Source organism: Phyllopteryx taeniolatus, chromosome 21 (genome assembly GCF_024500385.1).
Source record: "Phyllopteryx taeniolatus isolate TA_2022b chromosome 21, UOR_Ptae_1.2, whole genome shotgun sequence".
Classification (NCBI taxonomy): Eukaryota; Metazoa; Chordata; class Actinopteri; order Syngnathiformes; family Syngnathidae; genus Phyllopteryx; species Phyllopteryx taeniolatus.
In genome coordinates this window covers 3,038,063-3,109,551 of record NC_084522.1, presented here as the reverse complement: position 1 = coordinate 3,109,551, position 71,489 = coordinate 3,038,063, and the positions used below count along the sequence as shown (strand labels likewise).

Below are 71,489 nucleotides of genomic sequence, written 5' to 3'. Positions count from 1 at the left end.
GGAAGAGGGTACCTGTTTTTTACCGTGATCTCATTGAGACCCCGGTAATCGATACAGGGTCGCAGGGTCTTGTCTTTCTTGTCCACGAAGAAAAATCCTGCTCCCGCAGGGGATGAAGATGGGCGAATGATCCCAGCTGCCAGTGATTCTTCTACGTATTCCTTCATGGCCTTGTGTTCCGGCCCTGAAAGAGAGAACAACCTCCCTCGTGGGGGTGTGGTTCCAGGCAGCAAGTCAATAGCACAGTCATAAGGTCTGTGGGGTGGAAGGGATTTGGCCTTGGACTTGGAAAAAACATCTTTAATATCCTGATAACAGGTGGGCACTTGAGATAAATCAGGAGAGCATAGTGTCACTTTAGGAAGAACCCGTGTAGGGTCTTCCTTAATGAAATTCAGACTCACCTCTCCCGTGCCCTGGCTACCGGCACCGGCAACTTTGACGTGACAGTTGCTCACGGAATGACCCAACTGACCGCAGTAGAAGCACCGCCCTTCCCTCAGCCAGCGTTGACGTTCCTCAGGGGAGAGACGGAACCTGCCCAGTTGCATGGGCTCATCCGTGGTGACGCTAGCCACTGGATTGAGACTGGCAGCAGGGAATCTGCCTTGGTTTGGCTTGTCACCGAGGCTCGTCGTCCAAGTGCACGGTGATGCATCCCTCCGCCGATCTCCATCCAGCTCGCGATTCAAAAGCTTTCTGTCGATCTTGAGGGCGAGAGCGATGAGAGTGTCCAAGTCGGTTGGCAGGTCTAGCGAGACTAAATGATCCTTGACGACGGGGGATAGTCCTTGAAAAAAGGCATCGAGTAGCGCCCGATTATTCCAATAGCTAGAATGCGAAACTCAATCGCGTAATCTGACACCCTGCGCTTGCCTTGTTGTAAGGTGACAAGGGAGCGAGCTGCCTCACGATCAGGAGTGGAAAATTAAAAAATTTGCTCCATAGTCTTGACGAAAAAAGCCCATGAATGACACGCGGCGGAATTGCGGCTCCATTCAGCAGTAGCCCACGCCTCCGCACGACCAGTCAGGTGGGAAATGACGAATGCGATCTTTGCCCGCTCGGTGGGGAAGGCGGCTGCCTGCAGTTCAAAGTGGAGTTCGCACTGCGTGATGAACGGCTTAATGTTCCCAGATTCTCCAGAGAACCTCTCTGGTCGAGAGAGCTGTGGGCAGACAGCAGTGGAGGTGGCAGGTGGCTGCATGGTGACTACTTCACATGGAAATACCGTGGCAGTACTGGGTGTGGTGCCAACTGGTTCCTTCTCTTGAAAAAATTTCAAAAGAAGTTCAAACTGCGAGGCCACCTGTCTCATCATATTGTCCTGATTCCTTGACAGTCCCTCTAGATGAAGGTGGAGGGCGGCAATCTGCTCATCCTGCTTCGCGAGGCGTTGACCCTGCGCTTGAAGGGCTTTGCGCACCGGGTCTGAGTCTGCTGGGTCCATGTTCTGGCCAGTTCGTTCCGTCATGAACGGAACAGAGGATAGGACCCAAAAATGCACGACTCCAAAACAAATGGACAGTTTCCAAAAAGAGAGGTTTAATAGACGGACATAGGTCGGTACAGAGGCAGGCAATCCAAGAGAGGCAACAGTATCCAAAAACATGAGGCAAAGAGGCAAGGTCGATAATCGGAACAGGGTCAAGTCTTACTGTGAATCTATGACGTGGAAACAAGGAATGCTGGAACGCGACAAGGTACAACGAACTGGCAACGAGAGGAAATGAGACACGATGTTATATACAAGGGGTAATTAGGGTGAACGAGGCACAGGTGGTGAAGATGCTCACAGGAGCAGGTGTGTGTGAAACGGGGGGAAGACAAAACCCGGAACACACACACACACACACACACACACACACGACAGTTAGTGGCACCAATCAATCGCATAATTGTTTTCTGGTGCACCAATGTGCCAGGCAGCACTGAGGACTACTGAAGGGATGCAGCGTAATTAAGAGCAAGCATAAGAGGCTGAGAACGTCCCCAACTAAGCTCTAGTAATAGTTGTTCCTACTGAGCAGAGTGAATATATGACTACGAGTATTGTTGTATTGTTGCACGCTATCTGTATGTGTTGCTGCTACATGTGTTCAAGTAGTCCCGGTGAGTTTGTTTTGTTTTTTTAAGATTTATAGTTACGTTACATCTATGCTAATTTCCGTAAACCCGCCTATGGTGTTTCACATAATATGTTAGCATTAAGCTAGCCCTATGGGGGGCACAAGCCAGTGCAAACTGTAGGCCGGTCCCAAGCCTGGCATTTCTCCGGGCTTGGGCCAAGGTTAGATGTTTTGGAGACAATGAAAGAGAGAGCAGACTTCGATGGTTTGGACACATCCAGAGGAGAGATAGTGAGTATATTGGTAGAAGGGCGATGAGGATGGAGCTGCCAGGGAAGAGAGCTAGAGGAAGACCAAAGAGAAGGTTGATGGATGTTGTGAGGGAAGACATGAGGGCAGTTGGTGTTAGAGAGGAGGATGCAGGAGATAGGCTGACATGGAAAAGGATGACGCGCTGTGGCGACCCCTTACAAGCCCAAAGGAAAAGAAGAAGCTAGGTGTGTTTTGTTGATCGTGACATACCGTAATTTCTTGTGTATAATGTGCACCCATGTATAATACGCACCAAAGTTGACCTAAAAATTCTGGAAACCCCATCTACCCATGTATAATGCATTTTTACAATGCATGATTTTGCTTCGACCCATATGATCAAAACATGAAGTATTATCTGTATTTTGTTATTTTATTTTTCCAAAAGAATTATTCTGAAGGTCTTTATTTGAACACGTAATCCTTTTGCCAGGCTTGGGACCGCCAAGGTTAGATGTTTTGGAGATGTTTTTAATATACTTGCTCTTATTTAGAAATTTACAGCCCTACTTTTATTTAGTAAATTAGAAAACACAGTTGTGCTCCTATGTTTGATTACCCATGCAGAATTTGTAAGATGGGTACAATTCCTTCAAGAAAACATGAAGGACCAGGCGAAACATTTAATTTTATTTTATCCATCCATCCATCCATTTTCTGAGCCGCTTCTCCTCACTAGGGTCGCGGGCGTGCTGGAGCCTATCCCAGCTGTCATCGGGTAGGAGGCGGGGTACACCCTGAACTGGTTGCCAGCCAATCGCAGGGCACATACAAACAAACAACCATTTGCACTTACAGTCACAACTACGGGCAATTTAGAGTGTCCAATTAATGCATTTTTTTGGGATGTGGGAGGAAACCGGAGTGCCCGGAGAAAACCCACACAGGCACGGGGAGAACATGCAAACTCCACACAGGCGGGGCCGTGGATTGAACCCGAGTCCTCAAAACTGTGAGGCTGACGCTCTAACCAGTCGTCCACCGTGCCACCAATTTTATTTTATTGGGATTCAAATTAAACAGTCAAGCATTTAAGAAAAGCATTGTCATTAAACAAAACATAACCATAAAGAAATTAATAAAGGTTGTTCAGTCAGTCATATTTAACAAAAACAACATTTCACAAATTCTGCCAGTGTATGTAAACTTATGAGCACAACTGTACATATATGCAGTCATACGTACTCCTGTCACATTGGAATTAAAGTGTAGGATACACTTTTTTTATAACCAGTCGTTGGCATTTTGGAATGAAAGTGTTCAGGTTTTTCATAACCACTAGAAGGGGGCATACATTTATAAAATGTGAAAGCACTATTGACTTGACAATTTTTTTTGGGAAAAAAATGCACATTCACAAAAAATTGCAGTACATGGTTTGGTTGAACATTTTGGTGTTTAAAAATATGTTTCAATCGCTTTTGTTATATTTGTCAGTTTTATAGTAAATGTTTTGTGGATTGACCACAAAAAAACAGCTTGAGGCAAGCTTAGCCTCTTATTTGGAGAACTGTAAACGACGGAGTAAAAGCAGGTGCTAAGGAATACTTTAAAAAGTGTGTTTTAATACGTTTAAAACATGTGGGGGGGGGGTGGTTACTGTACCATAATAAAAGTGCTCATAACAATGGAAATGCACACAAACCTCAAAAGCATCCTCAATGCCGTCCTCCGTCACTCCGTTGTTCTCTTGTGAGGCAGCTACTTTATCAGCCATGTATCGAAGGATGAAGAAAGACTCTTCAGTCGCGATGCAGACCAACTCACCAGAGTCCGACCAGAAGATCTGTACACAAGAAAAAAAAATAAAAAATTAATAAAAATTTAAAAAATGGAGGGATACAAAGGTAAGAATGAGACTGATTGTGTTGCTAGTAAACTCTTGGATCCATCTTACCCAACACCTATAAAAATAGACAAAAGGAATGAAGATGCTGGTTTCTTTTGGTCATGAGGTGGGCGTATGGGAGATTGTTCAGATTACAGCCTCTCATCACGCTCTAAACAATCTCTCCCGTCGCTCCTGTATTTATTTGAAATAGGGAGGTTTCTGAGTTTACAAGACATAACATACTAAGCTTACAAGACACAACACACTAAGGGGAGGGTTTCAAGGTGAAGACATGAGACCAACACCTGCCACGTCCCCGGCCACGTCCTTGGTCAAGGCGCCCTTCTATCGGATGATTCCTGCTGAGTCATCTTGAAGGAGAGACATCTTCCTTTCTCAAAATCGTCCATAATACTAATGCAAGCTAAGCAAATAAATGATAACTTCTACAACATATTTAACACAAACCATCTTACTAAACACGCGACCCTAGTGAGGAGAAGCGGCTCAGAAAATGGATGGATGGATCTTACTAAACATTCATAAAACAAACACATAGACCTGAAAGTAGCCATGTGATAACTGGTTGGCATCTTTGTGGAATTTTATAAAATACATGGAATGAGCACTTCAAACACATCTAACACCCTCCATGACAGCTGCCGAGGAGCAGGAACGGGAGCCTGCCGCAGCTGCCGAGGAGCAGGAACGGGAGCTTGCTGCAGCTGCTTAGGAGCAGGAACAGGGCCTGCAGTCGCTTCCTCAGCCTGCCGCCTTTGAGGTTTGGGAGTAGAGGGTACGGGAGTGGCAGAGTGCACAAGGTCTCGGGAAGGTGAACTAGGAAAAATGGCTGGTACTGAACATGGTGGGAGGTTTGACTCGACATGACTTAAGTGGAGCCGTGGAACAATGTGTGGGAACAGGTGAAAAATTAAGTGACTTGTGAACGGGAAAAAAAACGAGGGGGCAAAATTTGACCTTTACTTGGGTGCCTCCGTTGGCCACCACGCGGAGGTCCCGGGTAGATGGCCGACGGGTGCCCAAGAAAAGGTCAGTGGGAAAGGATTTGGAGTCACTGGGGTTGGAAACGGGGAGACGTGACAAAAACTGACGAGGACGGGATAAACTAGCGAAGGAACCAGAAAAATCTAAATCTGTGTCAGAGTCAGAATCAGACAGGAGGTTAACTAAATCGGGGCCATCTTCACAATCAGAAAAATCTGAATCTAAAGAAACATGTGGATGTAAAATAGTAGGGCATGGTGAATAACTAGGACAAGTGGGCGGACCCGATGAAAAGAACAGAAAAGACTGAACGATAGGGCTTACTGGAGGAGGGTAGGTATGAATGGCAGGCTGAGGATGGTGGGAGGCAGTTTGGTGGTGTCCAGGGTGACGCCATGTTCTTCCCGCTGGGTCCTGTTCTGGTCGGTTCATTCTGTCATGAACATGGTTAGGGCGAAGGAGAGTAACGCAAGCCAAGAACATGGTGGAGCCAATTGCAGGGAAGCAGGGAGGCAAGGCAGGAGTCCGGGAGTCTCAAAATAATAATATTGAATCTTCAAAAAGGGAAAACAAGGATATTGGATAAAGCAAAACTGAACGAAGTCCCACAACAGATAACAACCAAGCCAAAATAACAAAGAAACACTTGAATATCTAAAACTGGAAAAAAACTATGACCTGGGAGTAAGACATGGAATAGATAGGGAAAATGACACCTGACAATGACATACCACAATGATAAAGACAACTGACGACTATGACATGGCAAAGACATGTGACAACGACAATGAACCGACAAGAACTGAACGAAACCAGGGAACTAAATACAAACAAATTGACGAGACAATGAGGAACACCTGGACAAGACACGAGTGGCTGGAGAGAGCTGATTGGTCGACACAAAGTAGACGAGAACAGGTGGACACGACAACCTAATGAGCACACGACAAACATGGAACACAGGAAAACATGGAACAAAACTAAACACAACCCAAAACACAGACCATGACAGAAAGAGAAACGGACAAGTCTTAGGTGTTTTGGTTGGATCTCAATGCGGCGGATCAGTTCAGTGTTCTCCCAATCATAAAATCCCATACCATTCACTGACCTCACCCCAAGCAAGAAACCTCCATAGATGCCTGCAGGGTCCAATAAAAAGAACATATTGGTTGTTGTTTTTACCAGCAATAACCTATTGAACCACAAGTTTGCTTTACGACAGCATTGCCATTACCCTCTGCTCCAAAGTCAGGCGTGAATGATTTCTTTACTTTGAAATTCTGCATTATTTTCACAACGCTTATGCTTTCTCTAATCGCATATCTGTTAAAACAAGAAGAGGCATTAACTATTACATATGCGCTTAAACATACTGTGAAAAAGAAAGACAATTATATTTTCTCTTTTATACGCCATGTTTAGCCAGAAGAATAAGTCGTCATATCTCTCTTTTTCTATTTTTGATATATTATTTTTGTGTCGACACTTTATTTCGTTTCGAAGTTGAACCAATTTTTGCGAATTTAGCTGTCCAGCGAAACCGTATTTGGTTATCCATGTGTTTAAATGTTTTATTTTGGAAGGGTTTTGGAGTTTAACATATTTCCAATCTTTACACGTTAGGCGTTCTTTTGGATCCGTTTTACTGTTATTTTTTCCCATTTTGTGAATTTGGAAGTCAGTTTATTTGCACCTAGAGTGACCTAAATACTGACTTTATTCCAAATGACAGGGTGACAATGAATGTCTGGGTTTTGGTAATCCTCAAGCTTCTACCCACACGGGGCGGAGGATTCTTGCATCTGCTTCCAAACCCAGTTGTCACTTACAATCCTGTCTATAGATTCATACTTTTACACATTCACACGATACTAGTAAAGTTTTTACAAACATACGGAAACACGGAATTTAAGAGTTTGCAAACCCTCCTATTAGAAAAACCCTCCTATTTTCAAATAAATGCAGGAGCGACGGGAGAGATTGGTTAGAGCGTGTTGAGAGACTGTGATCTGAACAATCTCCCATACGCCCTCCTCATGAGAAAAAGAAACCAGTGTCTTCATTCCTTTTGTGTCTATTTTTTGTAATGTTGGGTAAGATAAATCCAACATTAAATTGGTCCTTCGAGCCGGATGTCAACACACCCGAGGATTCCAGTTGTGGAGCCGACTTCCAGTTAAGAGACCGTGGCCACGGCAATTGAGACCCTTTCCGGGACTGGTCTTCGTTCTCCTCAACTGGGATCTGAAGGTTGACGACAATCCACAGGATTGAAGACGACTTTGGTGAGTTAATTTTTTTTTAAATTTTAGGAAAAAGGATAAAAGAGTGAGTGAATTGCGCGACGAAGAAGTCTGTGGCAGAATAAACCTTGTGTAATACTAGTCACTGGCAAGTAATGAGGGACGGCGGAGTCCGACAAATTCCGCGAGGACGGCGGAGTCCTGTACGTACTTAAATTCCGTGTTTAATGAATAAAGAAACTAGGAAAGTTTCGTGCCGTCGTAGTTAAATTCCGTATAGGACGGCGGAGTCCTCTAATGAGCTGTTGACAGACAGTTAAATTTCGTATGGGACGGCGGAGTCCTCTGACGAGCCAGTGTGAATGAAAACTATTTGAATGAGAGTGTAAATGGGAAAGGCACACCCACGTTGGTTATGAGATTCGATAAGTTGTTACGTAGCAACTTTGGCTACTATGGTGTTGGTTTTGTTTTTGTGGTACATGGGACGTCCCACCCTCAATGATACAACCAATTTTTTAGATAGAAAATCACCTACCAACTGGACCAATATGACGAACCCAATAACAATTTTTTTTAATCATTAACTCGTATCAAAAGGAGTACAGTTGATGATCAGAACTGTGGGCATGGCCTCTAAACGCGGCAAAACGGTTTAATATTTTGTGCCCCCCAAAATCAAGCTGCTTTAATCCTAATCCCATATGTGGCTCTCACCAATGATGCTCAAGAGAATGGGCAGAATTGGGGATTTGGATATGACCGGTATGCAACTATAGGCTTTGGATGGGAACACCTTATTGGTGAAACAGGTTATGATTGGTCCAGTTGGTCAAAAAAAAAAAAACAGCAAAAGAACATAGAAAGAAGTTTAACCTAAGCAAAACGGCCCATAGTTTAATATTGAAATACAAATCAAGTCACCCAATGTGTTTAATAGTGAGCTTGTGGGCCTATTCTGGTGGAAAAGATCCCCACTTCCATGTGGGTTGGAAGCTGTGCACGAGCAGCTCAAGGACGTTCCAAGGCCGCATAGCTGTCGACATGCTCCTCGCAAGAGAGGCAGGTGTTTGCGGTATGTTTTGAGAACAAACAATACTGCTTCAGACGGCAGCTTGACCAGAGCCATCGATGGTCTACGGACCCTCAATCAACACTCCTTGTGGGACAGCTAGATGGACGTTTTTGGTAAATACAAAACCCTAATTTCACCAATATTGATATCAATTGCTGTTTTTGCAGCCATTCTGACATTGTGTGGATGTTATTGTACCCCATGCATTCGGGCTTTAATCAGTAGATTAATTACCACAGCAATTACCCCCACATGGAACCGTATGGAGCATATGTATCCTTTATTGGAGGTTGATAATAATGACGATGATGATGATGATGATGTTGTTTTACCTGATTTGCTTCCTGATCCAGGTGATTACGATGTTTAAACTACAACATTCATGTATGACAAGTTTACTCTGAGTGCAAATGTATTTGTTTCATAAAAATGATTCTACAGTTAAAAATCGAAATGAAGTGACTGTAAGATGATATGAGAATTTGTGCAAATACATGATAAACAGGAGGGAAATGTTAGATAAATTGTAGAAGTTATCATTTATTTGCTTAGCTTGCATTAGTATTATGGACGATTTTAGATGTCTCGCCTTCAAAAAGATGACTCAGCATCATCCGATGGAAGGGCGCCTGGACCAAGGACGTGATCGGATGTGGTCGGGGACGTGACAGGTGTTGGTCCAATGTTTTGTGTTGTGTCTTATTGTTTATAACATTATGTCTGGGAAAAACCCTCCTATTTTCAAATAAATGCAGGAGCGACGGGAGAGATTGGTTAGAGCGTGTTGAGAGGCTGTGATCTGAACAATCTCCCATACGCCCTCCTCATGAGAAAAAGAAACCAGTGTCTTCATTCCTTTTGTGTCTATTTTTTATAATGTTGGGTAAGATAAATCCAACACTGATGATCATTTGGAAGTGTGCTTGAGGCTAGCTGTCAGCAGCGACTGTCCGGATGATGCATCTCTGGCTGATTCCATTCAGTGCAAGTCATCAGAGTAAGGTAAGGACAAAAAAATTGTTGTGTTCAGCAATATGGGTTCCCACAGTTATGCAAGGTTCACTACCATATATGGTTCATATAAAGAATTCTCAATATATTTAAACATAAATGTATGTTTATAGTAGGTAGATCATTTTGACTTGGTCATTTTGTAGGTAGTTCGCATGTTAAAAAAGTGTGGGCACCCCTGGTCTAGCTAATCTAACTTTCCCCGACAACCCGAAAAAAAGGCATCATCCCTAAAGTGTTGTGCGATGCACGGAGCAAGCCGGATTTGAACGGCTCCCCATGTGAATTGGCCTGCTACTCGGGGCTGGTATCTGTTAGCCGCTATAGTGGACTCACGGATGGGTGGACCAGGTTTAGGTCCGTCCAGTATTCCACAGCCTCACTCCGTACGCCGTGCATAGATCCACACAACAGAGACACTTAATGGCAAGTTGACTGTTTATTCTGTTCACAAGCCCGCAAGCTCACAAGCTAGTGAGCTAACAAGCGCGCTCGATCACGGCTGGTTCATCCAATAGGGCAGCGCCTCGCTGACATATTGACCTTTACTCTTTGAATTAAACTACTGAAATTAATTTTTCCACGATACATTCATCAGCATTACCAACAGCTGCAAACGTTTTGCCCCTTTTGTCCTCATTTTTTTGCAGAACCGCTGACACTGTTTCATTATTTACTTTTCTTTTTTTAGGGCTAACAATGCCTTTGACTTTGATTTAATATACATGGTAAATGCAAACACAGAATAGTAAATTTTCAGTTAATGTTTTTGGTTAAATTAAAAGATAGCATCGTTAAAATTGTAAGGGGTAGCGTTTTATCACGATTTGTTTTCTACTTTGTAAAGTTAATTGAGTTTTTACGTTGACTTCTTAGTTTAAGCACATGAGCTTTTATTTTGGAGGATACACACTGGAACTCACCCCGTAGCGCTAACGGTAACTTCCAGAAACAAAAGTAACGAGACATCAAAGAGATACAAATGAAACCAAATGCCCTGTGCTGCATATTTATTCCTTGGGCGACCCTCCGATGAAGCGAAGAGAAAGATAGCCAGAAGTTTGATATTTGCCTGACATTCGCCAGGGACTCTCTACAAGTTACACGACAATTTTCACTGCAAATCAATCCAAACACTTTCTTTCATTCTGATTGCTGTTGGAGTTGGCAATGGGTTGCGGGTCATCATTGCCCCGTGACCGTCTCGCCCCACCCCTGCCAGTCTCCCCAATTTGAATGCATGGCACCCCAGCACACATGATCACAGTACAGCAATAATGGTTATGTTTAGGAATATGTTTGACGATTATTGCCTTTTGGTGATTTTTAATTGCATCCAGTGTTTCTATGATGCAAGATATCAGCAAACCTTGACCTGTAATAAGTAGTGTACTCTCATTGCCACCTACTACAGCAAACACAATGAAAATATTTTGATATATGCTGATTTGTTCCTCATTTGTCACCCTGGGATGTGTAACTTGTACATCTACATTTTGGGTGACCAGAAATCCAGCCGCAAGTTTTTTTTTACAGACAGTTTCTGAAATTTTCCTCCACATACTACACATGTGAAATAGTCAAAAATGTTGTAAGGAGGCCGAGTACGAGCGTGTGAGAACTGAATGTTAGGCGAATATCAAACATCCGGGCAACTTTCTCTCGGTATATTTATTAAGATGTGAATGAGCTAGTGTGACTTTTACTCGTTGGGAAAATAAGCGTTCGAATATAACCGATTTTGAGGTTTGCTGTTTTTCCAAACTCTTTTCCGTTCGAGCTGTGCAGTATGTGTAACCAAGGAGACGCTGCGCTCTTTGTGACGTACGCAGTCACGTGATGATGAAAGAGCATCAGTGTATAGAAAACCTCAGGGGGCTTTCCAAAAGTAATCAGTTCCAAGACCAGCAAGAAGCTTGTATCTTAACTTCAGCCATGGAGGGTCCATCTTTCATCAGGTATGTAAATGTTAACGAGACGTTAAAGGACTTGCTCGTAATCTTCTTCTTATTCTTTTCCTTTCGGCTTGTCCCGTTAGGGGTCGCCACAGCGCGTAATGCTTTTCCAGTTCATGCCGCCATCTTTCTAATTGTTCCTCCAGCTGCTCCCTGCTTTCACTGCAGATCACAATGTCATCTGCAAACATCATGGTCCACGGGGATTCCAGTCTAACCTCATCTGTCAGCCTATCCATCACCACTGCAAAAAGGAAGGGGCTCAGGGCTGATCCCTGATGCATGTCATCAGGACCAACTGCCTTTCCATTTTTCTTCCTCTTTATGCCTATCTAACTTCCCCCTAACTAATCATTGCCACTTCCTGGTCCACCGCACTTGCCTCTTCTACTCTCCCTTCTCTCTCATTTTCCTCATTCATCAACTCCTCGAAGTATTCTTTCCATCTAGCTAGCACACTGCTGGCATCACTCAACATATTTCCATCTCTATCCTTAATCACCCTAACCTGCTGCCCTATCCTTCCCATCTCTATCCCTCTGTCTGGCCCGCCTGTATAGATCCTTTTCTCCTTCTTTAGTGTCCAACCTGCCATACATGTCAGCATATGCCTCTTGTTTGGCCTTTGCCACCTCAACCTTTGCCCTGTGTCGCATCTCAATGTATTCCTTTCACCTCTCCTCGGTCCTCTCAGTGTCCCACTTCTTCTTAGATAACCTTTTTCCTTGTAGGATTTCCTGTACTGTGAGGTTCCACCACCAAGTCTCCTTTTCTCCTTTCCTGCCAGATGATGCACCAAGTACTCTCCTGCCTTCCTCTCTGATCACCTTGGCTGCAGTGGTCCAGTCTTCTGGAAGCTCCTCCCGTCCACCGAGAGCCTGTCTCTCCTCTTCCCGAAAAGCTGCACAACACTCGTCCTGTCTCAGCTTCCACCACATGGTTCTCTTCTCTGCCTTTGTCTTCCTAATCTTCTTCCCCACCACCAGAGTCATCTTACACACCACCATCCTATGCTGTCTAGCCACACTCTCCCCTACCACAACCTTACAGTTGGTAACCTCCTTCAGATTACATCGTCTTCACAAGATGTAATCCACCTGCGTGCTTCTACCTCCGCTCTTGTAGGTCACCCGATGTTCGTGCCTCCTCTGGAAAAAAGTGTTAACTACAGCCATGCGCATCCTTGTTGCAAAGTCTACCACCATCTGTCCCTCCAAGTTCCTCTCCTGGATGCCGTAATTACCCATCACTTCTTTATCACCCCTATTTCCTTCACTGACATATCCATTACAATCTGCACCAATCACGACTCTCTCGCTGTCTGGGATGCTCAGAACTACTTCGTCTAGCTCCTTCCAGAATTTCTTTTTCACCTCTCGGTCATAGCCACTTATCACATTATACATAACATCCTCAATTTCAGGTTTCAGCCTCATCACTCGATCTGATACTCTTTTCACCTCCAAGACATTCTGAGCCAACTCTTCTTTGAAAATAACCCCGACTCCATTTCTCTTCCCATCTACACCATGGTAAAATAATTTAAACCCTGCCCCTAAAGTTTGAGCCTTACTGCCTTTCCACCTGGTCTCCTGGACACACAACCTTTCACCAAACCATCATGTCAACCAACTCCCGAGATTTTCTGTCATAGTCCCAACATTCAAAGTCCCCACATTCAGTTCTAGGCTCTGTGCTTTCCTCCTCTCTCTCTGCCGAAGAACCCGCTTTCCACCTCATCTTCTTTGACTTCGACCCACAGTAGCTGAATTTTCAACGGTGCCCTGCAGGTTGACGCCGCCGGTGGCGGACGTTTTTAACCCAGGCCACGACCGATCCAGTATGGAATTCTTTGGATGAACGCTCATATTTGTTTGGCAAAGTTTTAAGCCGGATGCCCTTCCTGACGCAACCCTCTGCATTTATCCGTGCTTGGGACCGGCCTACAGTTTGCACGAACTTGTGCCCCCCATAGGGCTGCATCAAAAAGTATTGCGTTGGCTGGGAATCGAACCCAGGTCAACTGCTTGGAAGGCAGCTATGCTCACCACTATACCACCAACACCTGCTTTTATACCACCAACACATGCATCCTATATATGTGGCTGATATAACCACTGACTTACATCATGGAGCGAGATTTTTTGAAACTGAAACAATGTCCAAGCATAAACCCAATAAAAAGATATTACAAACAAATGAGCTTCACAAAACATGTGGAAGTATAGTCTCAATATTAGTAGATACAGTGTCTGAGGACCCGGGTTCAATCCCCGGCCCCGCCTGTTTGGAGTTTGCATGTTCTCCCCGTGCCTGCGTGGGTTTCCTCCCACATCCCAAAAAACATGCATTAATTGGAGAATCTAAATTGCCCATAGGCATGACTGAGTGCGAATGGTTGTTTCTATGTGCCCTGAAATTGGCTGGCAACCAGTTCAGGGTGTACCCTTCCTCCTACCCGTTAGTATAGTGGACAGTATCTCCCCCTGTCACGCGGAAGACCGGGGTTCGATTCCCCGACGGGGACTTGGTTTCATATGGTATTTAGCTTTTGGTGGAGCTCTTCTTTGCGGGAAAACAAAAAAGCCCATCAGCCTCGTTTCCAAAGAGGGACCTCACGCGTGTTCGGCGAACATAACAACCACTGCATGACTGAAACTGTTACACTCATGCTATCTGTTAGCAGGACAGCAAACTGCATTGCTTGCTGGAACTAGCATTCAGGTGCATTGAGGTGGTATGGTGGACAGTAACTCTAACTGTCACGTGGAAGACTGGGGTTCGATTCCCCGACGGGGAGTTGGTTTCATATGGTCTTCAGCTTTTGGTGGAGCTCTTCTTTGCGGGAAAACAATAAAAGCCCATCAGCCTCGTTTCCAAAGAGGGACCTCACGCGTGTTCGGCGAACATAACAACCGCTGCACGACTGAAACTGTTACACTCATGCTATCTGTTAGGACAGCAAACCACATTGAGGTTTGCTTGACACTCAGTGACCATTGGCCAACAGACTCCTCGTTAGTATAGTGGACAGTATCTCCGCCTGTCACGCGGAAGACCGGGGTTCGATTCCCCGACGGGGAGTTGGTTTCATATGGTATTTAGCTTTTGGTGGAGCTCTTCTTTGCGGGAAAACAAAAAAGCCCATCAGCCTCGTTTCCAAAGAGGGACCTCACGCGTGTTCGGCGAACATAACAACCACTGCATGACTGAAACTGTTACACTCATGCTATCTGTTAGCAGGACAGCAAACTGCATTGCTTGCTGGAATTGGCGTTCAGGTGCATTGAGGTGTGCTTGACACTCAGTGACCATTGGGCAGCAGACTCCTCGTTAGTATAGTGGACAGTATCTCCGCCTGTCACGTGGAAGACCGGGGTTCGATTCCCCGACGGGGTGTTGGTTTTATATGGTCTTTAGCTTTTGGTGGGGCTCTTCTTTGCAGGAAAACAAAAAAGCCCATCAGCCTTGTTTCCAAAGAGGGACCTTACGCGTGTTCGGTGAACATAACAACCACTGCACGACTGAAACTGATATGCTCATGCAATCTTTTAGCAGATCCTCCTTCGCAACCCCACAAGGGGTCGCTAACAAAGAATTGGTACGACTGCACATGCTATCCTTGAGATCATCCGCAGCTTGGCGAAGCAAGACCCACGACAGCCCCTGCTTGGAGGCCACGTCCCCGAGCTCGGCCAGCCCGCCGTGATGGTCTGTTCTGACTCCGACGTCTCCAAATAGCGATGACAAGCGTCCCGTCCAACTGACTGGGCAAGCACATAACTGACCACTGTGATGACCAGGGAACACCCGTTACTAAAATAAAAATTCGGGGACCATAACCCAGTTCGACAATCCGACCTCGACAGTCTCCGACCGTGCCCTGTGACTCACTGAATGACTTCAGCTACCTCCATCCATCCATCCATTTTCTGAAATGCTTCTCCTCACCTGGGTCGCGGGCGTGCTGGAGCCTATCCCAGCTATCTTCGGGCAGGAGGCGGGGTACACCCTGAACTGGTTGCCAGCCAATCGCAGGGCACACATAAACAAACAACCATTCGCACTCACATTCACACCTACGGGCAATTCAGAGTTGTCAATTAACCTACCATGCATGTTTTTTGGGAAAAAAGACAAGCAGCCATTTCGGCGTCTTCTAGGTAAACTCACCGCTAATAGCTCATCAGGGAAATTTTACTTGACGACCACACTTGAACGTACGTTCCAATATGACGGACTCGTGGATACTGCAGCAGACATCACTGTCATTTCCGAGGACGTGTTTGACCTACTGCGTGACAAAGTACAGCAAGACAGCCGTACACTTAACCAACACTGAAATGACAATTCGCCCCCTTGCTTTGGTGAACAGCCACTTAAGCTCGCAAGTGTGGTTGCACTGGACAATAGGGCCACATTCCATAATTCATCCGGTGTTCGTGTCACCTGTCAAGTCAGCACCTTTGGTCATTGTACAAGATCTGCTAATTCGTTTCATGCCATTAATTGACTACACTTGACGCGAGATTGCCCCGGGTGAACACAACCGAAGAAACACTTTTTTGTTCTTCCTGTTTCATTCTCTTCCTTCTCACCCAATAAGACCACCACATCTTCCTCCTCCTTGTTCTCCAAGACCAGCACCACCTCTTCACTGCCACCATGGGGTCACCTTGTCCCTCAATAACCCCTCTGCTTGTGACCTCAACCCCTGATGCTGCTGCTTGTCATAACAAAAAAATAACAACCATAACAAGAGTTATGTTCATAATACACAAAGGCAATCCATGTAAGAAAATGCAATATATTACACACACACACACACTGGGAGAGTTTACACTTTCTTTTGTCAAAGTAATACCGCTCATTTGGTCACATATCAAATAATATGTATCCCTGAATTGCTTAAAGTGTAAATAACATTCAGGCCACAGAGAGAAGTCGCTAGCTGGCATTGCTGATAAATTCCGGTGAAATGAAGTGGCCAAAAGACTCCTCATTAGTCTAGTGGAGAGTATCTCTGCCTGTCATGTGAAAGACTGTGGTTTGATTACACGAAGGGGAGTTGACTTCATGTGGTCTTTAGCTTTTGGTGGTGCTCTTCTTTGCAGGAAAACAAAAAAGGTAAAAGACTCCTCGTTAGTATGGTGGACTGAAACTGTTACACTCATGCTATCTGTTAGCAGGACAGCAAACTGCATTGCTTGCTGGCATTGGCGTTCAGGTGCATTGAGGTGTGCTTGACACTCAGTGACCATTAGGCAATAGACTCCTTGTTAGTATAGTGGACAGTATCTCCGCCTGTCACGCGGAAGACCGGGGTTCGATTCCCCGACGGGGAGTTGGTTTTATATGGTCTTTAGCTTTTGGTGGGGCTCTTCTTTGCAGGAAAACAAAAAAGCCCATCAGCCTTGTTTCCAAAGAGGAACCTTACGCGTGTTCGGTGAACATAACAACCACTGCACGACTGAAACTGATATGCTCATGCTATCTGTTAGCAGGACCAGCAAACCGCATTGCTCGCTGGCATTGGCGTTCCGGTGCATTGAGATGTGCTTGACACGAGGTGAAGGTAAGGTAAAAGACTCCTCGTTAGTATGGTGGACAGTATCTCTACCTGTCACGTGGAAGACTGGGGTTTGATTACCCGACGGGGAGTTGGTTTCATATGGTCTTTAGCTTTTGGTGGAGCTCTTCTTTGCGGGAAAACAAAAAAGCCCATCAGCCTCATTTCCAAAGAGGGACCTCACGTGTGTTCGGCGAACATAACAACCGCTGCACGACTGAAACTGTTACACTTATGCGGTTAGCAGGAAAGCAAACCGCATTGAGGTGTGCTTGACACTCAGTGACCATCGGGCAACAGACTCCTCGTTAGTATAGTGGACAGTATCTCCGCCTGTCACGCGGAAGACCGGGGTTCGATTCCCCGACGGGGAGTTGGTTTTATATGGTCTTTAGCTTTTGGTGGGGCTCTTCTTTGCAGGAAAACAAAAAAGCCCATCAGCCTTGTTTCCAAAGAGGAACCTTACGCGTGTTCGGTGAACATAACAACCACTGCACGACTGAAACTGATATGCTCATGCTATCTGTTAGCAGGACCAGCAAACCGCATTGCTCGCTGGCATTGGCGTTCCGGTGCATTGAGATGTGCTTGACACGAGGTGAAGGTAAGGTAAAAGACTCCTCGTTAGTATGGTGGACACTATCTCTACCTGTCACGTGGAAGACTGGGGTTTGATTACCCGACGGGGAGTTGGTTTCATATGGTCTTTAGCTTTTGGTGGAGCTCTTCTTTGCGGGAAAACAAAAAAGCCCATCAGCCTCATTTCCAAAGAGGGACCTCACGTGTGTTCGGCGAACATAACAACCGCTGCACGACTGAAACTGTTACACTTATGCGGTTAGCAGGAAAGCAAACCGCATTGAGGTGTGCTTGACACTCAGTGACCATCGGGCAACAGACTCCTCGTTAGTATAGTGGACAGTATCTCCGCCTGTCACGCGGAAGACCGGGGTTCGATTCCCTGACGGGGAGTTGGTTTCATATGGTCTTTAGCTTTTGGTGGAGCTCTTCTTTGCGGGAAAACAAAAAAGCCCATCCAAAGAGGGACCTCTCGTGTGTTCGACGAACATAACAACCACTGCACGACTGAAACTGTTACACTCATGCTATCTGTTAGCAGGACAGCAAACTGCATTGCTTGCTGGAATTGGCGTTCAGGTGCATTGAGGTGTGCTTGACATTCAGTGACCATTGGGCAACAGACTCCTCGTTAGTATAGTGGACAGTATCTCTGCCTGTCATGCGGAAGACCGGGGTTCGATTCCCTGACGGGGAGTTGGTTTCATATGGTCTTTAGCTTTTGGTGGGGCTCTTCTTTGCGGGAAAACAAAAAAAACCATCAGCCTCGTTTCCAAAGAGGGACCTTTCGCATGTTCAGCGAACATAACAACCACTGCACGACTGAAACTGTTACGCTCATGCTATCTGTCAGCAGAACAAGCCAACTGCCTCGCGAGCTGGCATTACCGATGCGTTCAGGTGCATTGATGTGTGCTTGACACTCGGTGAAGGTAAGTTTAAAGACTTCTCGTTAGTATAGTAGACAGTATCTCCTCCTGTCAAGTGGTAGACAGGGTTTCGATTCCCCGACGTGTGTTGAGTTCATTTGGTCTTTGGCTTTTCGTGGGGCTCTTCTTTGTGGGAAAACAAAAAATCCCATCATCCTCGTTTCCAAACAGGGACCTTGCACGTGTTCGGCGAACATAACAACTAATAGTGATTAGACACTACCAAAGCATCCCACCGCACCCCTCATCAGTAACTGTTAAATATATTCTAGAAGTTATCATTTATTTGCTTAGCTTGCATTAGTATTATGGACGATTTTAGATGTCTCGCCTTCAAAAAGATGACTCAGCATCATCCGATGGAAGGGCGCCTGGACCAAGGACGTGATCGGATGTGGTCGGGGACGTGACAGGTGTTGGTCCAATGTTTTGTGTTGTGTCTTATTGTTTAGAACATTATGTCTGGGAAAAACCCTCCTATTTTCAAATAAATGCAGGAGCGACGGGAGAGATTGGTTAGAGCGTGTTGAGAGGCTGTGATCTGAACAATCTCCCATACGCCCTCCTCATGAGAAAAAGAAACCAGTGTCTTCATTCCTTTTGTGTCTATTTTTTATAATGTTGGGTAAGATAAATCCAACAGTTATGTTCTTGTTGTAGTTCGTAGTCGTAGTTGTTTGTTTCATGAAATATAACATAAAATTCCACTCGAGGTCGTATTTTGTGTGTGTTCTCAATTTAAGTCAACCTCTGTAACCTCGGACTCAAAATGTCGTAGTGTGAAGCAACCTTCAGATTCTGAAGGTTTGTCTTCATTTCGCCAAAAGTTAAAAAATTTGATGGGGTCCCCTTTTCGAGACATTAGTTTGATTTTTAACAATTAAATCAAAATTACGATAAACCGGAAGTAACGCAAACGTCGCTCCCGGCTTATTACTTTATCCTAAATTAATTACAATTCTTATTTCATCCACAATCGCTACAGTATTGATGCAACCCGCGTGAGGAGATTTCAAGTTTTAAATTTAGAACACACAGAAATACAAGCTATTTCAGTAAAATCGACACGTCGCCCGCCATTTTGTGTGTGGCATGTCAAACCTAATCTGTGTTGAGCAGCATTCCGTACCGTAGACACAGCGTTGTAAATGCTTGCAAACGTGAGAATAGTAAGATTAGCCTCTCAGTAAAACGTGTGAAATCCTTTGTGTTGGGAGACAACACTTGGCATCTGCGGCGGCCGCCATTTTGTCTCTCTGCTTTGTGTATTGCAACCACCAGGCTTCGCCATGTGGTCGGACGCGTCACTCTTAGAGGCCTCCGTAGTCCGCCATCTTTGGCGTCCACGTGACATCATGTGGCTCTTCTTCGGTTGGTCTTTGCGGTCGACTGCCACCTCATGGACGTTTGCGTCATGACGTAACCTGTGACCTCCCCCCTCTCGAAGTTAGCCGTTAGCCACCTACCCGCTAGCAAGCTACTGACTTCTTCTTTTCCTTTCGGCTTGTCCCGTTAGGGGTCGCCACAGCGCGTCATCCTTTTCCATGAGAGCCTATCTCCTGCATCCTCCTCTCGAACACCAACTGCCATCATGTCTTCCCTCACGACATCCATCAACCTTCTCTTTGGTCTTCCTCTAGCTCTCTTGCCTGGCAGCTCCATCCTCATCATCCTTCTACCAATATACTCACTCTCTCTCCTCTGGACGTGTCCAAACCACCAAAGTCTGCTCTCTCTAACTTTGTCTCCAAAACATCGAACCTTGGCTGTCCCTCTGATGAGCTCATTTCTAATTTTATCCAACCTGGTCACTCCGAGAGCGAACCTCAACATCTTCATTTCCGCCACCTCCAGCTCTGCTTCCTGTTTTCTCTTCAGTGCCACTGTCTCTAATCCATACATCATGGCTGGCCTCACCACTGTTTTATAAACTTTGCCCTTCATCCTAGCAGAGACTCTTCTGTCACATAACACACCTGACACCTTCCTCCACCCGTTCCAACCTGCTTGGACCCGTTTCTTCACTTCCTGACCACACTCACCATTGCTCTGGACGGTTGACCCCAAGTATTTAAAGTCCTCTACCCTTGCCATCTCTTCTCCCTGTAGCCTCATTCTTCCCCCACCACCCCTCTCATTCATGCACATATATTCTGTTTTACTTCGGCTAATCTTCATTCCTCTTCTTTCCAGTGCATGCCTCCATCTTTCTAACTGTTCCTCCAGCTGCTCCCTGCTTTCACTGCAGATCACAATGTCATCTGCAAACATCATGGTCCACGGGGATTCCAGTCTAACCTCATCTGTCAGCCTATCCAGCACCACTGCAAAAAGGAAGGGGCTCAGGGCTGATCCCTGATGCAGTCCCACGTCCACCTTAAATTCTTCTGTCACACCGACAGCACACCTCACCGCTGTTCTGCTGCCCTCGTACATGTCCTGTATTATTCTAACATACTTCTCTGCCACTCCAGACTTCCGCATGCAGTACCACAGTTCCTCTCTGGGTACTCTGTCATAGGCTTTCTCTAGATCTACAAAGACACAATGTAGCTCCTTCTGACCTTCTCTGTACTTTTCCATCAACATCCTCAAGGCAAATAATGCATCTGTGGTACTCTTTCTAGGCATGAAACCATACTGTTGCTCGCAAATACTCACTTCTGTCCTGAGTCTAGCCTCCACTACTCTTTCCCATAACTTCATTGTGTGGTTCATCAACTTTATTCCTCTATAGTTGCCACAGCTCTGCACATCACCTTTGTTCTTAAAAATGGGCACCAGTACACTTTTCCTCCATTCCTCAGGCATCTTCTCACGCACTAGAATTCTATTGAACAAGCTGGTCAAAAACTCCACAGCCACCTCTCCTAGATGCTTCCATACCTCCACAGGAATGTCATCAGGACCAACTGCCTTTCCATTTTTCATTCTCTTTAATGCCTTTCTAACTTCCCCCTTACTAATCATTGCCACTTCCTGGTCCACCACACTTGCCTCTTCTACTCTCCCTTCTCTATCATTTCCCTCATTCATCAACTCCTCGAAGTATTCTTTCCATCTACCTAGCACACTGCTGGCACCAGTCAACATATTTCCATCTCTATCCTTAATCACCCTAACCTGCTGCACATCCTTCCCATCTCTATCCCTCTGTCTGGCCAGCCTGTATAAATCCTTTTCTCCTTCTTTAGTGTCCAACCTGCCATACATGTCATCATATGCCTCTTGTTTTGCCTTTGCCACCTCTACCTTTGCCCTGTGTCGCATCTCAATGTATTCCTTTCGCCTCTCCTCGGTCCTCTCAGTGTCCCACTTCTTCTTAGCTAACCGTTTTCCTTGTATGATTTCCTGTACTGTGAGGTTCCACCACCAAGTCTCCTTCTCTCCTTTCCTGCCAGAAGATACACCAAGTACTCTCCTGCCTGCTTCTCTGATCACCTTGGCTGCAGTGGTCCAGTCTTCTGGAAGCTCTTCCCGTCCACCGAGAGCCTGTATCACCTCTTCCCGAAAAGCTGCACAACACTCGTCCTGTCTCAGCTTCCACCACATGCAAGCTACTGACGATCGCCTACAAAGACGCCCGACCGATCGATGATTGTTACTTTGGGAACAATAAACTTAGCTTGTCTGTTGCCCCACATTATGATTTTCTGCTGTTTTGCGAGTGCTTTTTCGACGAGTTTTAACCACGCTGCGCGCCGCAATCCACCGCACTGTCCCAGAGCCTAGCGTTCCTCGTAACCTAGCAACCGCTAGCCCGCTAACTAGCCGCTAAGCTACCGCATACGCCGAACGCCGCGATTGCTTTTATTAATTTAAAAGCTTCCGTTTGTGATCGCTTTCAAAACGCTGAGAGACGCGATTGGTTTCATTAAGTTAAAGGTTTATTTTTTCTTTTTCTCTCGTTTGCAAAACGGCTAAAGCCATTCAATCCAACCGCGCAACGATGGCGATTGTGATGAATTGAAACGTTCCCGTTGTCGCTCGTTTGCTTCAACACAACCGCAACAATTGTACGATTGAAGCGTTGTGCCTTATTTATTTTTAACCAATTTTGAGACTTACAACGTGAGGGTATGACAAGCTTTAGCAACGAAGGCCCTGCATCACCCAAGCGATAAACGCCATCTTCCATTCGCGTATGTGCACTGCACATTACAGTAACCACATTTAGTGGTTTAATTAGGTGCTTGTCTATTTTTAATCACTTTGGGTGACACGTGCCAAAACTTTGAACATTTGCTGGAAAAAACTGACACCTGGTCTGGTTCGCTCGAACGCGACAAGCCCAAAAGTCAGGTATCCTCCTTCGCAACCCCACAAGGGGTCGCTAACAAAGAATTGGGTACGACTGCACATGCTATCCTTGAGATCATCCGCAGCTTGGCGAATAATGTGAAGCAAGACCCACGACAGCCCCTGCTTGGAGGCCACGTCCCCGAGCTCGGCCAGCCCGCCGTGATGGTCTGTTCTGACTCCGACGTCTCCAAATAGTGATGACAAGCGTCCCGTCCAACTGACTGGGCAAGCACATAACTGACCACTGCGATGACCAGGGAACACCCGTTACTAAAATCAAAATTCGCGGACCAAAACCCAGTTCGACAATCCGACCTCGACAGTCTCCGACCGTGCCCTGTGACTCACTGAATGACTTCAGCTACCTGTCGAACAAAAAAGACAAGCACCAATTTCGGCGTCTTCTAGGTAAACTCACCGCTAATGACTCATCAGGGAAATTTTACTTGATTACTACACTTGAACGTACGTTCCAACATGACGGACTCGTGGATACTGCAGCAGACATCACTGTCATTTGCTCATTGGACAAGATCTGCTAAGTCGTTTCAAGCCATTAATTGACGACGCTGGACGCGAGATTTATGCACAGGTGCGCCGGCCCCTGAAGCGGCCAGAACACAATAGAGAATCCTCCCAGTGCTACGCTCTGAGCCACCTGGATGCGTCGCCGCTACCAAAATCGCAGCCAGATGACAGTTTGACGAAAGGGATGTGCACACCGGAAACGCAGAAGATGTCCACCAGTGGGCGCTCTCGCGACCATTCTTCCAAGCTTTCTTGACCACAAGACCCCTCGGTGAGATGGAAAACTGCGTCCTTTGATATATACGCATATTACGGGCCCCAGACCTCATTGGTCCATCCATTCAGCTGTCACTCTAACCTTGATTGTGTCTTTCTTGATTAGCTGGCCGTCACTCTCGGTGCCATCTGTTTTCCCGCCCGGCCCACCCTTTTGTTTCCAAGGCAACGCCTGGAACCCAACTCTTCTGGTGCACCTGCAACGACCACTTGGGTTGTGCAATTCCACAGTGGTCTCCATCACCTTCTGTTGTCATGCGTCGACTTGAGCTGCTTGAAGGCTCCACCCCTCTGCTCTCCTCACTGACCTTCATCTTCACTCTTCAAAGGGACACCGGTCGATGGAACCTTGTTGATATCCTCCTCCTCTTCCTCTTCGATGTGGGGGCACACTTCTTCCTCTTCTTTTTTATCAAAATGGGCTCCTTCCTCTTTGATGTGGTGGACCTCTTTTTCCTCCACTTCATCTCGAATGTGAGGGGGCTCTGGCTCCTGCCACTCAGTACGAAGATCTTCAGTGATGGCAGCAAGACAGAAGAAGACAACCCACGTGAGGAGATTTCAAGTTTTGAATTCAGAACACGCGGCACGGTGGCCGACAGGTTAGAGCGTCAGCCTCACAGATCTGAGGAACAGGGTTCAATCGCCGGCCCCGCCTGTGTGGAGTTTGCATGTTCTCCCCGTGCCTGCTTGGGTTTTCTCCGGGCACTCTGGTTTCCTCCCACATCCCAAAAACATGCATTAATTGGAGACTCTAACTTGCCCGTAGGTGTGACTGTGAGTGCGAATGGTTGTTTGTTTGTATGTGCCCTGCGATTGGCTGGCAACCAGTTCTGGGTGTACCCCGCCTCCTGCCCGATGACAGCTGGGATAGGCTCCAGCACCCGAGTGAGGAGAAGCGACTCAGAAAATGGATGGATGGATAGATAATACAGGTAGACTGCAACAACCGTCACTTGTAATCTCAATCCATTTGGTCACATATCAAATAATATGTATCCCTGAATTGCTTAAATAACAAATAACAAAGTCAGGCCACAGAGACAACAAGTTGCTAGCTGGCATTGCTGATGCATTCCGGTGAAATGAAGTGGGCAAAAGACTCCTCATTGGTATAGTGGAGAGTATCTCCGCCTGTCATGTGGGTTTGATTACACGAAGGGGAGTTGACTTCATGTGGCCCGCAGCTTTTCGTGGGGGTCTTCTTTGTGGGGAAACAAAAACGTCCATCAGCCTGGATTCCAGACAGGGACCTTATGCGTGTTTGGCGAACATAACAACCACTGCACGACTGAAACTGTTCCTCTCGTGATATCTGTTAGCAGGACCAGCAAACTGCATCGCGAGCCGGCGTTGGTGTTCAGGTGCATTGAGGTGTGCTCGACAGTCAGTAAATGTTCGGCAAAAGACTCCTCATTAGTATAGTGGACAGTATTTTCGCCAGTCAAGCGGAAAACCGGGGTTTGATTCCCCGACAGGGACTTGAGTTCATGTGGTCTTTAGCTTTTGGTGGGGCTCTTCTTTTCGGGGGAAAAAAAAAGCCCATCATCATCGTTTCCAAACAGGGACCTTACGCGTTTGGTGAACATAACAAAAACTACATGACTCAAACTGTTGCTAACCTGCTATCTGTTAGCATAACCAGCATACTGCCTCGCTTCCTGGAATTGCCAGTGTTCAGGTCCATTGACGTGTGCTTGACACGAGGTGAACATAACAACCACTGCACGACAAACTGCTATCTGTTAGCAGGACCAGCAAACCGCATCGCGAGGCGGCATTCGTGTTCAGGTGCATTGAGTTGTGATCGACACTCAGTGATTGTTGGGCAAAAGACTCCTCGTTAGAATAGTGGACAGTATCTCTGCCTGTCACGCGGAAGAACGGAGTTTGATTCCCCGATCAGGAGTTCATATAATGTGGTCTTTAGCTTTTGGCGGGTTTCATCTTTTCGGAAAAACAAAAAAGCCCATCATCCTCGTTTCCAAAGAGGGACCTTACGCGTGTTCGGCGAACATAACAACCACTGCACGACTGAAACTGTTACGCTCATGCTATCTCTCAGCAGAACCAGCCAACTGCCTCGCGAGCTGGCATTACCGATGCGTTCAGGTGCATTGACGTGTGCTTGACACTTGGTGAAGGTAAGGTAAAAGACTCATCGTTAGTATCGTGGACAGTATCTACGCCTGTAACGCGGAAGACCCGATTCCGTGACGGGGAGGTAAGTTCATGTGGTCTTCAGGATTTTGTGGGGCTCTTCTTTGCGGGACAACAAAAAAGCCCATCATCCTCGTTTCCAAACACGGACATGACGCGTTTGGCAAACAAAATAACGACTGAAACTGTTGCACTCGTGCTATCTGTTAGCAGGACCAGCAAACCGGATCGCTTGCTGGCATTGGCGTTCAGGTACATTGAGGTGTGCTCGACAGTCAGTGACTTGGGCAAAAGACTCCTCATTAGCATAGTGGACAGTATCTTCGCCAGTCAAGCGGAAAACCGGGGTTTGATTCCCCAACGAGGACTTGAGTTCATGTGGTATTGAGCTTTTGGTGGGGCTCTTCTTTGCGGGAAAACAAAAAAGCCCATCAGCCACGTTTCCAAACAGGGACTTTACGCGTTTGGCGAACATAACAACCACGACATGACTCAAACTGTTACTAAAGTGCTATCTGTTAGCAGGCCCAGCAAACCGCCTCGCTTCCTGGAATTGCCGATGCGTTCAGGTGCGTTGACGTGTGCTCGACAACCAGTGAATATAAGTTACAAGACTCCTCAGTAGTATAGTGGACAGTATCTCCGCCTGTCACGCGGAAGACCCGGGTTCGATTCCCTGACGGGGAGGTGAGTTCATGTGGTCTTCAGGATTTTGTGGGGCTCTTCTTTGCGGGAAAACAAAAAAGCCCATCAGCCTCGTTTCCAAACACGGACATGACGCGTTTGGCAAGCAAAATAACGACTGAAACTGTTCCTATCGTGCTATCTGTTAGCAGTACCAGCAAACCGCATCGCTTGCTGGCATTGGCGTTCAGGTGCATTGAGGTGTGCTCGACAGTCAGTGACTGTTGGGCAAAAGACTCCTCATTAGTATAGTGGACAGTATCTTCGCCAGTCAAGCGGAAAACCGGGGTTCGATTCCCCAACGGGGACTTGAGTTCATGTGGTCTTGAGCTTTTGGTGGGGCTCTTCTTTGCGGGAAAACAAAAAAGCCCATCAGCCTCGTTTCCAAAGAGGGACCTTACGCGTGTTCGGCGAACATAACCACTGCACGACTGAAACTGTTACGCTCATGCTATCTGTCAGCAGAACCAGTCAAGTGCCTCACGAGCTGGCATTACCAATGCGTTCAGGTGCATTGACGTGTGCTTGACACAAGGTGAAGGTAAGGTAAAAGACTCATCGTTAGTATAGTGGACAGTATCTCCGCCTGTCATTGCACAACTGAAACTGTTGCTAACGTGCTATCTGTTAGCAGGACCAGCAAACTGCCTCGCTTCCTGGAATTGCCGGTGTTCAGGTGCAGTGACGTGTGCTTGACACTAGGTGAAGGTAAGGTTAAAGACTCCTCGTTAGTATAGTGGACAGTATCTCCGCCTGTCACGCGGAAGACCCGGGTTCGATTCCACGACGGGGAGGTGAGTTCAAGTGGTCTTCAGGATTTTGTGGGGCTCTTTTTTGCAGGAAAACAAAAAAGCCCATCATCCTCGTTTACAAACAGGGACTTTACGCGTTTGGCGAATGTTAGATTTATCTTACCCAACATTATAAAAAATAGACACAAAAGGAATGAAGACGCTGGTTTCTGTTTCTCATGAGGAGGGCGTATGGGAGATTGTTCAGATCATAGCCTCTCAACATGCTCTAAACAATCTCCCCCGTCGCTCCTGCATTTATTTGAAATAGGAGGGATTTACAAATCATAATGTTCTAAGCAATAAGACACAACACAAAATATTTGATAATAAGAGGGTTTTTCCCAGGCATAGTGTTCTAAGCAATAAGACACAACACAAAATATTGGACCAACACCTGTCACGACCCGACCACATCCGATCACGTCCTTGCCACGGCACTTTCCTTCAACGCCTTCAAGACAGTTATGGAGATACACCATGGGAACGTTCAACACCAGCAAAGTTGTGTATGAGAAGTGGTTCAGGAGGTAACACAAAACATTGGACCAACACCTGTCACGACCCGACCACATCCGATCACGTCCTTGGTCCAGGCGCCCTTCCATCGGATGATGCTGAGTCTTCTTTTTGAAGGCGAGACATCTAAAATCGTCCATAATACTAATGCAAGCGAAGCAAATAAATGATAACTTCTATAATATATTTAACATTTCCCTCCTGTTTATCATGTATTTGCACAAATTCTCATATCATCTTACAGTCACTTCATTTCGATTTTTAACTGTAGAATCATTTTTATGAAACAAATACATTTACACTCAGAGTAAACTTGTCATATATGAATGTTGTAGTTTAAACATTGTAATCATCTGTATCAGGAAACAAATCAGTTAAAGCAAAATCATCATTATCATTATTATCATTATCATCATACAGTAATGGATACATCAGCTCCATACGGTTCTCCATGGGGGTTATGGCTGTGGTGATTAATTTACTGATTAATGCCCGAATGCATGGGATACAACAACATCCACACAATGTCAGAATGGCTGCAAAAACAGCAATTGATATCAATATTGGTGAAATTAGGGTTTTATATTTACCAAAAACGTCCATCCAGCTGTCCCACAAAGAGGTGTTGATTGAGGGTCCGTAGACCATCGATGGCTCTGGTCAAGCTGCCATCTGAAGCAGTATTGTTTGTTTTCCAAACATACCGCAAACACCTCCCTCTCTTGCGAGGAGCATGTCGACAGCTATGCGGCCTTGGAACGTCCTTGAGCTGCTCGTGCACAGCTTCCAACCCACTCTGAGTGCAATTTCCTAATCTCTGTACATTGAAGTGGATGTAGTTTATCCCATCAACATTTTTATTAATCGTACACCACCAGCATATGAAAGACTCAAATCCTCCTGCAACTTGGTCAGCCAATTTGTATTGATTAGGAACCCCCACGAGGAACACCTGGCGTCGATGTATGTTGGATTATTTTGCCCCTGCCAGGACAAATCTCTTTTTTTGTATATGTTCTAGACTGGACAAAAACATTGGTGCCCTTTCCATTAAATCTTGAACAGGCATAGGGTATACTGACACATGCAATATCAAAGTGATAATAGCGCATAATCTAGATATATCTTTAGGTAATCTATCAAACAGTCTATCATCTCCGCACCACCACCAGATGTCGCTCCGTGATACTGGCACAAAATTTGGTTTGACTTTTAAAATTACTTTACACTGTGTGTCGTTCAGTGGTCCTAATTTTTTCCCTTTATTAATCATGTTTATACAAGTGAAATTATTTGGTGCTACTAAAGTAGAAAACATTGGTTTGTGTTTATCTGCTTCTGTTACGGGATATATAGGATCCCATGATTTACAAGGAACCAATCATCAGTAGTTATGTTGTTAACCATTAAAATTTGTCCACCTTTCTTTGAAGTTTTCAATGGCATTTTTGGTTTAACACGGTTCCTATAACACAATACACAATATACAATACACAATATAACACAAGCCGTTTTGCTTAGGTTAAACTTCTTTCTATGTTCTTTTGCTGTGTTTTTTTTTGACCAACTGGACCAATCATAACCTGTTTCACCAATGAGGTGTTCCCATCCAAAGCCTATAGTTGCATACCAGTCATATCTAAATCCCCAATTCTGCCCATTCTCTTGAGCATCATTGGTGAGAGCCGCATATGGAATTAGGATTAAAGCAGCTTGATTTTGGGGGGGACAAAATATTAAACCTTTTTGCCGCGTTTGGAGGCCATGCCCACAATTTTGATCATCAGCTATACTCCTTTTGACACGAGTTAATGATTCAAATTTTTTTATTATTGGGTTTGTCATATTGGTCCAGTTGGTAGGTGATTTTCTATCTAAAAAATTGGTTTTATCATTTAGGGTGGGACGTCCCATGTACCACATAAACAAAACCAACACCATAGTAGCCAAAGTTGCTACGTAACAACCTATCAAATCTCATAACCAACGTGGGTGTGCCTTTCTGCTGAGTTCTCACTAAAAGGGTTGGTGTCTTTTTTCTTCACTGACCAGCAAGCGTTTTCAGAATCTACACATCTGCTCCCGCTCCGTTATCAGACTTTTGCTCACCTTCCCTATTTGAGTACTCAGCTGAAATGACTCTTATAGTGTGTTAAATGAACCCACGTGTTTCTTTCTGCTATTTTTTAGGGCTGTAAAGTGTCAATCTATCTCTGCCACCATCCCTCCGGTTGAACCATGTGACACAGCATGGCTCAATATAGCAGCCCATTTGAATAGGGTTTTTTTTTTTTTTTTTTTTTTTTCCTGTGCTAATGTAAATTTCATTTTGTAGTTTTGCACTTTGTTTTTCACAATAATTACGGTCTTGTTGTGGAATACTCATATTGGCTATCAGTATAGATTGTACCATCTTTATTTTTCATTAGTTTGCATGCCTCGGTTAATGCTACTAATTCAGCAGCTTGTTCAGCCAATTCCTGTCAATCATGCTGCGTGCCTTCATCAAGTAAGGGTATTAGTGTGGCTGGATTTAAGGTTGTGCATCGCTCAACAGTCAAGATGGCAATGCAAGATAAATGTCTTGCAGGTGATCAAAACGCCATATTGGTTTGCAATAGGAGAGCAGACACTGTATGTGGGACCTTAAGGGTGAACTGCTCTCTAGTTGAAAAATAAGCTATTGGTTTTAGCTCATTACCGTATTGTTGTGTAAGTATGGAGGTCATGCAATAGCTTTTACAATCTACCATTTGAATTAATGTTTTATCATTAAATTTGGAAGGCCTAGCGCAGCACTGGACACCAAATGTTGTTTAATGTCACAGAAGGCCTTTTCTGCCTCTGTACTCCATTAAACAGGTGATGTCATTTTAAGATTGTTTTTGTACATTAATTTTGACAATGGTGCAACAATTTCTGCATAGTTTGGAATCCATGCTCTACAATAATTTGTCAGACCTAAAAATGATTATTATATGTTTCTTCGTCTGTGGTTTAGGATTTTTTAAGACTATAGCTTTCCTGTCTTCTAATATAGTCCTTCCTCCTATACTTAAATTATGGCCTAGATATTTAACTTGTCTTTTACATCATTGCAATTTATTTTTTGTTAACTTTATGTCCCTCTTCTGTTAGATGATGCAGTAAAGTCAATGAATCTTTGCATGTCTCTCCATCTGTAGATGTCAGAAGACATGCGTGTTGTTATAACTTGTGAATAATTAGTTAGACTTTCACAGTAACCTTGTGGTAATCTAGTAAATGTATATATATTTTTTTTTCTCAAATGTGAATGCAAACCAAAATTGACTGTTATTTTCTATTGGTCCTGAAAAGAATGCATTATTATTTGGTTATTTCAGGTTTTTCAGTGTCCAAACTCAGAATGTCCTGTAAATTGAAATCCACCTCCTCATTCTCTGTAATGTTTACACAAGTGGATTTGTTGAGTTGGGAAGCAGGCTGGCCTAGTCATGTGGTAGTTTGTCCATATTCTCTTTTATTTTAATTTTGTTATTTTTTTAGGGCAGTCACGTGCAATGTGGCCTTTGTTTCCACAGCACCAACAGATGGTATTATCATAATAATTTCGATTTCTACCATATCTTACTCTCCCACGGTCTCTGCCGCGTCCTCTAAAATTATCTCTCTCTCTCTGCCTTGATAGTATATTTCTGCTTCTTCGTCGAGGAAGACATCTATCTTCTCTTTTTGTTTTTTGTCGAACACTCTTTCTGCGTGGAGGGCATGATTAACATATTCCTCCAGAGGGCCAGTTGCTAGGTTTATCCAATGTTTATCTACCCATCTGTTAATGTGTTCTTTCGAATTCGCATGTAAAGCATTTTTTAACTGTTGTTGATAAGGTGTGATGCCGGCTACGGCCTTTTTCACATCCTCATTAGTCCAGGTCCTATAGACGAACATTTTTTCTTTCTGGTCCTCTTGTATATTTGGATTTGGAAATAAATCCATGTCTCCCTCGTCTGAGGTTATATTTGTTATTTTGGGAGTGGGAGAAAATGTTTCTCCCATAGTTTTAGACCAATTCATTTGTACCCCTCCCGATCGTAAAATTCGTTGTGTTTGTGTCTCTTGAGTTGGAGGATTTTCATGAGGTGGCAAAACCGGGTACAAGGGTGCTGATGCTTTTGTTTCCTTATTTTTTTTTTTTACAACTTTCTTCAATTATCTTTTTCTCGCTAATTCTTATTATTGATCCTGTCTCGTCATCTTCCTGTCTTTGAAACAACATATTTTTATGTCTACCTTCCTGCTCTTTTTGTTCATTTGTTAACTGTTTCTTATTTTCCCCTCCTTTTTCTCTTTTAGACGCCATGTTTAACCAGAAGAGTAAGTCGTCAAATCCATCTTTTTGTATTTGTGATATATCATTTTTGTGTCGACACTTTATTTCGTTTTGAAGTTGAACTATTTTTTGCGAATTTAGCTGGCCAGCGAAACCGTATTTGGTTATCCACGTGTTTAAATGTTCTATTTTGGAAGGGTTTTGAAGTTGAACATATTTCCAATCTTTACACGTCAGGTCTATTTTTTGATCCGGTTTACTGTTATTTATTCCCATTTTTGTGAATTTTGGAAGTCAGTTTATTTGCACCTAGAGTGACCTAAATACTGACTTTATTCAAAAATGACAGGGTGACAATAAACGTCTGAGTTCTGGTAATTCTCAAGCTTCTACCCCAATTGGGGCGGAGAATTCTTGCCTTTGCTTCCAAACCCAGTTGTCACTTACAATCCAGTCTTATACATTCATACTTTTACACATACACACGATATTAATAACGTTTTTATAAACACACGAAAACACGGAAACACAGAAACACAGAAATACGGAATTTAAGTACGTACAGGACCCCGCCGTCCTCACGGAATTTGTGGGACTCCGCCGTCCATCTTGACCACTTGCCAGTGACTAGTATTACACAAGGTTTATTCTGCCGCAGACTTCTTCGTCGCGCAATTCACTCACTCTTTAATCCTTTTTTCCTAAAAATTTTGTAAAAAATTTAACTCACCACTCGTCTTCAATCCTGTGGATTGTCGTCAACCTTCAGATCCCAGTTGAGGAGTATGAAGACCAGTCCCGGAAAGGGTCTTACTTGCCTTGGCCACGGTCTCTTAACTGGAAGTCGGCTCCACAACTGGAATCCTCGGGTGTGTTGACATCCGGCTCGAAGGACCAATTTAATGTTGGATTTATCTTACCCAACATTATAATAGACACAAAAGGAATGAAGACGCTGGTTTCTTTTTCTCATGAGGAGGGCGTATGGGAGATTGTTCAGATCACAGCCTCTCAACACGCTCTAAACAATCCCCCCCCTCGCTCCTGCTTTTATTTGAAATAGGAGGGATTACAAATCATAATGTTCTAAGTAATAAGACACAACACATAATATTGAACCAACACCTGTCACGACCCGACCACATCCGATCACGTCCTTGGTCCAGGCGCCCTTCCATCGGATGATGCTGAGTCTTCTTTTTGAAGGCGAGACATCTAAAATTGTCCATTATACTAATGCAAGCTAAGCAAATAAATGGTAACTTCTACAATTTATCTAACACGCACTCACAAAAAGGAAATGAATTCCTGAAGGGACACATTGTCTTTATACACTGTCAGGAATGGGATTTGACCCCACGCCTCCACAAAGACTGCAACCTGAATGAAGCAGCTTGGACCGCTCGGCCATCCTGACAGTAGTACATTGTGTTGTTTAGAAGGAACAAAGGGTCCGGGTCTTTATTCACCCCAGGCGGTCTGCTCATCCGGTGGGCGACCCGTTCGAGACCATTGGAATGTACTCAAAGTGCAAGAGCACTCCTTCTGCTTGCAAAACACACATTTTCCCCGACCGGTACTGGACGACCTAGGACAGGAACCAAGTGTTTGTTGGTGACATCTTGTCAGAATTTGCGAAGTTCACCAACTTGGCGCGCTGGGCCATCCTCACAAATATTCCTTGTGTTGTTTCGTGTCAGTGTAGGGCAGAAACAATGATAACACCCTAGTTGTACCAATTTTTGTTGGACTGGAAAGCCAAGGAGAGGAAACAGACAGTTTTTGTCAGTCTAATCACACAAGAAGCAGAATGTCAACCTGCATACCCGTAGATATTGCAACCTGAATGGAGTTGCTTGGACGGCTCAGCCACTCCGACAGACTTCGATTGTGTTGTTTTTCATTGCATCATAGTTTTCTGATGTTTATATGCATGCCAGTGCCTCTGACTTACTGACTCAATACTCATCTGAAATGTAGGAATCCAAGTCAAGAGTAGGAGAATGAAGACAAAGTCTGCAGACAGAACATGGGCCACTCGTACTTAATGTCCCCTGCTTCCCCCGGGACATGGACAAAGTTTTGCCGGAGGTGGGAGTTGAAGCTCCTTCTGACTGGGGACTCTGCCAGACATAACCAGCACACCCTCAAAATACGTAATTCTCTTTCATGTCGAACTGACATCTGCCCCCAACATCGAAGCAAACACACCACCCAGGGGGAATCAGATTGCAGCTCCGCCCCTCTTTTGACTCCAGTGTTTAAGAAATGCGGCAGCATGTCCGATGACACGACCACAAAGTCGATAATCGAACTGCGTCCTTTGGTTGTCCTGGTGTCAAGTGCTCATCTGGAAACCCTTATGTGTGAAGATGGTGTTAATTATTGAAAGTCTGTGACGAGCACATTATTCCTATAAGTAAGCACGACTCGCGCTTAGATCGGGGAGGGGTGAGGAGGCTTTCGCCTTTATCACGCCCTTCCGAGTCACATTGTCACTCGCCATGTGAGCACTGAATTCCCCCTCAGCAGAGGCGCACTCACTAAAAGGAAATGAACAACAGAATTGACACATTGTCTTTATACACTGTCAGGAGTGGGATTTGAACCCACGCCTCCATAGAGACTGCAACCTGAACGCAGCGCCTTGGACCGCTCGGCCATCCTGACAGTAGTACATTGCGTTGTTTAGAAGGAACAAAGGGTACGGGTCTTTATTCACCCCAGGCGGTTTGCTCATCCGGTGGGCGACCCGTTCGAGAGCATTGGAATGTAGTCAAAGTGCAAGAACCCCCATACCAAGCATTGGTGGTTCAGTGGTAGAATTCTCGCCTGCCACGCGGGAGGGCCGGGTCCGATTCCCGGCCAATGCAGCTTGTCCATTTTGTGTATATTAAGCTCTATTTGAGGTAAATGAGAACAAACTCCTTCTGCTTGCAAAACACACATTTTCCCCGACCGGTACTGGACGACCGAGGACAGGAACCAAGTGTTTGTTGGTCACATCTTGTCAGAAGTGGGTCATATGCGTAGACTTTCCAAACAAAGTTCACCAACCAGCTCCGCCCCTCTTTGACCCCAGTGTCCAAGAAATGCTGCAGCATGTCCGATGACACGACCACAAAGTCGATCATCGAACTGCGTCCTTTGGTTGTCCTGGTGTCAAGTGCTCATCTGGAAACCCTTATGTGTGAAGATGGTGTTAATTATTGACAGTCTGTGACGAGCACATTATTCCTATAAGTTAGCACGACTCGCGCTTGGATCGGGGAGGGGTGAGGAGGCTTTCGCCTTTATCACGCACTTCCGAGTCACATTGTCACTCGCCATGTGAGCACTGAATTCCCCCTCAGCAGAGGCCCACTCACAAAATGGAAATGAACAACAGAATGCACACATTCTCTTTATACACAAGACACTGTCAGGAGTGGGATTTGAACCCACGCCTCCATAGAGACTGCAACCTGAACGCAGCGCCTTGGACCACTCGGCCATCCTGACAGGAGTACGTTGCATTGTTTACAAGGAAGAAAGGGTACGGGTCTTTATTCACCCCAGGCGGTTTGCTCATCCGGTGGGCGACCCGTTCGAGAGCATTGGAATGTCGTCAAAGTGCAAGAGCCCCCATACCAAGCATTGGTGGTTCAGTGGTAGAATTCTCGCCTCCCATGCGGGAGACCCGGATCCGATTCCCCGACCGGTACTGGACGACCGAGGACAGGAACCAAGTGTTTGTTGGTCACATCTTGTCAGACGTGGGTCATATGCGTCGACTTTGCGAACGTAATTCACCAACTTGGCGCGCATGGCAATGAATGTAGATTACGCGAGGGACCTCTTCTGAATTTTTCTTAAACCCCAGTGTGAACACTGGACATTACTGCAGTGCTGTCATAACACTGCCCAATACAGGCAGTGTAATCAATGTTACATTTACTGAGAGTCTTTGATAATAGAAAAAAGGTGTGTCTAAACCATCATCTGGCGTGAAATGGAGAAATCCTTCCACGACATCATTTTTCACATTGTGCATGATGTTTGCCTGTGTACCGTACCCAATCCCCTACTACCCAGCACAACCTGACACTAGTACATGTCAGGTTGTGCTGAGTAGTAGGGAATTGGGTACGGTACACAGGCAAACATTATGTGTTCCATGCTTGGTAAGATGGCTGTCCAAAATGTTTGTAGGTGAGAATTTCCCTCGGTTTCACTGTGCAGATTGATCTCCGTGCTGTTGTGATATCCTCATGTCCATTTTAATCTGACACATTATCACATTGTTTACCTGAAGTAGCCGTTTCCAAATCATTGTTTTCAACAGTAATAGTTTCATTGACATGCACCTATCTGTTTAATTCGCCTCGTTTTGGAGTGTTTATTGCCACGAAGAGAAGCCGGAAGTAAGGCGGAAGTAAGGCAGATATAAGCACGAAACGGCGTTCGCCTTGTAGTCACACGAAATCACATTACAAATCACGAAACAACACTTATTAACATGTTTAAGCACCATAGTTCGACAGCAGGAGTACACCTCCACGTTGATCTGCACACTAAATGCACTTATCTGTTTAATTCGCCTCATTTTGGAGTGTTTATCGCCACGAAGAGAAGCCGGAAGTAAGGCGGATATTAGCACGCAACGACGTTCGGCTCGTAATTACACAAAATCACATTAAAAATCACGAAACGACACTTATTAACGTGTTTAAGCACCATAGTTCGACAGCAGGAGTACACCTACACGTTGATATGCGCACTATATGCACCTAGCTGTTTAATTCACCTCGTTTTGGAGTGTTTTAGCACTACGAAGGCAACCCGGAAGTAGGCGCCGGGCACATGATCAAATGGAGTTTTGACAGCAGCCGCAGCCAGGTGGGGTTCAACTGAGGCACTTAGGAATGTGCCAGACGTCTGGAAATTGACACACACCAGCTGCTGGCACTGTTGATGCAGAATCTGAAGTTTCAGCCCCCTCGCTCGAAGCCTTGGGGAGATAGCAGCCAAAATGCAGTGCAGAGGGGCTCGCGTCGAGCCGCAGCTGAGGCACTTAGGATTGTGGCAGACGTCTGAAAATTCACACACACCAGCTGCAGGCACTGCTGATTCAGTATCTAAAATCCCAGCACCCTCGCTAGAAGCCTTGGGGAGATACTGGCCAAAATGCAGTGGAGTAGGCCTCGCGCTTAGCCGCAGCCTTTAGGGGGCAGCCAAGGCACTTAACAATGTGCCAGACGTCTGAAAATGGGCATGCGGGCTCAAAGTGAGCCCCCAAAGTCTCAAGTCCGTAGACACCTCAGAACGGAAGTTAGCTTCCCGGTGGTCTGAGCGTGGACCAAGACTGACACGCAGAGGACGTCCCCCTGTGTGACAGGTCCCAAAACTGTAGCCTGGACAAAGGGGGTTGGAGGCCAGGCGCCATACGCTTTTAGTCTGTCGAGCGGGAGAAGTATTAAAGTGCTTTCCCACAAAAAGTCCCAAGGGTCTGAAATTTTAATATGTTGCTGGGGCCCCCCGGAGCACGCTCCACGCCAGCGGCGGCCTGACGGGAGCCACGCCCGCCACCGGGCGGCGCTCTGATGCAGGGGCAATTGGTTGATTCCTCTTTTTGACGACCCCAAAATGCAGCGGAGTGCCCCGGACTTCCCAGCCTGTAATGGAAGTGTACAAGATTTTGATTCCTCTAGTGGTGCCCCGAAAAGTGGAGGAGTGTCCCGGGAACTTGTCCCTGCAAAGCCCCTGGTATCTTCACGGGACAGACCCCCAAAAGTAACAAAAGTCCCAAAAAGTAACAAAGTACCCCTTACGGAGCTCCGGAGGTCACACAGAGCATCTTGCACTAAGTCCCAGCAAAGTCCCAGCATGGATCCCAAAATGTGAAAAAGTACCCCTTACGGAGCTCCGGAGTTCACCCAGAGCATGTCCCAGCAAAGTCCCAGCATGGATCCCAAAATGCCCCAGAATGGATCCCAAAATAGTCCCTTGAAGTGCCCCCGTTTAACCCCCGGAAGTGCCCCTTAAAGCCCCGGAAGTGCCCCCAAAAAGTACCCGGAGGGTGCCCCAAAGCACATCAGAGTGCCCCTGATTAAGCCCTCTGAAGCCCCCACGGCAGCGTGGAAAAGTATCCGGAAAAGCGGGTGGCTGTTAAAAGCAGAGGTCTCTAGTGTCTCTAGTGGCCGGTACTGCACGAAACCATCCCGCCGCGGTTCCCCGAAATGTCTTGTGCCCCAAAATGAGGGTTCCCCAGGGTGTCCCCAGGTGTTCCCAATTCAAATGTGTTCACTTGGGGCACCATGCCCCAAATTGGAGTCAAAAAGTAATACGAAAAACTCACAAAGTACGTCAAAATGTTGCCCCAAAATGTTCCGGTCCTTCGCGTGCACCGTGTGATCAAAAATCTTCTTCACCTCCATGGAAAAAGAAGAATATGACGCACAGACGGCTGACCGTTTCTCCCATTCCGCCGTGGCCCACGAGAGCGCTGACAGCCGATGAGGTAGGCAATTTTAGCGTTGTCGGTAGAATACGACTGTGGTTGCTGTTCAAACACAAGTGAACACTGGAACAAAAAGGCGCGACAAGACCCTAGATTTCGTCGTAAGGGGCTGGTGCGGGTATGTATGGTTCACGCATTACATGGGTGAGGGGGGAGCTGTGGATGCTGCAGCAGGCAGCTCTGCGCAAGGTTGGAGTGAGGCAAATTGATTTTGGAGGGATGTGAGAGCTTGTGAGAAGTCACGTAACTTTTGAGTCAGCAGGGTGAGGTCTTGGTCGTGTTGCTCCAAAAGCATGCTCTGTCCGGTAACTGTTTGGCGAAAGGGAGCCGTGTCACCTGGGTCCATGACGGGCCAGACTATGCTGTCAGGATTCAGGTTGCAAGTTGGACCTAGATGCAGAGAGGACAGGGAGGTGAGTTTGTGAATAACAGTTTATTGCAGCTTGGAAGCGAACAAAGGAACTGCGAGAACTAAATCCGGGATTGGCAGGGTTCCAACAAGGACCGTTCTGGCAGGGTAGGAGTCCGTGTTGTCGGTGGGCCGCAAGAGGTGAGCACTGGTTTGCAGGGAGCAAGGGCAGATGGCAGACTAGGTGTTAGAATAAATGTACATTTGTTATCCCATATTTACTCTTATAGTATTTTCAAAGCATGCATTTAGCAGTATAATGTTGATTGTATCATAAAAGTTGACGTTGACTGTGAAGAGGACTGTGCCCTCATCAAAAGATAGCGGCTGGAACATTTTGCGATCGAAGGTCAAAGGTTGCAGCAATCAACGCTGATGAAGAACACATCTGCAATGAGTCATATATGTGATTGTTTTACGTCGCTGCTGTGTGTGCCCTTATCTCAAGATAGCAGCAACGTCTGTGTAACTAGGAACCGCCCTTAGGGAAAAAAAAGAGAGGGATCGACAGAGTGTGTTCAGAGCGGTAGGGGATTGTGACTGTGAACAACTCTAATCGTTCTCCTCGCGAGTATATAAACCATCTCTTGTCTTCCTTCCTTGTTTATTGTTTATTAAATGTTCCAGGTTGTTTGAACCTGAGATTAACCTGGTCCTTCGAGCCGGATGCCAAAATACCTAAGGATTCCAGCGGGTGTGGTGGACTCCAGAAAGACCGTGGCCACGGCAGGCTCCCTAGAGAGAGCCTAGAGATCCTTTTCCAGGACTGGACCTCGACCCACCAGCTGGGATCTGATGGTTGACGGCATTCCGATGGAGGGAAGACAACAGTGGTGAGTTAAACTTCCTTAAAGGGGGAAGTGAATGACTGGATGTCATTGTGTGTTAATGATTGGAGGTCATTGCCTGCTGGAAAACCCTGTGAATACTAGTAAATGGCAGGTAAATGAGGGACGGCGGAGTCAGATAAATTCCGTAGAAAAAGGACGGCGGAGTCCTGTGTACACTTAAATTCCCTGAAAATCGCAGTAATAAAGCGCTTGTGTGATTGAGAAGTGAATGAATGGAGATAAAATACCACTAGGTATTTATCTCATATAAAACAGTGGTATTGTAAACAGCAGACTGTTGTGGATACAAAGGCTAGAATTCTCCACCTGAAAAGGTTGAAGTGAGAATTACCACAACAGAAAATTTGAGTTGCTGTCCTACTGATAAGAAACCAGTTTTTAGAACATCCTAGGTGTTGACAAACTGGACCAAATTCTCTAAAATGGGGAAAGGAAGTAGTAAAATAAAACCCAGGGATACACTTCAGTGTAAAGATTGGAAGTTCATTAAAAAAAAAGGACCACCCGAGGGACATGGTCGAACGCCTTCTCCAAGTCCACAAAACAGATGTCTACTGGTTGGGCGAACTCCCATGCACCCTCGAGGACCCTGCCAAGGGTGTAGAGCTGGTCCACTGTTCCACGGCCAGGATGAAAACCACACACCTCCTCCTGAATCTGCCATTCAACTTCCCGACGGACCCTCCTCTCCAGCACCCCTGAACAGACCAGGGAGGCTGAGGAGTGTGATCCCCCTGTAGTTGGAACACACCCTCCGGTCCCCCTTCTTAAAAAGCGGGACCACCACCCCAGTCTGCCAATCCAGAGGCACTGTCCCCGATGTCCACGTGATCTTGCAGAGGCGTGTCAACCAGGACAGCTCTACAACATCCAGAGCCTTGAGGAACTCCGGGCGAATCTCATCCATCCCCGGGGCCCTGCCACCGAGGAGCTTTTTAACCACCTCGGTTACCTCAACCCCAGAGATAGGAGAGCCCGCCTCAGAGAACCCAGACTCTGCTCCCTCATGGGAAGGCGTGTCGGTGGAATTGAGGAGGTCTTCGAAGTATTCTCCCCACCGGCTCACAACGTCCAGAGTCGAGGTCAGCAGCGCCCCATCCCCACTATACACAGTGTTGATGGTGCACTGCTTTCCCCTCCTGAGACGTTGGATGGTGGACAAGAATTTCCTCGACGCCGTCCGGAAGTCTTTCTCCATGGCCTCACCGAACTCCTCCCATGCCTGAGTTTTTGCTTCAGCGACCACCAAAGCTGCATTCCGCTTGGCCAGCCGGTACCCATCAGCTGCCTCAGGAGTCCCACAGGCCAAAAAGGCCCGATAGGACTCCTTCTTCAGCTTGACGGCATCCCTCACCATTGGTGTCCACCAGCGGGTTCGGGGATTGCCGCCACGACAGGCACCGACCACCTTACGGCTACAACTCCGGTCGGCCGCCTCAGCAATGGAGGCGCGGAACATGGTCCACTCAGACTCGATGTCCCCCGCCTCCCCCAGAACAAGAGCAAAGTTCTGTCAGGGGTGGGAGTTGAAACTCATTCTGACAGGGGATTCCGCCAGACGTTCCCAGCAGACCCTCACAATACGTTTGGGCCTGCCACGTTGGACCGGCATCTTCCCCCACCATCGGAGCCAACTCACCACCAGGTGGTGATCAGTTGACAGCTCCGCCCCTCTCTTTACCCGAGTGCCGCAAGTCCGATGACATGACCACAAAGTCGATCATCGAACTGCGACTTAGGGTGTCCTGGTGCCAAGTGCACCTGTGGACACCCTTATGCTTGAACATGGTGTTCGTTATGGACAATCCGTGACGAGCACAGAAGTCCAATAACAGAACACCGCTCGGGTTCTGATCGGGGGGGCCGTTCCTCCCAATCACGCCATTCCAGGTCTCACTGTCATTGCCCACGTGAGCATTGAAGTCCCCCAGCAGAACGATGGTGTCCCCAGCGGGAGCGCTTTCCAGCACCCCCTCCAAGGACTCCAAAAAGAGTGGGTACTCTGAACTGGTGTTTGGTGCATAGGCACAAACAACAGTCAGGACCCGTCCCCCCACCCGAAGGCCGTGGGAGGCTACCCTCTCGTCCACCAGGGTGAACCCCAAAGTATAGGCGCCGAGCCGGGAAGCAATAAGTATACCCACAGCTGCTCGGCGCCTCTCACCGTGGGCAACTCCAGAGTGGAAGAGAGCCCAACCCCTCTCGATAGGACTGGTAGCAGAGCCTAAGCTGTGCGTGGAGGCGAGTCCGACTATATCTAGTTGGAATTTCTCGACCTCACACACCAGCTCGGGCTCCTTCCCTGCCAGAGAGGTGACATTCCATGTCCCTAGAGTCAGCTTCTGTAGTCGGGGATCGGATCGCCAAGGTCCCCGCCTTCGGCTACCGCCCAGCTCGCATTGCACCTGACCCCTATGGCCCCTCCCACAGGTGGTGAGCCCATGGGAAGGAGGACCCACGTTACCCTTTCGGGCTGTGCCCGGCCGGGCCCCATGGGTGCAGGCCCGCCACCAGCCGCTCGCCTTCGAGCCCCACCTCCAGGCCTGGCTCCAGAGGGGGACCCCGGTGACCCGCGTCCGAGCAAGGGAAAACATAATCCAATCATTTTTCTCATCATAGGGGTCTTTGGAGCCGTGCTTTGTCTGGTCCCTCACCTTGTACCTGTTTTCCATGGGTGACCCTGCCAGGGGCGTGAAGCCCCAGACAACTTAGCTCCTAGGATCATTGGGACACACAAACCCCTCCACCACGATAAGGTGACGGCTCAAGGAGGGGACAAGTAAAACAGTCCAAACAAAACGGCAAAGACCTTGACTTTCTTGTGGCCGAAAATATCTATTGTCCCAAATGCCTTGTCGGAGCCAATGACAAAATAGTAAGAGATTAACTATATTGACAAGGAAGTGGCAGTGGTGGGATTTGAACCCACACCTCCTCAGAGACTGGAGCCTAAATCCAGCGCCTTGGACCACTCGGCCACACTACCTGAAAGCACCATCTTTGTAAGTGGAATATTTTGGCAAATGTAATTCCGACCGAACGGTAATTATGGTGTATTATGGGATCCCCGGCATTCCCTATCATAGCCAACCTTGACATGAAAAATGTGGAAAGGAGAGCTCTGAAATCATTTAAGCCACTGGATGAGAGAATAATCTTCTCATGCCAAGATCAAACGAAAGGATTTTAGCCCAGATTTTGGCCCGATTAGCTATCGCAGCAGATTTCCCAGATAGGGCCCGACATATCATGTCGGGAACGACAAAACCTCTTGTAGTGTCACAAGCCACGACCAACGATTTGGTCGTGGCTTGTGATAGATGTTTCGGGGCAAGGTTTAAATTATTTTACCATTGTGTAGATGGGAAGAGAAATGGACTTGGGGTTATTTTAAAACAAGAGTTGGCTAAGAATGTATTGGAGGTGAAAAGAGTATCAGATCGAGTGATGAGGCTGAAACTTGAAATTGAGGGTATTATGTATAATGTGATTAGTGGCTATGCCCCACAGGTGGGATGTGACCGAGAGGTGAAAGAGAAATTCTGGAAGGAGCTAGACGAAGTAGTTCTGAGCATCCCAGACAGAGAGAGAGTCATGATTGGTCCAGATTGTAATGGACATGTTGGTGAAGGAAATGAGGTTGATGAAGGAGTGATGGGTAAGTACGGCATCCAGGAAAGGAACTTGGAGGGACAGATGGTGGTAGACTTTGCAAAAAGGATGCAAACGGCTGTAGTGAACACTTTTTTCCAGAAGAGGCAGGAACATAGGGTGACCTACAAGGTCAAGGAAAGGAATACATTGAGATGTGACAGAGGGCAAAGGTAGAGGTGGCAAAGGCCAAACTAGAGGCATATGATGACATGTGTAGCAGGTTGGACACTAAAGAAGAAGAAAAGGATCTACACAGGTTGGCCAGACAGAGGGATAGAGATGGTAAGGATGTGCGGGAGGTTCGGGTGATTAAGGATAGAAATGGAAATATTTTGACAGGTGCCAGCAGTGTCCTAGCTTGATGGAAAGAATACTTCGAGGAGTTGATGAATGAGGAAAATGAGAGAGAAGGGAGAGTAGAAGAGGCAAGTGTGGTGGACCAGGAAGTGGCAATGATTAGTAAGGGGGAAGTTAGAAAGGCATTAAAGAGAATGCAAAATGGAAAGCCAGTCGTTCCTGTTGACATTCCTGTGGAGGTATGGAGGCATCTAGGAGAGGTGGCTGTGGAGTTTTTGACCGGCGTGTTCAATAGAATTCTAGCGCGTGAGAAGATGCCTGAGGAATTTAGGAAAAGTGTACTGGTGCCCATTTTTAAGAATAAAGGTGATGTGCAGAGCTGTGGGAACTATAGAGGAATAAAGTTGATGAGCCACACAATGAAGTTATGGGAAAGAGTAGTGGAGGCTAGACTCAGGACAGAAGTGAGTATTTGCGAGCAACAGTATGGTTTCATGCCTAGAAAGAGTACCACAGATCCATTATTTGCCTTGAGGATGTTGATGGAAAAGTACAGAGAAGGTCAGAAGGAGCTACATTGTGTGTAGATCTAGAGAAAGCCGATGACAAGAGTACCCAGAGAGGAACTGTGGTACTGCATGCGGAAGTCTGGAGTGGCAGAGAAGTATGTTAGAATAATACAGGACATGTACAAGGGCAGCAGAACAGCGGTGAGGTGTGCTGTAGGTGTGACAGAAGAGTCTCTGCTAGGATGAAGGGCAAAGTTTATAAAACAGTGGTGAGGCCAACCATGATGTATGGATTAGAGACAGTGGCACTGAAGAGACAACAGGAAGCAGAGCTGGAGGTTTGCTCTCGGAGTGACCAGGTTGAATAAAATTAAAAATGAGCTCATCAGAGGTACAGCCAATGTTCAATGTTTTGGAGACAAAGTTAGAGAGAGCAGAGTTCGATGGTTTGGACACGTCCAGAGGAGAAATAGTGACTATATTATATGTTGGTATAAGGATGATGAGGATGGAGCTGCCAGGCAAGAGCGCGAGAGGAAGACCAAAGAGACTGTCAGGTTCAAGACACCTAAAACCTAAAAATCAAAACAGACACAGAGGTAGTTCAGTTTTCAGACTTGCCTGGAGAAAACGGCCAAGAGTGTACTTAGTTACAGTCTCCAACCATTTTTCTGAGTTCACTCTGCCGGGTTCTCTCTTTTTATTACTTTAGGGCAGTTCCCTTGTTACATATGAGTTACAACATCAAAAAGGTGGGGGCATACATGCTTGTTGATCAGCACATAACACTCTTTGTTGTGGTTGAGACAGTAGAAGAATTATATACTTCTTATCAAGACACAGGAAGACTCCAGCTCAAATTTGTCCTTGCACCTGCAAGCACATGACTCATCCTGTGGGAGAAAACTTTGCACTCAGTGATAAAACATTTCTCTAACTAGAAGTAAGCAGAAAAGCACAACACATGATAACTTATGTTAAATATATTTTAGAAGTTGTCATTTATTTGCTTAGCTTGCATTAGTATTATGGACGATTTTAGATGTCTCGCCTTCAAAAAGATGACTCAGCATCATCCGATGGAAGGGCGCCTGGACCAAGGACGTGATCGGATGTGGTCGGGGACGTGACAGGTGTTGGTCCAATGTTTTGTGTTGTGTCTTATTGTTTAGAACATTATGTCTGGGAAAAACCCTCCTATTTTCAAATAAATGCAGGAGCGACGGGAGAGATTGGTTAGAGCATGTTGAGAGACTGTGATGTGAACAATCTCCCATACGCCCTCCTCATGAGAAAAAGAAACCAGTGTCTTCATTCCTTTTGTGTCTATTTTTTATAATGTTGGGTAAGATAAATCCAACAGTTGGGCAAGCCCCTGTGGATTATTTTAACTGTCCCACATAAACCAGCACTAAAAAAAGTAACTGCAGGGCTTCATTCATGCCGTGACCCAGATTTGAACCGGGGTTGCTGCAGCCACAACGCAGAGTACTAACCACTATACGATCACAGCTTGGGTTGGTGGAACCTGGCACGAAAGTTGTCTGTCTAAAACTGGAAAGGCTGAGGAAAACTTGCAGGATGCTGAGCCAGGACGACAGTGAATTAGGGCATGATAGGCATTAAACTGTCGATCAAGTGAATCATCTCAACATTTTACTGTATTGGTAAGAATATTAATCAACATTTAATACAGATTACCATTTCAACCGCTTTTATGCTCACATCTTGTGTGGTGATGAAATGTGACACTCATGTCACTCTCCACATATTTTTTTATTTTATAAAATAAACATTGAAGCCATAATTTATTAACAATTAGACAGAATCATGATTATGTTTGCAATCTAACATTATGCAGAATAATTTTGATCCCATTATATAATAGACTTCAACAACTGTCCCTCGTAATGTTCTTGACAACATTTTTAAAATGTAGAAATTCAAACAAATTGGGACAAATTGTTTTGGAATTTAAGTTTTATAAGTTGACAGCTTCCAACACCCGATTGGTTTGTATGCGATCCATCCAGGGACTACGAATTTAGATGGCGAGGCCCCCGGTGAACACAACCGAAGAACACATTTTGTTCGTCCTGCCTTGAAACAAAGCCCCGAATACTAACCAATGAGCGGTGACCGTGATTTCATCATTTTTGCTGTTTACACTGTATGCGTAATACAATTGCCTCCCCAGTACGGCAGCCTTACACACGGCATCTCTACCGGTCGGGTTATTGCTGCTTCCTGTTCCATTCTCTTCCTTCTCCCCCAATAAGAGCACCACATCTTCCTCCTCCTCCTTGTTCTCCAAGACAAGCACCACCTCTTCACTGCCACCATGGGGTCACCCAGTCCCTCAATAACCTCTCTGCTCGTGACCTCAACCCCTGATGCTGCTGCTTATCATAACAAAACAAGAATAGTCTTAGCAAGAGTTGTGTTCTGAACACACAAAGACATTCCATGTAAGAATTACACACCGACACACACACACTTTGAGGGTTTACGCTTTCTTATATCAAAGTAAACCTGCTCATTTGTTCACATATCAAATAATATGTAAGTTTCCCTTAATTGCTGAAAGTGTAATTCACAAAGTCAGGTCAGAGAGACAACAAGAATCGATGCTTGCAATACATCCATCCATCCATTTTCTGGACCGCTTACCCTCACAAGGGTCACGGGCATGCTGGAGCCTATCCCAGCTATCTTCGAGCAGGAGGCAGGGTACACCCTGAACTGGTCGCCAGCCAATTGCAGTGCTGACATAAGGACTAGAGTTATTAACAATTTTCTGTACCAAATCATTTGCATAACAAATGCATGCTCTGCTCGGTGCAATATTTTGCCATTTTTCCCACAGTGCCCACCTGTCGTCGTGCTGCTGGTAAGTAAAAACTTGTTTAAAGTTTGCTGAACAACATTTGGACAATTAGTTTGGTTGGATGAGAGCAAACTTGAACTGTTAGATAATGCACACCGCGTTTGGAAGACAAATGGCACTGCACATCACCCTAAAAACACCATACCAACAGTTTGGAGGTGGGAACTTGATGGTGTGGGGATGCATTTCTGAAAATGGGACTGGTAAACGTCACATTATTGAAGGAAGGATCAATGGGTAAATGTGCCGAGACGTTCTCGACAAAAATCTGCTGCCATCTAGGAGGATGATGAAAAAGAAACATGGGTGGTCATTTCAACAGGATGATCCAAAACATACTGCCAAGAAACTCTCAATCGTTTTCAAAGAAAAACAACAGCTGTTCGGATGGCCCAGCCAATCACCTGACTTGAATCCAATCAAAGATGTATGGAAAAAAACTGAAACTCAAGGTCCATCAAAGAAGCCCACGGAACACTTTGAGATTTGAGGACTGCTTGTGTAGAGGAATGGACCAAAATGACACCAGAGCAATGCATCCGACTAGTTTCTTCATACATGAGACGTCTTGAAGCTGTCATTGCAAACAGAGGCATTTGTACAAAGTAATAAATAAATACCAGTTGGTGTTTTCAATACTTTTTTCCCTCTGGCATTTCACATTATTACACTCAACTAAATTTCTGATCTTATTTGTTCTACTTTATTTGTATGTATGGATTACTTGGGTTGTTCCCAACATCTGGTGAAATTTTCACGTTAATAGCACCTTTGGAAATATATTTAATGAGAAAAATGGTGACGTGTTTTGGCAAATCTTTTACTGACAGAATAAGTCAGGAAGCAATCTTGTCTTTGTGGGTTTTTATTGCAAAAAAAAGAAAGAAAAGTATTTGGAAAGAGAGGTGGTGAGCCCATGGGAAGGCTGTGCCCGGCCGGGCCCCATGGGTGTAGGCTCAGCCACTCTGCGCTCGCCTCCCAGCCCCACCTCCAGGCCTGGCTCCAGAGGAGGGCCCCGGTGACCCGCGTCCGGGCAAGGGAAACCTCGATCCATTTGTTTCTTTCTTCATTGGGTATTTTTTAGCCGCGCTTTGTCTGGTCCCTCACCTAGGACCTGTTTGCCATGGGTGACGCTACCAGGGGCGTGAAGACCCAGACAACTTAGCTCCTAGGATTATTGGGACACACAAACCCCTCCACCACGATAAGGTGACGGCTTCCAGGAGGAGGCCTATTTTTCCACACAAAATTAAGGACCCTTTTATCAAGCTCTCTCAGGATCTGTTTATCGACATGTAGAGCCTTTCCTTTGAGATTCCTTCTGATTTAAGATTCTTCCTCCTAGCGATAGATCTCGTAAGAGCCATTGGTTTAATTTTTAATTTATTTTATTTTTATATATTTTTTTTTAAATAATTGGGTTGACATTTGGGCGGCACGGTGAACGATGGGTTAGAGTGTCAGCGTCACAGTTCTGAGGACCCGGGTTCAATCCCCGGCCCCGCCTGTGTGGAGTTTGCATGTTCTCCCCTTGCCTGCGTGGGTTTTCTTCGGGCACTCCGGTTTCCTCCCACATCCCAAAAACATGCATTAATTGGAGACTCTAAATTGCCCGTAGGTGTGACTGTGAGTGTGAATGGTTGTTTGTTTGTTTGTGTCCTGCGTTTGGCTGGCAACCAGTTCAGGGTGTACCCCGCCTCCTGCCCGATGATAGCTGGGATAGGCTCCAGCACGCCCGCGACCCTTGTGAGGAGAAGCGGCTCAGAAAATGGATGGATGGATGGGTTGACATTTGAACTGCATCTTGTGCTTTGATCCTTTGTTATTGAGATACCAAAGTATCGCACTTCCTTTTTTATTGTGCTATACAGTTCAGATTTTGCACAATCTTTAATAGCCATGAGTTCGCATTTGTTAATATTCAAGCATAAACCAGAAGCCCTTGAGAATTCCCAAATTACATTAAAGGCTGCAGAGATTTGGCTTTCATTTTTCCAAAAAAAGTGGTGAATCATCCGCAAGTTGAGTCAAGATGAATTTTTTACCAAGGAGAGAGATACCTTCAACAGCACTATTTTTAACATGATATGCCATGAGCTGTGCCACTGTCAAAAAAAGATATAGAGATGCAGGAAAACCCTGTCTAATACCTCTAGAAAGCTCAAATCTAGGGGATGTGCCACCTGATAAATTAATGGAGCTATTGCTGTTCTCAAAGAGGGTTTTAATGGTGGAGCAAAAATAATTACTAAAGCCAAATTTATTTAATGACTGCAATATGAACTGATGCTCCACTGTATCATATCATAAAATTTAAGAATAAAATAAAGCCATTATCCTCCAAAATTTAAGAATAATCCAAAATGTCAATAACTACCGTATTTTCACGACCATAAGGCGCACTTAAAAGTCTTAAATTTTCTCCAAAATGGACGGGGCGTCTTATAATGAGGCGCACCTTATGTGTGCACCAAAATCTGTAAATGTTGTTGTGTGACTTTGATGAGCGCTCCGCTTGACTGACTGGGAGCATTTCCTGCCAACACGCTGGTTATATTAAGGAAAGGCGGACGTGACTGAGGACAGCATGCGGACGTTAAAGGGGGAAGGGTGCGCGTGAAAGAGGACGCTAAAGGCACGCCCCCAGTAGGTATATAGCGCCGGTATTTGCATTGTGCAAAATAACATCGGTTTGGCTAAGGACCCCCGAAAATGGCACCTACAAAGAGACACGCTTACGAAGCACAGTTTAAACTGCAAGCTAGTCAAACGGACTCAAACTCTGGACAAAACCCTTCCATATAGCCGGGACAGTGAGAAAGTTAGAGTAAGCACGTCATTAACAGTATTTATGAAAGTAACTTAATTGCAATAAAGTAATTTAATTACAGTAAGTTAGCACCCATTATTTCTGTCCTGTAATGTTGATTTGACCTAAACCTATGTCAGTGGCCAATCCTTGAATGCCCCCTAGAGGTCATTGGTGTTTTAACTTTTGTCTAAAATACAAGAGAATAATTTGAGCTGGGACGGCTCCAGCATGCCCGCAACCCTTGTGAGGATAAGCTGTACAGAAAATGGAAGGATGGATGGATGGATATCAAACTCATCTGTCTTTCATATGAACTTTAAATATAAATCGAAACTAAAACACACAACATGAGAACAGATTTAACAAACTGTGTGTTTGTCTTTTTGTGTCTTGCAGACATCACTGAAGATCTTCGTACTGAGCGGCAGGAGCCAGAGCCCCCTCACATTAAAGGAATTGGAGGACTAAGTGGTCCACCACATCAAAGAGGAAGAGAAATTGAAGCCCACTCCCATTAAAAAAGAGGATGCGGAAGAGCACCCCCATAGCAAACATGAAGTAGAGGAGGTCATCACCAAGTTTCTATCGACTGGTGTCCCTTTGAAGACTAAAGATGAAGGCCAAAGTGAGGAGAGCAGAGGGGCGGAGCCTCCAAGCAGCAGCTAAAGTCAACACATGACAACAGAAGGTGATGGAGAACCCTGTGGAGGATAACAAGCAGACGGACTCTTTGCTCCAAAATCAGATAGTGACTACATGATGTCGCACTCTACTCACAATGATGAAAGTGATGATGATGAACAGTCGGAAGGTGATATGACATTTCACACTGACAACAATGGAAATGCTCTCAGTGTGGGAAAACATTTGCTTATAAGAGCATTTTGAAACGACACATGAGTACACACACTGGAGAAAAACCTTTTGCCTGTTCAGTTTGTGGTCTAAGATTTTCTAGGAAGGAAAGCTGAAAAAGACACACAAGAACCCAAACGAGTGATAAACCTTTTTCCTGCACAGTTTGTGGTAAAATATTCTCTGTGATGGGACACTTAAAAATACACACAAGAACACACACTGGTGAGAAACCTTTTTCCTGCTCAGTGTGTGTGTGTATCAGGCTAAGATACACAAGTGTGCTGATGAGAATAGAAGTGATCAAGATGCTTTTAATGAAAATGTAATTGTAATTGCGCTGGTAAAGTTGACACATCGACACAGACATCAAGGCCTACATTTGGAATAATTCTGCAGAGTTCATCAAATATCAAAACAGACATTTATCCTTGTCAAATGAGAGTTCACGGGTTGCAGTTCCTTTCGACGCCAGCGGGTGTCGCCTTGTTCCAGCATGTGTTCCTATTCAGAGACAGGTGGTCCGGTGGGGGCCTTTGATGCTTGGGAGTTCAGACTTCGAGGGTAGACGTCAATTAGTTTAGGGTCCACGAGGCGTCTCCATGGGGCAGTCTCACAGCAGGGCGGCTTCGAAGAATGCAGTTTATCGAGCCGTGGGGAGTCACTGTGTAACCTCAGTTTGCGGGAAGCATGTCCGCCACACACGTCATCCCACATGAAGTCATTGTTGCAGATTCATTTCCTTATACAGTACATCAGCTCAATTTCGAATTGATTGCACCACAGATGTATAGTATATGTGTGTGTATATATATGTACATATAGATCACAAAGGCGTTTCTGGAGGTGGCATTTTGTGACAGACGTGGAGTTTGTCATAACGTCGGCTGACGCATGACGAGGGTCTCCCGGCCGAACACGTTACGTCGGTTAATATCCCAAAACTGCAGCTGATCTGATTTGATCTTGTAGAATATTTCAATAGTACTACAATCAGAGTTCCTTTGCAAGGGCCAAATGTTTGGAGATCTGTATTCAAGCCAACCATCTTTTCTTTGAAGTTCTACATCAAAGGACTGCCTTCAACCATTTGTACGTTTATTAGGGTTTTCATTCTCCGCCCAGAGAGTAACATGTCTTGGGTTCACAACAGGCGTCCCAGTCTGCAAAGTGGATAGTTTTGCATCTTATTAGATAAGGGAACCGGGTGTGAGCGTAGCTCGAAGGTGAGGCGCCAGCAGGCGGGTGTGATTCCAAATATGGTCATGAGGAACGGCCATTTGCCGGGGGCACCCAGGGAGGAGCTAATTCCACGCCCAGAGAATTAAACCTTGATAAACTGAGATTCAGGGGTTTTCCGGGGGCTTTTTCATTGTTCTGTCAATGTAAGCAGCTGTTATGACACTAAGGCTTGTTCAATAAATCGAATTAGCCCAAACGCCAAGTGTCTCGGAGTCTTCATTCATCCCATGCCGAACGGAAAGCCGCAGGTGACCTCCGACTCGGACCCACAGGCGAAAAAACCCACCTCAATCTCATCCATAAAATTTAAAAAAATGGACTGATTGTTGTCATATTTTCAGAGTAAAGATGTCCGCATGCAGTTTTTGGATATAATGCCGCTTTTATTGGGTTAATGCATGAGGCTTGCAAGGATGTGGCACTCTCCCGCTCTGTTTGTATCACTTTAATGATGACATCTTAATAAATCAGCAATTTTTCAGCACATTAAATTAGTGATGGAAGAATTTTGGAGTACTAACTGTTCTTCAAGTGATGCAATGATACAGTATATGACAGCAATATAAAATATATCCATCCATCCATTTTCTGAGCCGCTTCTCCTCACTCGGGTCGTGGGCGTGCTGGAGCCTATCCCAGCTAACATCGGGCAGGAGGCGGGGTACACCCTGAACTGGTTCCCAGCCAATCGCAGGGCACATACAAACAAACAACCATTCGCACTCACATTCACACCTACGGGCAATTTAGTCTCGAATGCGGTTTTGGGATGTGGGAGGAAACCGGAGTGCCCGGAGAAAACCCACACAATCAGTGTGTCAGGATGGCCGAGCGGTCTAAGGCGCCAGACTCAAGGATCAGCACCTTCTAAATGGGATTTCTGGTCTCCGAATGGAGGCGTGGGTTCAAATCCCACTCCTGACATCATTTTAAATGCTTTCATTTTGACAATTTGAATGCAAATTTACAGAAATGAACTTTTTTTTTTTTTTAAATACTTTACAGTACTGTATTCTTTCGACACAAAATGGCTGGTGTCGCAAATTTTTTTTGTCACTAGTTTCATTGACAATGAGACAGTTAGACAAGAAAGATTTGAAACTTTCATACACGATTTCAAAAGCTGGTATATATTCATAATTATGTTGCAAAACATGCTGGTTTTCAGCATGTCATGATGGCCGAGCGGTCTAAGGTGCCAACCTCAATGTTCAGCACCATCTAAATGGGATTTCTCGTCTCCGAATAGAGGTGTGGGTTCAAATCCCACTCCTGACGTTATTTTAAATGCTTTCATTTTGACAATTTGAATGCAAATGTACAGAAATCCATCCATCCATTTTCCGAGCCGCTTCTCCTCACTTGCGTCGCGGGCATGCTGGAGGCTATCCCAGCTACCTTCGGGCAGGAGGCGAGGTACACCCTGAACTGAACAGTCACATCTACGGGCAATTTAGAGTCTTCAATTAATGCATGTTTTTGGGATGTGGGAGGACACTTGAGTGCCCGGAGAAAACCCACACAGGTACGGGGAGAACATGCAAACTCCACACAGGCGGGGCCGGGGATTGAACGCGGGACCTCAGAACTGTGAAGTAGATGCACTAACCAGTCTCCACCGTGCCGCTAAAATGAACTTGTTTGTGAAATATGGACCATGAGGACCAATACTTCCTTAAAGCAATGCATACATTTTGTCCAATGTTTTAGTGATGTCAATATCAAATAAGTGATTGAAATAAGACTGGAAAGAAACTTTGACTTTTGGTGGTGTACTATAAAGTGTATTTGTAATCCTTCTTAAAATACACTCATTTAAACAGTGACGGTGACTGAATTTGCCTGTATATCAAATCCATTTCCCCCATTAAAAAGATTGGAAATGTCTTGAATCCATTGGAAACCCTCCAAAAACAAAATGCTCTAACTTAAAGCAAGAAATGGACTTGCTTGCTTGTGGACTCTCGGGATTTTTTTGGTCAAAAAAGGACATTTGAAAGCATTGTTCTTTGATTGCTTTGTAATTCCGATTGTCTTTGAATTGAATTTTGATATTGTTGTGAACTTTAAAGGGACATTTGTATGGTCGATTTGAAGTGTCACTACAGATTTCGCAATGTGATTTTGGTTAATTTCATTAACCTACAATTGCGCTTGAACCAGAAAATTAAGCAAACAATAGGTTTATTATCCAAAATTAGACTAAATGACCGGTCAATAAAATAAAACAGAAATAAAATAGGAAAAAGTGATTGAACTTAAAACCTTTTGTCTCACTCCTTAAGTCAACAATAAGGTGTAATATAACAGGAAAGGTTTTGTTAAGGTGGATATGTCAAATGATGTGTGATGTCGGTAAGCCGACCGTGGCTGAACAATGTGGACAACCGGCAACCCCAACATTAGGAAGCAAAATTAAAAGAAATCGCCTTCCTCATCTGTCAGTAAGATACAGAAAACAGATTATTATTACAGTATTAAAATAATAAGTCGCTAGCTCTCAGTCATCTATTTCATAGTCTCCACTCTCAATGTAGACAGCAACACTGCCCACCAAAAGCTAAAGAGCACATGAACTCAACTACCCGTCAGTGAATCGAACCCCAGTCTTCTGCGTGACAGGCTTATATACTGTCCACTGTACTAAAAAGAAGTCTTTCTATCTATTGCACCTCGCATTTGTTCGCCAAATAATTTGCTATACAAAATTGTGAAATACTTTCGTCCTTATGTATTGTAAGCATCTTTGACTCTTGTTGTCTGTGACCTGACTCTGTGATTTACACTATAAGCAATTAAGGGATACTTACATATTATTTGATATGTGAACAAATGAGCAGGTTTACTTTGATAAAATAAAGTGTAAACCCTCCAAGTGGGTGTGTGTTTAATTTATGGCATTTATGGAATAAAATAATATGATCAAGGTGAGCGTGACATGCGTGTCGCATTTCATCACCAGACACAATGTGAGCATAAAAGCGGTTGAAATGGTAATCTGTATTAAATGTTGATTGATATTCTTATCAATACAGTAAAATGTTGAGATGATTCGCTTGATCGACAGTTTAAGGCCTATCATGCCCTTCACATTAATTCACTGTCGTCCTGGCTCAGCGTCCTGCAGGTCTTACTCAGCCTTGCTGCAGCCAACAGTTTTAGACAACTATCATGCCAGGTTCTACCAACGCAAGCCGTGATTGTATAGCGGTTAGTACTCTGTGTTGTGGCCGCAGCAAACCCGGTTCAAATCCGGGTCATGGCAGGAATGAATCCCAGAAATAGTGCTTTCTTTAGTGCTGCTGTTTGAATAGTTTGCGTGGGACAGTGAAAGTCATCCACAGGGGCTTTCAGATGGCCCAATACCATCGTGCGCTAGTGGTGCAATGGATAATGCGTCTAACTACGGCGCAGAAGATTCTAGCTTCAACTCCTGGCTAGCTTGTTCACAGTTTTGCATGTGCTATTAAACCCAATTCAGAACAGTATTTGTTCCGTTCACCTTAAACATCTGCGTTACGCTAACTCACGCAACATAGTCTACACGGTCAGGTCTTTCCATGACAGCATCTAACATAATGGAAACCCCTAAAGTTAATAACTAATGATAAAAGTTCAATATCATATTATTTATTGTGTTATAATTAACATATAATAATACATAACACATCATAATATGTTGTTATCATACAAGGAGGAACTTTGTGAAGCAAAAGAGGAGAAGGAGAATTTTTGTGTCTTGTAGGCTGGTTGAGTAAACATTTGTTCATGCCAAGTGAAATCAGTCTTCAGTCCGAAAATGTGATTGCAATGGTGGAAGTAACCAAGTACAGTAAGCCCCCGTTATATCGCGGTTCACTTATTGCGGTCCCGCTGTCTTGCAGACTTTTTTTGTAAGTGTTATTGCAGTTGTTGCTCTAATTTTTTTACTGTTTGGATAATATTTGTATCTATTACTCTTACTCTCTTGCAATATATTGTGTGTTTAAATGAGTTTGTATAGTTTTAAAGGTGTTCTAAGGTTTTTTTTCTTCTTTAATTCTGTTTGCTCTAGTCGTTGGCAAGGGCAGTCCACTAATTACACTGGAAATGCAAATTTTAGAGCTGGATATCAAGTTCATTTAATGCCAAACACAAACATACAGTAACTCAATATAATAAACAATTCTTCTTTTATTCTTCCTTCTTGAACACCTGCAGACAAACGGCATCTTGACCCGGTTTTTTTTTAAGAAGAATGATGATATCAATGTGTGTAAAAATACATCCTGATCAGCTAACAAATCCTGATGACCAGCAATTAGAAAGCCACCAGGTCCATTTTGTGCCCTTCAATCAAGTGCTACCATCCACGATCGGCTTTCTCCCCTTTCCAGATGCAAACAAGCTTGTCTGTCCACTTCCCAGTTCACCAGTCGAAATGATCATCATTGCATTATTGTCTTAATTACAACCACATTGTGGAGGACTTGTCTGCTCAGTTGTCCTGCCATCGACTGGCAACCAGTCCAGTGTGTACCCTGCCTCTTGCCTGATGTCAGCTGGGATCATCTCCAGCTCACCTGTGAACCCTCATGAGTAAGTGCTATAGAAAATGGATGGACTTTTCAATATAGAGGCATCTTTTCTTTCTTATGGGGCGAGATATGGCTCAAAATTATTTGCACGTGTTTTTCAGATCCACAAATATATCCTCGATAACCCTCGATTTTTAATGTGCATTTATCATTTGTGGCGGCACGGTGGACGACTGGTTAGAGCGTCTGCCTCACAGTTCTGAGGATCGGGGTTCAATCCCCGGCCCCGCCTGTGTGGAGTTTGCGTGTTCTCCCCGTGCCTGCGTGGGTTTTATCTGGTCACTCCGTTTCCTCCCACATCCCAAAAACATGCCCGAATTGGAGACTCTAAATTGCCCGTAGGTGTTACTGTGAGTGTGAATGGTTGTTTGTTTATATGTGCCCTGCGATTGGCTGGCAACCAGTTCAGGGTGTACCCCGCCTCCTGCCCGATGATTGCTGGTATAGGCTCCAGCACGCCCGCGACCCTAGTGAGGAGAAGCGGCTCAGAAAATGGATGGATGGACGTAACGCAGGTTTCAACTTGAGAAGATTCACACGTGTGGGAAGGCCCTCCCTCCTTCTGCTAGACGACAGTGTTGCTGTCTCCATTGATGACTTGACTACAAGATGTCAACTGACTGTGATGACATAGAAATGGCGCCAATTAAAAAGGTTACTGAAGCAATTATTCAGCCACTGACATACGTCTGTCATTCCAAACTGGTCAATGTTTTAATGTTGTGTATTGATAGCATACACTTTGCTGCTGACAAAACGGTAAGCCTCGTGAGTCACATTCTCATGCATTGCCTTTTATGGGAATGACGACCTCCCCAACATAGGTGCCACATAGGCACACGGGGGCGTACCCAAGAGAAGAGAAGTAACCAAAAGGAGACCGACTTAATAAATGCGCAGGATACCACAAAAAATAAATACCACAAATTCAAACTACAGCGGGAAAGGAGAAGACTTGCCAATCAGAGACACCTCGCAAGAAGAAACTCATTCATTCAAACGTGTCACCCTGTGTGTGTTCTCAATCGCTCTGCCGAGGTCAAATGGCATGCAAGGGTTTGCTGACAAGTGGTGCCATGGGAGAACACTTTGTTGGCACCCAGAATAACGTACTACTGTTGTGATGTCATGGTGAATTGTATTATGAATGTACAGAGAGAATAAGCCCGTTTCAACTCAGTGATTATTGTTGGAAAAAAAAAATTGTTCCACGCTGCAGTGCGGTTACATACGAGTGACCCGACTTACGAAATTTTCAAGATACGAGCTGTCGTTACTCTCTTTTAATACTTTGACTTGCGAGCAAAAAATTTATACGAGCGCTGTGTGGTGCCAGTGAACTCAACTCACTTCACAACATGCAGCAGTTAGGCAGAGAGTGAACAATTCATGAAAAAAAAATAACAGCTTTAAGCTGTTTACCGCCTCTTCGAGTTTAAGTTTACTGTCAACCTAAACAAAAAAGGGAAACATTGTACAACCCCAATTCCAATGAAGTTGGGACGTTGTGTTAAACATAAATAAAAACAGAATACATGTATTTGCAAATCATCCATCCATTTTCTGAGCCGCTTCTCCTCACAAGGGTCGCAGGTGTGCTGGAGCCTATCCCAGCTATCATCGGGTAGGAGGCGGGGTACTCCCTGAAGTGGTTGCCAGCCAATCGCAGGGCACAAACAACCATTCGCACTCACAGTCACACCTAGGGACAATTTAGAGTCTCCAATGAATGCATGTTTTTGGGATGTGGGAGGAAACCGGAGTGCCCGGAGAAAAACCACACAGGTACGGGGAGAACATGCAAACTCCAAACAGGCGGGGCCAGGGATTGAACCCAAGTCCTCAGAACTGTGAGGCTGACGCTCTAATCAGTCGTCACCGTGCCGACATTTGCAAATCATGTTCAACCTACATTTAATTGAATACACTACAAAGACAAGTATTTTATGTTCAAACTGATAAACGTGATTGTTTTTCGCAAATAATCATTAACTTAGAATTTTATGGCGGCAACACGTTCCAAAAAAGCTGGGACAGGTGGCAAAAAAGCCCTGTTTGGAAAATCCCACAGGTGAACAGGCGAATTGGGAACAGGTGGGTGCCATGATTGGGGATAAAAGGAGCTTCCCTGAATTGCTCAGTTATTCACAAGCAAAGCTGTGAACAAGTGCGTGAGAAAATAGTCGAACAATTTAAGGACAATGTTCATTCAACGTACAATTGCACGGAATTTAGGGATTTCATCATCTATGGTCCATAATATCATCAAAAGGTTCAGAGAATCTGGAGAAATCACTGCATGTAAGCGGCAAGGCCAAAAACCAACATTGAATGCCCGTGACCGTCGATATCCCTCAGGCGGCACTGCATCAAAAACCGACATCAATGTGTAAAGGATATCACTACGTGGGCTCAGGACCACTTCAGAAAGCCAATGTCAGTATATACAGCCCTATGGGGGGCACAAGTCAGTGCAAACTGTAGGCCGGTCCCAAGCCCGGATAAATGCAGAGGGTTGCGTCAGGAAGGGCATCCGGCTTAAAACCTTGCCAAACAAATATGAGCGTTCATCCAAAGAATTCCATACCGGATCGGTCGTGGCCCGGGTTAACAACGTCCGCCACCGGCGCCGTCAACCTGCAGGGCGCTGTTGGAAATTCAGCTACTGTGGGTCGAAGTCGAAGTCAAAGAAGAAGAAGAAGAAGAGGTGGAAAGCGGGTTCTTCGGCAGAAAGAGAAGAGGAAAACACAGAGCCTAGAACTGAATGTGGGGACTTTGAATGTTGGGACTATGACAGGAAAATCTCGGGAGTTGGTTGACATGATGATTAGGAGAAAGGTTGATATATTGTGTGTCCAGGAGACCAGGTGGAAAGGCAGTAAGGCTAGAAGTTTAGGGGCAGGGTTTAAATTATTTTACCATGGTGTAGATGGGAAGAGAAATGGAGTCGGGGTTATTTTAAAAGAAGAGTTGGCTAAGAATGTCTTGGAGGTGAAAAGAGTATCAGATCGAGTGATGAGGCTGAAATTTGAAATTGAGGGTGTTATGTGTAATGTGATTAGTGGCTATGCCCCACAGGTAGGATGTGACCTAGAGGTGAAAGAGAAATTCTGGAAGGAGCTAGATGATGTAGTTCTGAGCATCCCAGACAGAGAGAGAGTCGTAATTGGTGCAGATTGTAATGGACATGTTGGTGAAGGTAATGAGGGTGATGAAGAAGTGATGGGTAAGTACGGTATCCAGGAAAGGAACTTGGAAGGACAGATGGTGGTAGACTTTGCAACAAGGATGCAAATGACTGTAGTGAACACTTTTTTCCAGAAGAGGCACGAACATAGGGTGACCAACAAGAGCGGAGGTAGAAGCACACAGGTGGATTACATCTTGTGCAGACGATGTAATCTGAAGGAGGTTACCAACTGTAAGGTAGTGGTAGGGGAGAGTGTGGCTAGACAGCATAGGATGGTGGTGTGTAAGATGACTCTGGTGGTGGGGAGGAAAATTAGGAAGACAAAGGCAGAGAAGAGAACCATGTGGTGGAAGCTGAGACAGGACGAGTGTTGTGCAGCTTTTCGGGAAGAGGTGATACAGGCTCTCGGTGGACGGGAAGAGCTTCCAGAAGACTGGACCACTGCAGCCAAGGTGATCAGAGAAGCAGGCAGGAGAGTACTTGGTGTATCTTCTGGCAGGAAAGAAGAGAAGGAGACTTGGTGGTGGAACCTCACAGTACAGGAAATCATACAAGGAAAACGGTTAGCTAAGAAGAAGTGGGACACTGAGAGGACCGAGGAGAGGCGAAAGGAATACATTGAGATGCGACACAGGGCAAAGGTAGAGGTGGCAAAGGCAAAACAAGAGGCATATGATGACATGTATGGCAGGTTGGACACTAAAGAAGGAGAAAAGGATCTATACAGGCTGGCCAGACAGAGGGATAGAGATGGGAAGGATGTGCAGCAGGTTAGGGTGATTAAGGATAGAGATGCAAATATGTTGACTGGTGCCAGCAGTGTGCTAGGTAGATGGAAAGAATACTTCGAGGAGTTGATGAATGAGGAAAATGATAGAGAAGGGAGAGTAGAAGAGGCAAGTGTGGTGGACCAGGAAGTGGCAATGATTAGTAAGGGGGAAGTTAGAAAGGCATTAAAGAGAATGAAAAATGGAAAGGCAGTTGGTCCTGATGACATTCCTGTGGAGGTATGGAAGCATCTAGGAGAGGTGGCTGTGGAGTTTTTGACCAGCTTGTTCAATAGAATTCTAGCGCGTGAGAAGATGCCTGAGGAATGGAGGAAAAGTGTACTGGTGCCCATTTTTAAGAACAAAGGTGATGTGCAGAGCTGTGGCAACTATAGAGGAATAAAGTTGATGAGCCACACAATGAAGTTATGGGAAAGAGTAGTGGAGGCTAGACTCAGGACAGAAGTGAGTATTTGCGAGCAACAGTATGGTTTCATGCCTAGAAAGAGTACCACAGATGCATTATTTGCCTTGAGGATGTTGATGGAAAAGTACAGAGAAGGTCAGAAGGAGCTACATTGTGTCTTTGTAGATCTAGAGAAAGCCTATGACAGAGTACCCAGAGAGGAACTGTGGTACTGCATGCGGAAGTCTGGAGTGGCAGAGAAGTATGTTAGAATAATACAGGACATGTACGAGGGCAGCAGAACAGCGGTGAGGTGTGCTGTCGGTGTGACAGAAGAATTTAAGGTGGACGTGGGACTGCATCAGGGATCAGCCCTGAGCCCCTTCCTTTTTGCAGTGGTGATGGATAGGCTGACAGATGAGGTTAGACTGGAATCCCCGTGGACCATGATGTTTGCAGATGACATTGTGATCTGCAGTGAAAGCAGGGAGCACCTGGAGGAACAGTTAGAAAGATGGAGGCATGCACTGGAAAGAAGAGGAATGAAGATTGGCCGAAGTAAAACAGAATATATGTGCATGAATGAGAGGGGTGGTGGGGGAAGAATGAGGCTACAGGGAGAAGAGATGGCAAGGGTAGAGGACTTTAAATACTTGGGGTCAACCGTCCAGAGCAATGGTGAGTGTGGTCAGGAAGTGAAGAAACGGGTCCAAGCAGATTGGAACGGGTGGAGGAAGGTGTCAGGTGTGTTATGTGACAGAAGAGTCTCTGCTAGGATGAAGGGCAAAGTTTATAAAACAGTGGTGAGGCCAGCCATGATGTATGGATTAGAGACAGTGGCACTGAAGAGAAAACAGGAAGCAGAGCTGGAGGTGGCGGAAATGAAGATGTTGAGGTTCGCTCTCGGAGTGACCAGGTTGGATAAAATTAGAAATGAGCTCATCAGAGGGACAGCCAAGGTTCGATGTTTTGGAGACAAAGTTAGAGAGAGCAGACTTCAATGGTTTGGACACGTCCAGAGGAGAGAGAGTGAGTATATTGGTAGAAGGATGATGAGGATGGAGCTGCCAGGCAAGAGAGCTAGAGGAAGACCAAAGAGAAGGTTGATGGATGTCGTGAGGGAAGACATGTTAGCAGTTGGTGTTCGAGAGGAGGATGCAGGAGATAGGCTCTCATGGAAAAGGATGACGCGCTGTGGCGACCCCTAACGGGACAAGCCAAAAGGAAAAGAAGAAGATTTCTCTTAAACCCGAATGGGTGGACTCTAAATTTCCCGTAGACTTGAATGTGAGTGTGAATGGTTGTTTGTTTCTACGAGCCCTGCGTTTGGCTGCCGACCGGTTCAGGGTGTACCCCGCCTCCCGCCCGAAGATAGCTGGGATAGGCTTGAGCAGCCCCCGACCCTCGTGAGGAAAAGCGGTAAAGACAATGGATGGATGGAGGGAGGTTTATATGTTTCTGGGTGTTAATGACCTCACTTTCAACTTATTTTATCCTCTCTCGATGCCGCTGTGCATTATTGGTATCCATTTACTGTCTCAATTTAAACTGAAATTCTCAAATAGGAAGCATATTTGTTCATGTCTTAGCACACAGTAGCGTTTCATCTAGCGTATGTTCCGGCTTGCCCGTTGTGTGTATGGTTGTTCACATGCTCATGATGACACCGTCGCTTGACATAGCGTGCGGGTGAATGACTTGCGTGCTTGCGCCGAGTCCAATTCATACTTACCTGGCAGGGGAGATGCCATGATCAAGAAGATGCTTCACCAAGGGTGAGTCTAAGCCATTGCACTCAGATTGTGCTAACCCCTGCGAATTCCCCAAATGTGGGAATCTCGACTGCATAGTTCCTGGGAGTGGGGTTCCTGGTTTGCGCTCTCCCCTGGTCATTGGTTGAAAATAATGAGGATGTTGCTCATTGTAAAACAGACAAATCTCATAAATGTTTCTGACAACATATTTTCCTTCAGCATCCATTAGCAATCCTCTCTGAATTTATCCCTACTAAACGGAGCGCCCCGCCAAGCCCTTTCCCGCTTTACAACGTCCTTGTCATCTCGCCAGTATATTAAACTGTCTGTCTATCTCTTCGGCACGACATTCAAGTAATTCTATAACCCCCAACTATCGCTTTTCCAAAAACTCCTTTCTATGTCCGGTCACATCCCTACCTCCGTTGAACACATTTGGCTGCTACCGCCGTCCGCACACACAATAAAATCCCGCACTTTTTATGCCATACATTCAACTCCGCGTGCAGCCCGAAGTGGGCCAGAACCGCCTCGATTTGCAGCGGTCCTCTTCGCTCAAGTTTGAACGGCGCCTGTATCCATCCCGTGAAGCGTTTATGCCAACAAAAACATCCGGGGTCGTGTCTCGCCTGCTTCCCCGGGAACACTGGCCAGCTCTTTTTGACCCGGAAATAGAACAGCACGATGCAATTCTGACGTATTCACGGCCGCCCGGCATCCGCGTTGTATATATATATCTATATTAATTTATCATACCTTACTTGTATTTTTTATAACGATAATGGTTACCCTTTTAGAGCGCTTTATAGCTGTTTACATAGATATTTTTTATAATTATATTTATTATAGTTCTAGGGTTTTCTTCATATTGTGAACACAATTCATAAGTCGTATCACACAGAGTATCCGTATCACACACAATTAGTTCCACGGGGCTTCTTCTAGAACTACTATGAAGTCTCTTTCGTTCCCAAATAGAGCTCACCTCGTCCGTTCCTTAATTTGCTCACACTGGAATGACGTTTTAGCCTCAGGTTAGCATAACCAAACCGACAGGAGTCGAACCTTCGAAATTGTGTTATGCGGTCTGCACCCCACTTTGGCCCCGCCGTATACGTGGGCGTGTTTCCTCATCTTCCCACCAAGAACGTCGTGTGATGACTTACTCCAATTCCCGCGTCTGCCTAGCTTTTGGCGGCCTCTCATGGCCCGCCGACGTCACTTCTCTCAGACTACGCTTGCACACTCATTCTGCTAAATAGTAACCTGGCCAGGTTGTGTTCAATCGGTACTTAACGACGATGGGCTATGTTACTCACCTGGTGCCGTGCCTTGCTAATTTACGACATCCGCGTGAACGCATCCGTTCTGAAGCTAAGCGCACGTCCCAAATCGAGCATTCTACTGTTAACACTTTCAAACTTCTTTTGACATCACTGCGTGTCTAAATCAGTCATTGTAGAAGGGCCTTCCCCTTCGTGGGTCCAAATACCAGTAAAAACAACAAAATTTAGACGAAGCCTTCAAACCCCCGCCGACACTGAAGCACAGGGACGTGCCCACTTGTCGATTTCAGTACAGCACAAAAGCCACTCGCGTCAGCGGCGCTCAGCCGCCAGATTCAAACAGTGAGAAAAGACTCACCTTTCTTTTTTAGCCGGCATGAAATCTGAAGTGGCCCAGCGTCGCTGCCGCAAAGAATCCTGTTCGTGACGCCATTATGTGGTTCATTTCGTTCGCCTGTGCTTCCGAGCCGTTGGTTTCCCGGGAGAACGCCGACTTCCGTCTGGCATGGGGCGAATGAAGACTTCGAGACACTTGGCGTTTGGGCTAATTCGATTTCTTGAACAAGCCTTAGTGTCATAGCAGCTGCTACATTCCCAGAACGACGAAAAAGCCCCCAAAAACCCCGGGATCTCAGTTTATCAAGGTTCTAATTCTCTGGGCGTGGAATTAGCCCCCTCCCTGGTTGCATCCGGAAGGATGCTGCTCCTCATGACCATATTTGGAATTGCACTCCCCTGCGGGTGTCTCTTTACTCTGTCAATTTCCCCCCTTCTTGGGGCCCTTGGTTGCGATAATGAAAACCAGTCCTCTCTGATGACCTGACCCCGGTTGTAAATACCAGGTCAGGTTTCGGGCAAAGACTAGCCGGAAACCCCACTATCCATATAACTGATTTAAGGATGTCCTGGGATTTAGACGTACTAAGAAAAGATAGTTTGAGTGAATACAGATCTCCCACCATTTGTCCTTCCCAAAGGAACTCTGATTGTGTTACTAGAATCAGAATCAGAATCATCTTTATTTGCCAAGTATGTCCAAAACACACAAGGAATTTGTCTCCGGTAGTTGGAGCCGCTCTAGTACAACAGACAGTCAATTTACAGAACACTTTGGAGACATAAAGACATTGACAAAAAACAACAATTGTGCAAAAAGATGCAGAGTCCTCAGTTCGAATGGCTAATATCGCAATAGTCCGGTGCAATGACCATTGTGCAAAGGGCACTGAGACTTCAAGGAGTGGATGCGGTTTAAAGTGACGAGTAGTGCGATAATCTGGGACAATGTTGGTTGTGCAAAAGTTACAGATGCTCCTCAATCAGTGTGCAAATGGAGCAGATGCTACTCTGGCATGAGTGGCCAGTATATGCAAATAGTGCAGCACGGCGAGACAACTACAGCGAGTGCACGAGTAATACATCATTGGCCCCACAGAAATGTGACAACGAACTCAAGTCAAAAAAATTGCCAGCTTGTTGTAATGGAATTATAAGTTAGCTGTTTAAGAAGTTGATCGCAAGAGGGAAGAAGCTGTTGGAATGTCTACTAGTTCTAGTTTGCATTGATCGGTAGCGCCTACCTGAGGGAAGGAGCTGGAAGAGCTGGTGACCAGGGTGGGGAGGGTCCGAGAGGATTTTGCACGCCCTTGTCTTAGTTCTGGCAGCGTGCAAGTCCTCAAGGGTGGGTAGGGGGGTACCGACAATCCTTTCAGCAGTTTTGATTGTCCGTTGCAGTCGGAGTTTGTCCTTTTTTGTAGCAGCGCCAAACCAGACCGTGATGGAAGAACACAGGACTGATTCGATGACCGCTGTGTAGAACTGTCTCAGCAGCTCCGGTGGCAGGCCGTGCTTTCTCAGAAGCCGCAGGAAGTACATCCTCTGCTGGGCCTTTTTGAGGACGGAGTTAATGTTGGTCGCCCACTTCAGGTCCTGGGAGATTGTAATTCCCAGGAACTTGAAGGTCTCGACGGTTGACACAAGGCAGCTGGACAACGTGAGGGGCAGCTGTGGCGAAGGATGCCTCCTGAAGTCCACGATCATCTCTACAGTCTTGAGCGTGTTCAGCTCCAGGTTGTGTCGGCCGCTCCGCTTCCTGTCGATATGCAGACTCGCCGCCGTCCTTGAAGAGGGCGATGACAGTGGTGTCATCTGCAAACTTCAGGAGTTTGACAGCCGGGTTCGCTGAGGTGCAGTCGTTCGTGTAGAGAGAGAAGAGCAGCGGAGAGAGGACACAACCTTGGGGCGCCCCAGTGCTGATGCTGCTTTGTTGTTGTTGTTGTTGTTAGGCAGTGTCGGGGGACACTACCTCCAGCCATTCGCTCCAGATATTGAGTGCCTCTTTAGGGGATGTCAAGAGGTCTTTGTGTGTCCAGCCATCTGGGTAGAGGGCAGTCATAGCTGGACATTTCGTCAGGACGTGTTCTGCCGTCTCAGCGTCGCCCGTGCCGCATAGCCGACATTCTTCCGACTCCGTCATCCCCATCTTCTTCCTCCAGTAGCGCAGCTCCGGATGGTGTCCGCTTCGGAGGCGACTGATCGTTACTTGTTCCTGCCGGTTCAAGTTTTGATCTCTGGGGAAGATCGTGTTGCCTTCGTTGTCAGCGTAGAGGTTCTTTCGTTTGTCGGCGTGGATGCGGTGGCTTCGTGTCGCTCGCCGGATGGCAGCTTTTGCTGTCGCGAAGTGTCGTGGTGCACCGCCTTGTTCCATGCCGCCTCCTGCAGCGGCTAGTTGGTCGGCTCTTTCATTGCCCGGGACACCGCAATGGCTTGGGACCCATAGAACTTCCACCGCCACTTGTTTATCTTCGAGGGTAGTCAGGAGTTCTCTGATTGAGGCCTCGGTGGTGGTTTTCAATTTGAACTCATGTTCCATGGTTTGCAGCCTCTGATGGGAGGAGAGGCTGTCTGTCACCAAGCGGATTGGGGTCCCTGGCTCACACCTTTCGGTGGCCATCTTTAGCGCCGCTTCGATCGCAATCATCTCAGCTTGGAAGGAGGAGGTCCAGCTTCCAGCTGGTAGGCTTTGCTCCCACGTTTCCCCTGATTCCCTGTGAATCATCAGGACTCCGGCACCTCCGGCAGTATTACCAGTTCGCGCCGAGCCGTCAGTGAAGCAGGTCAGTTGGAAGACGTCTGCATCTTTGTTGAGAGCGCTGACGGTGGCTGCGTAGTTGTCTTCGGGTTGCTGGTATCTGCCTTCAGCCGCTTTGGCAAAGGTCATGGCGGTGATCTCTTCCCATGGTGCTCTCAGTTGGGGAAAAGGGTCCTGGTCACCCTGTGCATTGACAAACACCGTCGCCCATCTGTCGCGTGCGTGGTCGCGCCAGTCGGTCTTCTTAGTTCGCCTTGTCGGGTGCCTCCCCGCCACCAGTCGTCGCGGGTTGTCGTCTGGAACGCGTAGAGACTTGTCGTATGCGTAGATTGCTAGCTGAGTGGCTCGTGTTTTGATAGACGGCAGATCACTCTCAATGAGGACTGCATCAGATGGCGTCGTCTTCAGAAGGCCAGTTATGGCTCGAGCAGCATATCTTTGCGAGGCTTCAAGTTTCTCCAGATTGGTGGGGTATATCCAGGGAATCCAGGCTGGCGCCGCGTATTCTGCTACCGTTCTGGCTGTGGCAATGTAGGTGTTCCGAAGGGTTGCCTTGTCATAGCCCCAGTCAGTGTGTGCTAGTTTGCGGATTGCCCGAGCTCTGGTCGCCATTTTGCGCGCGACTGTTTCGGTGTGTTTGATGAAGGTCAGTTGACGATCATAGGTGACTCCGAGGAACGTGGGTGTTGGATTGTGGTGCATCGGTTGTTGGAGGATGCTCAGCGTAGGCTGCCACTTCGCCTCGTGTGAGTTTGTGGAGAAGAAAGTACACTCACACTTGGATGCATTTAAGGTAAGTTTCCACCTCTTGCTCCACCCGACAATGGCATCTACCGCAGTTTGAAGTTGTTCTTGGGCAGTCTCCAGTTGCGGCGCTTGGGTGTAACATGCCACGTCATCTGCAAAGAGGCTGCTGTGTACGCCACTGGGCAGGGTCTTCGTGAGGTCATTCACGTATATCAAGAAGAGTATTGGCGAAATGACCGACCCTTGTGGTACCCCCTGGCGAAAGATCCCAATCTTACTTCTCTGTCCGCCGAATGTAACAAAGTTGACTCGGTTGGATAGCCAACTCTGCACCCACCTGACAACGGTGTGCGGTAGCCCCACTTGGATCATTTTCCAGAGTAGAGCATCCCGCCAAACCTTGTCGTATGCCTTGCTGAAATCGAACAGCGCCAGCATCGTTCTTTGCATCGGCTTGGCCTGGAAACCGTCGCTGATCGTTTGTGAAAGTCGTAGGAGTTGGTCTTCAGTGCTCCTTTGCGGCCGGAAACCGGATTGCTCTGGTGTCAGGAGCCCTTCTCTTTCCAGGTGGTAGATCAATCTGTTGGTCACCATACGTTCCATAACCTTTCCCATTACTGAGGTTAGGCTGATTGGTCTGTACGATGACACGGCCTGCGGGTCTTTCCCCCGTTTGAGGATTGGTCGGATGTCCGCCGTTCTCCAGGCCTGCGGGGTGTTGGACTCTGACCACGACTTATTGAAGGTTTGGAGGAGAATGCTTGACGCTGTGGGTCCAAGATGGTGGAGGAATTTGGGGTGGATCTGGTCCGGGCCCGGTGATTTGGACGGATTCAGCATCGCTATTGCAGTGTGCAGTTCCTTCATCGTCAGGGCTGCGCTCAAGACATTTTCTGCAGTTGGCTTCCGGAGCTCGATGTTGGTTGCTCTTTTCGCCCATCTGTCTTCCTTTCGGATGTCGAGCTTGCTAGCGGCCTGGTACGCGGCTTTGAAGGCATTTGCTTTGCTCAGAGCCGAGATCCGGGGTTGCCCGTCAACCATAAGGATCTTGTCTTTCGACTCCCCCTGTCCCTCTTCCAGCTTTCGAAGTAGGCTCCACATGTCTGCTGTCCCCTTTGCCTCCAGGACTTTGCGTTTCCAGATTCCTAGTTTCCTTTCGCGTATTTTCACTGCGACATCGTTTTCGGCTTGGTGGTATTCATCAGCATGGAGATGCCGGTCTTGTTTCAGGGCGTCGCGGCGACGGATTGCTCCATCTACTTCGGCTCCCATCCATGGTCCACCGCCTTGTCCAACCTTCTTCAGGCCGATGTTAGCATACGCCGCCTCCAGGATGGCTGTTTCCAGCCGCTGTGCGTCTTGTTTGACAGTGGTGTGCTCGGGGTAGTTCTTTAGTTTCTCCTCAATTGCGTCTGTGAATCCTGTCCAGTTTGCTCCTTTCCAGTTCCACACTAGTCGGCCCTCTCGCACTCTGGCCGGCACTGAGTGAGTTACTGTCAGGAGGATGGGGAGGTGGTCGGAGGCGAGTGTCTCAAGGGTTGTCCAGGAGAAATGTTGTTGGCGCGCTTCAGGGACGATGGTGATGTCTGGGGCTGATTTGCTGCCGTTCCCAGGGTCCACCCTTGTGTGCTGATGCTGCGTGTGGATGAGGTGGCCTCCCCCAGCCTGACCTGCTGTGTCCTGCCCGTCAGAAAGCTGTAAATCCACTGGCAGATGGCAGGTGAGACGCTGAGCTGGAGAAGCTTGGATGAAAAGGAGTTCAGGGATGATGGTGTTGAACGCTGAGCTGAAGTCCACGAACAGGATCCTCGCGTAGGTCCCTGCACTGTCGAGGTGTTCTAGGATGAAGTGCAGTCCCATGTTGACTGCATCATCCGCAGATCTGTTCGCTTGGTAGGCAAACTGCAGGGGGTCCAGCAGGGGACCTGTGACACTCTTGAGGTGGTCCAGCACAAGACGTTCAAAGGACTTCATGACCACAGATGTCAAAGCGACAGGCCTGTAGTCATTCAGACCCGAGATTGCAGGTTTCTTGGGGACTGGGATGATGGTGGAGCGTTTGAAACAGGATGGAACTTCGCACATTTCCAGTGATCTGTTGAAGATCTGAGTGAAGACTGGCGCGAGCTGGTCCGCGCAGACTTTGAGGCAGGATGGGGACACGTGGTCCGGGCCTGCCGCTTTGTTAATCTTTTGTTGTTTGAAGATGCGTCTCACATCCTGTTCATGGATGGTTAACGCAGAGGTCAGAGGTGTGATTGTGGTCGCGGGTGCGGCCGGGTTGGTGTGTGGTGTGAAAGTGTCCTTTTCAAATCTGCAGCAGAAGGTATTCAAGTCGTTGGCTAGTGTGCTATTGTTCTCAGCTTGGGGGGATCGTCGCTTGTAATTAGTCAGCGACTGGAATGCATGCCCGACTGATTTAGAGTCGTTTGCGCTAAACTGTCTTTCCAACTTTGCTGTATAGATCCTCTTTGCAATGTTAATTTCTTTGGTCAGCTGGTTTCTAGCTGGATTATACAGGGCCCTGTCCCCGCTCTGATATGCGTCCTCCTTAGCTTGGCGAAGCTGCTTAAGTTTAGCAGTGAACCACGGCTTATTGTTGTTGAATGTGCGAAATGATTTTGTTGGTACACAGACCTCTTCACAGAAACTGATATAGGATGTGACAGTGTCCGTGTATCCATCCAGGCTGCCAGCTGAATTTTCAAAGACACTCCAGTCTGTGCAGTCTAAGCAGCTTTGAAGTTCCATCTTGGCTTCATTTGTCCACTTTTTGACTGTTTTCACTGTAGGCTTCGCACATTTAAGTTCTTGCCTGTACGTCGGTATTAAGTGAATTAAGCAGTGATCAGACGAGCCCAAGGCTGCACGAGGTATAGCACGGTATGCGTTTTTTACCGTGGTGTAGCAGTGGTCTAAAGTATTATTTTCCCTGGTAGGACAGTCGATGTGCTGCTTGTATTTAGGGAGTTCGTGGTTGAGTTTAGCTTTGTTAAAGTCCCCGAGAATAATGAGGGGTGAGTCGGGGTGTTTTTTTTCAATTTCGTTGACTTGATCGGCGAGCGTTAGCAATGCGGCGTTCGTGTTAGCTTGAGGCGGAATATAGACGCCAGCGAGAATGAATGATGCGAACTCACGTGGGGAGTAGAATGGTTTACAGTTTAAGAATAGCGACTCCAAATGCGGGCTGCAGTGTGTGCTGAGCACCGTGACGTCCGTACACCATTTTTCGTTGATATAGAGGCATATCCCGCCGCCCTTTGTTTTCCCCGATGATTCCATGTCGCGGTCCGCTCGATGAATGTGGAAACCGGGAAGCATAACGGTGCCATCGGGTACAGCGTCGCTGAGCCAGGTCTCCGTGAAGCACATGGCCGCGGAACGTCCGAAGTCTTTACTGGTCTTTAACAGAAGATGAAGCTCGTCCATTTTGTTGGGTAGGGAGCGTACATTCGCGAGGTGGATCGACGGGAACGCCAATCTGTGTCCTCTCTTGCGGAGTT

The 71,489-nt window shown here is 46.1% G+C and overlaps 1 long non-coding RNA gene and 11 other non-coding genes across 12 annotated transcripts in view; 7 read left to right on the top strand and 5 right to left on the bottom strand.

The window, feature by feature from the left end:
• LOC133471469 (uncharacterized) overlaps nucleotides 1-272 on the bottom strand; it is a 1,021-nt gene extending 749 nt beyond the window's left edge. Inside the window, exon 1 of the long non-coding RNA XR_009786219.1 lies at nucleotides 13-272. This is a non-coding gene — a long non-coding RNA (uncharacterized LOC133471469). The remainder of the gene's footprint in view (nucleotides 1-12) is intronic.
• Nucleotides 273-13,497: 13,225 nt separating this feature from the next.
• trnag-ucc (transfer RNA glycine (anticodon UCC)) lies at nucleotides 13,498-13,569 on the bottom strand. Its single transcript has one exon. It is a non-coding gene; the product is annotated as a tRNA-Gly (tRNA).
• A 947-nt stretch (nucleotides 13,570-14,516) lies between these two features.
• trnad-guc (transfer RNA aspartic acid (anticodon GUC)) lies at nucleotides 14,517-14,588 on the top strand. Its single transcript has one exon. It is a non-coding gene; the product is annotated as a tRNA-Asp (tRNA).
• Nucleotides 14,589-16,777: 2,189 nt separating this feature from the next.
• Nucleotides 16,778-16,849, top strand: trnad-guc (transfer RNA aspartic acid (anticodon GUC)). Its single transcript has one exon. It is a non-coding gene; the product is annotated as a tRNA-Asp (tRNA).
• Nucleotides 16,850-17,375: 526 nt separating this feature from the next.
• Nucleotides 17,376-17,447, top strand: trnad-guc (transfer RNA aspartic acid (anticodon GUC)). Its single transcript has one exon. It is a non-coding gene; the product is annotated as a tRNA-Asp (tRNA).
• Nucleotides 17,448-17,973: 526 nt separating this feature from the next.
• Nucleotides 17,974-18,045, top strand: trnad-guc (transfer RNA aspartic acid (anticodon GUC)). Its single transcript has one exon. It is a non-coding gene; the product is annotated as a tRNA-Asp (tRNA).
• A 16,696-nt stretch (nucleotides 18,046-34,741) lies between these two features.
• On the bottom strand, nucleotides 34,742-34,823 carry trnal-cag (transfer RNA leucine (anticodon CAG)). The gene has a single exon. It is a non-coding gene; the product is annotated as a tRNA-Leu (tRNA).
• Nucleotides 34,824-34,955: 132 nt separating this feature from the next.
• Nucleotides 34,956-35,026, top strand: trnag-gcc (transfer RNA glycine (anticodon GCC)). The gene has a single exon. It is a non-coding gene; the product is annotated as a tRNA-Gly (tRNA).
• Nucleotides 35,027-35,572: 546 nt separating this feature from the next.
• On the bottom strand, nucleotides 35,573-35,654 carry trnal-cag (transfer RNA leucine (anticodon CAG)). Its single transcript has one exon. It is a non-coding gene; the product is annotated as a tRNA-Leu (tRNA).
• A 7,162-nt stretch (nucleotides 35,655-42,816) lies between these two features.
• trnal-uag (transfer RNA leucine (anticodon UAG)) lies at nucleotides 42,817-42,898 on the bottom strand. The gene has a single exon. It is a non-coding gene; the product is annotated as a tRNA-Leu (tRNA).
• A 10,087-nt stretch (nucleotides 42,899-52,985) lies between these two features.
• On the top strand, nucleotides 52,986-53,092 carry trnal-caa (transfer RNA leucine (anticodon CAA)). The gene is made up of 2 exons: nucleotides 52,986-53,023; nucleotides 53,047-53,092. It is a non-coding gene; the product is annotated as a tRNA-Leu (tRNA).
• A 9,740-nt stretch (nucleotides 53,093-62,832) lies between these two features.
• On the top strand, nucleotides 62,833-62,996 carry LOC133471557 (U1 spliceosomal RNA). Its single transcript, XR_009786256.1, has one exon. It is a non-coding gene; the product is annotated as a U1 spliceosomal RNA (small nuclear RNA).
• Nucleotides 62,997-71,489: the final 8,493 nt, after the last annotated feature.